The sequence below is a fragment of the Hyperoodon ampullatus genome, assembly GCF_949752795.1.
Source record: "Hyperoodon ampullatus genome assembly, chromosome: 11".
Taxonomy (NCBI): Eukaryota; Metazoa; Chordata; class Mammalia; order Artiodactyla; family Ziphiidae; genus Hyperoodon; species Hyperoodon ampullatus.
This window is the reverse complement of record NC_136924.1, coordinates 98,762,329-98,834,417: the sequence shown is the minus strand read 5'-3', so window position 1 is coordinate 98,834,417 and position 72,089 is coordinate 98,762,329. Positions and strand designations below refer to the sequence as shown.

At 43.3% G+C, this 72,089-nt stretch overlaps 1 protein-coding gene across 1 annotated transcript; it reads right to left on the bottom strand.

The window, feature by feature from the left end:
• Positions 1 to 35,627: 35,627 nt before the first annotated feature.
• Positions 35,628 to 52,191, bottom strand: PARP11 (poly(ADP-ribose) polymerase family member 11; the record flags this gene model as incomplete). The annotated part of the gene is made up of 7 exons (XM_079714205.1): positions 35,628 to 36,098; positions 37,833 to 37,984; positions 45,355 to 45,485; positions 45,565 to 45,637; positions 48,681 to 48,756; positions 51,086 to 51,206; positions 52,066 to 52,191. The coding sequence occupies 7 exons, from the start codon at positions 52,189 to 52,191 to the stop codon at positions 35,782 to 35,784; spliced, it is 996 nt and encodes a 331-aa protein (XP_079570331.1). The 3' UTR covers positions 35,628 to 35,781.
• Between the last annotated feature and the right edge of the window lie 19,898 nt (positions 52,192 to 72,089).

The window sequence follows — 72,089 nt, the reverse complement described above, 5'->3', positions numbered from 1 at the left end:
CCAGATAATACTCAAAACCACAATAAGAAATGAAGAGTTCCAGAAATGATAAAGATGTGTGTAAATACAGAAGGCTCTATAAATACATTTTCTCATTTCTTCTCCTAACTTCTTTAAAAGAAGCTGTATAAAGCAAACATTATAACACTGTATTATTAGGTAGAAATAGCTATGTAGAAATAGATAGGATAATAATGGACCAAAGGAGGGAGACGAAAGGAAAATATATCGAAACAAAGTTTCTAGAATTAATTTAGTGTTATTCTCAATTAGATTTGGAGTAGGTTGAGATGCATATTATAATACTTAGAGCAACCATCAAGAAAGTACTAAAAATATAGCAAAAAAATCAACGGAGGAATTAAAATGATACACTAAAAATAGTTATTGAACACAAAAGAAGGAAGGAAGGGAGGAGGAGGGGAATTAAAAAAGACATGAGAAAAATAGAAAACAAATACCAAAATAGCAGATGTAAATCCAACCATATCAGTAATTACACTAAATGTAAATGGGCTACTGTGATATTGTGATTTATGATAAGAAATATATATTTGGTCTTTGTCCATGGTTTCTGACTCACAGCTCCCAAAACCCTCGGGACTTCCTAAGTGGTTAGAGCCATAGGGGTATCTTTTGTTATAATATTTGGTCTCCTGTCCTCAGTTTCCCAAATAGCTTCAGAGTCATAAAGGTAAAATGGGTGTCGTGTTATTTATAACAAGCCCCTTTCCACCACAACTGAGTTTATATTAATGAGATGACTTTTGGAAATCCCCTAAAGATGGGGGAGCTAGTTGGCAGGGGAACCAACCATGAACTGAGAGTTGGAACTTTCAATGCCACCCCCTGATTTCTGGGCAAGGGAGAGGGGCTGAAGGTTGAGTCAATTACAACAGCCCACGATTTAATCAATCAAGCCTGTGTAATGGGGCCTCCATAAAACCCCCAAAGGATGGGGTTTGGAGACCTTCCAGGTTGGTGAACCAGAACACTTCCATGTGCCACCATGCTGGGCGCCAAACTCCACCGGGACAGAAGCTCTTTTGTTTGGGACCTTGTGCTGTGTATCTCTTGATCTGGCTGTTGATTTGTATCTTTTGATATCCTTTGTTTCCTGAGTTCTGTGAGCAACTCTAGCAAATTAATCAAACCAGAGGAGGGGGTCGTGGGAACCTCCAGTTTATAGCTGGTTGGTCAGAAGCACAGGTAACAACCTGGACTTTCAATTGGCATCTGAAGTGGGGGACAGGCTTGTGCGACTGAACCCTCAACTTGTCGAATCAGATGCTATTTCCAGGTAGTGTCAAAATTGAATTGAAAACCCAGCTGATGTCAGAGAATTGCTTGGTGGTGTGGGAAAAAAGACCCACGCATGGAACTGGGTGCAGAATTGTCACTAAACACTCCACTTAAAAAGCACAGATTATCAGACTGAATAAAAAAGAGCAAGACCAAACTATATCCTGTCTACAAGAGAAGTGGCTTAGAGTCAAAGAAACAATGAGATTAAAAGTAAAAGAATGGAGGAATTCCAGTTTCAGCTGTAACACGTAAAGAGTTTGGAACTCATCACTTCTATACTTCTGACAAGATAAAAGCTGAACCAACTGAAAATAAATGAATATCTTAGAAAATGAATATCAGAAAATGGACATCACAGGCAAGGAACCATCCTGGGGGAACAGGTGAATATGGAGAACCACAGCCTTGATCAGCTCATCTGGGGAAGAAGTCGCTGTGGCCATAAAAGGGTAGAAACACTTAAATGATAATTTTGATGAACTGCTGGAGGCTGAGTGTGGATTTTCTGGAGAGTGAGAATCTCCTGGAGGTGCAGTTTTAGGGAGGCCCCCCCATTTTTACGAGTTCTACTTTCAGGAACCCACTGGATTCTCAAGGTCAGGACCCGACACAAATTCCCTCATGTTTCAGGCAGAGGTTGGGGGAAGTGACCATTTTTATATATGCCCAGAACATTCTCCATAACGAAGTTCTGCTCTCCAAGGGACCAACTTTACCAGAGCCTTAACCACTGGGGGGGAAGGGCAATTAACAAGCTCCAGTTCCCTAGAGCCTTCCTGTCTCACCTGAAGGTATACACGTATTATATATAAAATAGATAACCAACAAGGACCTACTGTATACTACAGGGAACTCTACTCAATATTTTGTAATAAGCTATAATGGAAAACACTCTGAAAAAGAATATAAATGTATATATATAATGTGCGTATGTATAACTGAATCACTTTGCTATACACCTGAAACTAAAACAACATTGTAAATCACGTATACTTCAATTAAAAAATAAATGGAAAAAAAGACAAAGAAAAAGAGAGAAGGAAAATGACATGGGTCAGAAACTTGGATCTATATAATCAAAGGGAGAACATCAGGGAAGGAATAAGTGAAGTAAAATAAAAATTTTTACTTATCTTATTCTTAATTGATCTAATTGATAAATATTTGTTTAGAGTAATAGTAATAACAATATTTGGGGTGATTACACCATATAGATAAGTGAATGACAGCAATATTATAACAACAGGAGGAAGAAATTGAGAAGGAAAAGAAAGAGGGGAAAATAAAAAAAGAAACAAAGGACAAGTGTAACAAATACAAGATGGTTATAAATGCAGTAGATATTAATCCAATGTTATAAAATATCACTTAAAATATGAATATCAAATACAGAAATCAAAAGACCAAGATTGTCACAATGAGTAAAAGCACAAGACCCAACTATATGTTGTCTATAAGAAACCCAATTTAAATATAAAGACACAGATAGATTAAATGAAAGGGGTGCACCATGCTACACTAATCAAAGGAAAGCTGCAGGAGCTACATTAATTTGGCAAATCAGACTGCAGAACAAGGTAGGTTATCATGGATAAAGAAGGACATTACCTAGTGATACAGGAGTCAATTCCCCAGGAAGACTCAATCCTTAACATGTACGCACCTGACAGCAGAGTGGCAAAACAGAAAGCAAGGAGAAAGAGACAAATCCACTATTATAGTTGGAGACTTCAGACCCCTCTTTCAGTAACTGATGGATTCAGTAGGCAGAAAATTAATAAGGATATAGTTGAACTGAATAGCACAATTAATCAACACTTCAACAAAAGTAGAATACACAGTCTTCTCAAACTCACATGGAATATTCAGCAAGATAGACACATTCTGGACCACTAAACAACATTTATACACAATTTAAAAGAATAAAAATAATACAAAGTGTGTTCTCACCACAACAAAATTAAAGTAGAAATCAATAACAGAAAGATAGATGGGAAATCCCAAAATATTTGGAGATTGAATCACACGTTTCTAAATAACTCATGGTGAAAGAAGTCTCAAGTCAGTCTACCTACCTCTCCAACCATTACCTGCTTTCCTGTCTCAAGAGAAATTTTAAAATATTTTGAACTAAATGAAAATGAATACAACTTATCAAAATTTGTCTAATTCAGTGAAAGCAGTGCTTCAAGGGAAATTATAGGATTGAATACATATATTAGAAAAGAAGAAAGATCTAAAATCAGTAACCTAAGTTTCCATCTTAGGAAACTAGAAAAAGAAGAACAAATTAAATCTAAAGTAAGATCTTAATAAACGAAGGTGAAATGGTCATGGATTGGAAGACTCAATGTTGTTAAGATGTCATTTCTCCCTAATTTGATCTTTGGTAGAAATGACAAGTTGATCCTAAAATTTTATATGGAAAATGCAAAGACCTAGGGTAGCCAAGACAATTTTGTAAAAGAAAAAAAAGTTGGAGGATTTACACCACGTGATTACAAAACTTATTAAAAACCTTCAGGGATCAAGGCAATGTGGTATTGGCATCAAGTTGGGCATATAGATTATTGGAACAGAATTGAAAGTCTAGAAATAAAACTTTACATTTATGGTCATTTGATTTTCAACTAAAGTAACAAGACAATTCAATGGAGATATGATAATCTGTACAGCAAGAGGGACTGGGATGGGGGATATCCATAACTTAGATCCTTCTCTCACATCACACATAAAAATTAACTCAAAATGGATCATAGTCCTACGTGAAAGAGCTAAAACTATTAGAAGAAAACATAGGAGAAAAATCTTTGAGAAATCTTGTGAAAATCTTTATGGCTCCAACACAAGAGCCATAAAAAATGGATAAATTGCACTTTATTAAAACTAAAAAACCTTTATGCTTCAAGAAACAACCTTAACAAATGGAAAAATCCAGCCACAGACTGGGATAAAATATTTGCAAAACATGTATTTGTTAAAGGACTTGTATCCAGAATATGAAAAGAACTTTTACAACTCAATAAGAAGACAAACAACCCCACTGAAGAATGGATAAAAGACTTGAATAAACATTTCACCAAGAAAGACATATGAATAGCTAATAAGCACATGGAAAGGGGCTCAACGTCATTAGTCATTAGGAAATGCAGATGAAAATCACAGTGCAATACCACCACACACTCACTAGTGTGCTCTATTTAGAAGGACAGTATTGACGAAGATCTGGAGAAATGGGAACACTTACACATTCCTGGCAGGAATGAAAATGGTGCATCTACTTTGGATATAAACTTCCCCCAAACCCAGCAAATTCACTCTAAGGAATCTATCCAAGAGAAATGAAGATGTGTTCACACAAAGACTTGTAAGTGAATGTTCACTGCAACATTATTCATAATAGCTCTAAATTGGAAATAATCCAAATGTCTACCAGCTGCTGAATGGATAAACCCAGTGTGGTATATCCACTCAATGGAATGCTATTTGGTGCTAGAAAGGAATGAAATACCTGTGCATTTTACAGCATGGATGAACCTAAACAAATCATGCTTCAAGAAGCCAGTTGCAAAGCCTATACATATTATATGATTCATTTATATTAAATGCCCAGAAAAGGCAAATTACAGAGACAGAAAGCAGATCCGTGACTACCTGGGTCGGGAGATGGGAGTCAATGTTGACTGCAAATGAACTTAATAACATTTTTAGGATGGTAGCAATGTCCTCAAACTGGCTTGTAGTGATGGTTGCACAACTCTATACATTTATTAAAAATAATTAAATCATATACTTGCAAGGGGTGAATTTTAAGGTATGTCAATTATACCTCAATAAATCTGTAAAAACAAAGTCTGATGCCCAGGACTGATTCAGCAAGGGAGATGTGCCCTCTGGAAGATGGACGCCCAGAGAGACAAGTACAGACAAGGACATCCTGCTGTGACATAAATTCCCTCTCCCTCCCCCTGACCCACCCGGGCTGACTGCACGGTAGCCCCAGCCAAAGCCAGACCTGGTCAGGTCGCACCTTTCCAGTGGTCCATTGCCCCTGTGGGCCCTTGGATTTCACTGTCACGAGCTCTGGGACATGGTGTCAGGTTTCAGCCACCTGCTCAATACTTTTTAGCATCACGATATAGAGATAATTCTGATACCTATGATAGTCTATGTGGATTTATCATAAATCTAACAAAAATAGATTCTCATCTACAATCTTGACTTTTACACAAAAAAAGAACTAAATGTACTTTAATGCTTTGTACTTGCATAACCTGGGTGACACTTTCTGCCCCAACAAGAATACTTATCAAGCATCTAAAACATACTTGTTGTTTGTCCCCCAGGAATGAGTGTATGCGTGTGTGTGTGTGTGTGTGTGTGTGTGCGCGCTCCAGGAAACCTACGTGGAAGATGAGGCCTGGAGATGTCATTTGGTGTCTTGAGTGTTCTTTGAGGGACACATCTGGGAAGGAATGAAAGGCTGACGTCATCACTTCCTCTGCCAACTGTGCTGCTTTGGGACTTTTCTTTTCTTTTCTTTTCTTTTTTTAAGGAAAGAATTTTGTTAGGGCTGCAGCTGGCTTCCTCCAAAGAGGGATCAAACCAGCACATTTCCTGCTCTTGACTTTCTCTTTTACTCTGGACCCCCTCGCCAGCTGAGTTTTCCAAAATTCCTTAACTACTCATTTCTTGATTCTCATTCATTTCACAACAGATGTTTATGGAGCTCCTAGTTTGTGCAAAAGGCTATCTTAGATGCTGTGGGGCATACAGAGATGTCAGAGAATGGCCGTCCTCGGAGAGTTTACAATCCAGTTCCAGCAGGAGGTAGACAAGGTGCACACAAATACCTAAACTAGTAGCTAACGTGGTAACAGTGATACACACTGAGCCGTCAGAGTTTTGAGGAAGCAAGAAGCCTTTGAGGGGAAGAGTCAGGAAAGTCTTTATGGAGAAAGTATTGCTGAAATCAGACCTTCAGGGTGGATGTAACTGTGAGTGACAAAGTGGCAAGACCACTAGTAGAAGCAAAGATATGTACATGGAAGTAGAGGCTTTTAGAAATGGGAACGCACACGATGTATTTGGGAGAAAGACCATATCATTTTGCTAAAATACAGAATTGTGCCAGGGAGCAGTAGCACGAGTCTATAAATATAAGTTGAAGTCCAATCACGTGGGACATCGACTCCCAGGCAAGATTTTGATTCACTTCTGGGCAGGCAACGTGAACCTTCTCTGACTCAAAAGGCACATAAATGATGGAGATGCAGACTCTGGCTCCATCCTGACCAGATCCATAAGTCACACCAGGAGAATGTCCCCATATGGTCACAAAATATGGACGGTTCTCCTGGGTGACCTTTAATTCCCATCCAGCCTGAGACGGAAGCTCGGTGGGCCCTGGGAGGCCATGAACGGAAAATAAACTCTCATCTTTTGAGGCCCTGTGTGGCCAGAGCCAAGTATGGATCTTGGGGATAAGAGCTGGCCACTGGGGGATGTGCCCCAGGCGTGGTCTGCTCACATGTCAGTCTCTTCTGAAGCTTAGAAAGTGAGGATGGCCTTCCTACATGCATGGTCTCTCGTGTTTCAAGGACCAGGTGGGCTGGTCCCTACTGCTAGCACGATGGTCAGCCAATATGGGGTGCAGCTAGGGAAGACAAGACGTGCGAAAGGGAGGTATGAGAATGCCCAGGATGGAGCCTTGAGACCCTCCAGTATCTGGAGGTCAGGAAAAGGAGGGACAGCCAGCAAAGGAGGCTCTGATCTTCTCAGAGCTTAATCCACCCTTCATGCTGAGGCCAGGGTGACCTCTCCAAACTCAGATGTGGTCTTGACTCCTGCCTGCTAAGGCTCTCCCAGGTTCTCTAATGTCCCCCCTCCCCCGAGTAAATCTAGCCCCTTAGATGGTATACAAGTCCCTTCACAATCTAGACCTAACCTTCCCTTCTGGGGTCCTCTTCCTCCCTGCTTTTATCACACACTTTAAAATCATGTTGATTATCTGGGTACACATCTGTCTCTGTTACTAGATGTAATTTAAGGAAAAGGATTGTGTCATTTGCATTTTCAATGCCTGGCATATAGTAGGTGCTCAATGACATTTGCTGAACAAGAGGAAAGAAGGAAGGAAGGAAGGAAGGAAGGGAAGGAGGGAGGGAGGGAGATTCTTTGTGTGAGAACCTTCACACAAAGAAGAATACATGAAGGACTTCCCTGGTGGCGCAGTGGTTGAGAGTCCGCCTGCCGATGCAGGGGACATGGGTTCGTGCCCCGGTCCAGGAAGATCCCACATGCTGCGGAGCGGCTAGACCTGTGAGCCATGGCCTCTGAGCCTGCGCGTCCAGAGCCTGTGCTCCGCAACGGGAGAGGCCACAACAGTGAGAGGCCCGCGTACTGCAAAAAAAAAAAAAAAAAGAAGAAGAATACATGACAATGTCTGTGCCATCTTCTTCCCTGGCATTTTTGGAAACCTTGAAATCTGGGTTGGGATGAGAAGAGTGCCATCTAGAGGTAGAGAGATGCAGGAATGGACCCTTTCTGAAGTTTTCCCAGAAATGTAAACCACTGAGCAGGCAAAGCTGGAACTTACACCAAAGTAACCTTTGTAAGAAGCCACTTAATTATAGCAATGTTTGCAGTGACATGGTACTATATATAGAAAATCCTCGAGACACTACCCAAAAACTATTAGAACTAGTAAGTGAATTCAGTAGAGCTGCAGCATACAAAATTAATATACAGAAATATGTGGCATTTCTATATGCTAATAACAAACTATCAGAAAGAGAAATTAAGAAAATAATCGCATTTACAATCACATCGACGAGAATAAAATACCTAGGAATAAATCTAACTAAGGAGGTAAAAGACCTGTACTTGGAAAGCTATAAGACACTGATGAAAGAAATTGAAGACAATACAGACGGAAAGATGTGCTGTGTTCTTGGATTGGACAAATTAATATTGTTAAGTGACCACACTACCAAGGCAATCTGCATATTCAGTGCAATTCCTATTAAAATACCAACGGCATTTTTCACAGAACTAGAACAAATAATTCTAAAATTTTTATGGAAACACAAAAGACCCCCAATAGCCAAAACAATATTGAGCTGGAGGAATCAGGATCCCAGACTTCAGACTATACTACAAAGCTATAATAATCAAAGCAGCATGGTACTGGCACAAACACAGACATATAGATCAATGGAACAGGATAGAGAGCCCAGAAATAAACCCACACACTTATGGTCAATTAATCTAAGACAAAGGAGGGAAGAATATACAGTGGGGAAAAGACAGCCTCTTCAATAAATGGTGCTGGGAAAATTGGACAGCTACATGCAAAAGAATAAAACTGGACTACTTTCTCACACTATATACAAAAATAAGCTCAAATGTATTAAAGACTTAAATGCAAGAACTGAAACCATAAAACTTCCAGAAAAAAACATAGGCAGTACATTCTTGGATATTTGTCTTGGCAATATTTTTTGGATATGTCTCCTCAGGCAAGGAAAACAAAAGCAAAAATAAATAGGACTATGTCAAACTAAAAGGCTTTTGCACAGTGAAGGAAACTATCAACAAAACATAAGGCAGCCTATTGAATGGGCAAGGATATTTGCAAACGATATACCTGATAAGGGACTAATATCCAAAATTTACAGAGAACTCACGCAACTCAACATCAAAAAGACAAACAACTCGATTGAAAAGTGGGCAGAGGACCTGAATAGACATTTTTCCAAAGAAGATATACAGATGGCTAACAGACACATGAAAAGATGTTCAACAACACTAATCATCATGGAAATTAAAACCACAATGCGATATCATCTCACACCTGTCAGAACAGCTACTATCAAAAAAGACAATACACACACACACACACACATATATATATATACACATATATACACATACATATTCACATATATATACATGCAATGTATATTACTGAAGAAATATTACTCAGCCATTAAAAAATTAGATCTTGCTATTTGTGACAACATGGATGGATCTAGAGGGTATTATGCTAAGTGAAATAAGTCAGATAGAGAAAGACAAATACTGTATGATCTCACTTTGTGTGGATTCTAAAAAACAAAACAAACAAAGAAAACAAAATGGAAACAGACTCATAGATACAGAGAACAAATGAGTGGTTGCCAGAGAGGAGGGAGGTGGGGGGACAGGTGAATAAGGTGAAGGGAATTAAGAGGTACAAACCTCCAGTTATAAAATAAATAAGCCACAGGGATGTAATATTTAGCATAAGGAATATAAATAAAATATTGTAATAATTTTGTATAGGGACAGATGGTTACTAGGTTTATCATGGTGATAATTTCACAATGTATGCAAATATTAAATCACTACCTAGTACACCTGAAAATAACATAATATTATACATCAACTATATTTCAATTTTTTAATTTTTAAAATAAATGTTGTGCATGCCTATGTGAAATATCACTGCAGAGAATATTTTTATGTTCTAGTTTTTATCTGAGTCAATTGTTTCAGGAAACAAGCAGGTTTGGTTTCGCTCTGGAACATTATATCCCATTCATGTATTTATAAAAGACCCAACTTACACCCTGTTTCATGGTTCAGCTAAAACCACTAAATACCACAAGTAATAGAAAGAAGAATAGAATAGGAGTAAAAGGCTGAATCTTATCGCAGTTATGTGATCTCAGGAAACTCATAGAATTTTTTATCTGAACATTGGATTTCTGAAATGTGAAATAGGGAGAATTTTCGCTGCATTCCTCTGTCAGTCTGTTGTGGAGAACAAACAAAATAATGTGTATGAAAACATTTCTTAATTGTTAAGAAAATTTTATTGAGGAATACTTTGTATGCAATGAAATTCATAGAGCTTAAGTATACAGTTCAATGAGTTTTTTTTTTAAACAAATGTACACACCTGTGTAACCTACACTTCAATCAAAATGCAGACATCACTACCACCCCAAAAAGTTAACTCTTCCCAGTCAATACTCCCTGGGCCCTGCTTCAGATCCAAACACATCTCTCTTTTTCTTCACTGTAGATAATATATAACAGAATAATACACTATGTATTCTTGTATGTCTGGCTTTTTTCCCCAGCATAATGTCTGTGAGATTTACCCACATTGTTATACATCAGTAGTTTATAACTATTTATTATTGGATAATATGCCATTGTTTATCCATTCTCCATTTTGAGTGCAACTGGACGGGCTTTGGCAAATGTATATACCCTGTAACCATCACGACAAGCAAGACAGAACATTTCCATTACCTCCAAAAGCTCCCTTGTGCCCCCTTTACCACCAAACCTTTCTCACACCATGACCCCAGGCACTACTGTTCTGCTTTTTATCACTATAGTTGTGCCTTTTATACTTCATATAAATGCACTTATACACTGTGTAGACTTGAGTGTCTGCTTTTACTTACCATGCTGTTTCTGAATTTATCCACATTGTTGCCTGTTATCAGTAGTCTCCTAATGAATGAATGTATCACAATTTGTTTATCTCTTAACTAACTGATGAACACTTTGGATGTATCTAGTTTGGGGCTATTATTAATAAAGCTGCTAAGAAAATCCGTGTACAAGTTAAGTCTTTGTATAAAAGTATGTTCTCATTTCTGTTGGATAATTATGTAAAAGTGGGATTGCTGAGGCATTTAGTAACTTTATAAGAAACTACCAAACTATTTTTCCAAAGTGGCTGTATCATTTTTGCTTTCCCATCAGCAATGTATGAAAGGTCCCATAGCTCAAACACCTTGTCACCACTTCCGATTGCTAGTCTCTTTAATTTTGGCCATTCCAGTGGATGTGTAATGGTATCTCAATGTGGCTTTAATTTTCATTTCCCCAATGACTAAATAGTGTTGAGCATCTATTCATGAGCTTATTTGCCAATCATGTATTTTCTCTGGTGAAGTGTCTGTTTAAATCTTTTACACTTAAAAAAAAAAGAATCATTTTTCTTCTTACAACTTAATTGTAAGAGTTCTTGTTTTGGATAAAAGTCCTTTATCAGATACATGTTTTGCAAATATTTTTACCTAGTTTGTGACTTGCCTTTTTATTTTCTTGAAATTGTCTTTCAAGAGCAAAATTTTAAATTTTGATGAAGTTTAATTCACCAGTACTTTTGGTTTGTACCTTTTGTGTCCTACCTATGCCTACCCAATGTAACAAAATTTTTCTCCTATAGTTTCTTCTAAAGTTTAAAAAATGTTAGCTCTATGTTTAGATTTATAGTATTGTGAGTTATTTTTTAATGTATGGTGTGACATGAGTCAACGTTTTATTTTTTCCTACATAGCTATCCAATTGTTCCACTATTTGTTAAAAAGTTTACCTTTTCTCCCATAGAATTGGTGGCTTTAACAAAAATCAATCGATTATATATGTGTGGGTCTATTTCTGGACTTTCTTGTCTGTCTTTATTCCAATATGATACTGTCTTGATTACTGTAGCTTCTAATATGTCTTGAAAGTGGGTAATGCAAGCTGGTGCAAATCTTCTCCTTTTTCAAAATTGTCTTGACTACTCTAAGATCTTTGAGTTTCCATATAAATTTAAGAATCTGCTTGATAATGTGTCGAATTTATAGAACAACTTGAGGACAACTGACATCTTAACAATATTCAGTCTTTTCATCCATAAGCATATAGTTTTTAGTGTAAAGCTCTTGCATACATCTTGGTAAACTTTAAGTATTTCATGTTTTTTGACACTATTGTAAACAGTATTATCTTTAGCCCAATTTCCAATTATTAGTTGCTAGTATATAGAAACACAATTGATATGTTGTGTATTGTCCTTGTATGTGCAATCTTGCTAAACTCTAGTTAGTTCTATTCACTTTTTTGTAGGTTCATTTTTGTAGTTCTATTCACTTTTCATAGATTTACTTTTTTGTACATAGTAAGAGTATGTCAACTGTAAATATTGTTTTATCTCTTCCTTTCCAATTCACTTCCTCCTTTCCCTTCCTTTTATTCTTTTTCTACTTGACTTCTTTTCCAAAGAGCTTTGGTATAACGTTGAGTAGAAGTGAGGAAAGCAGACATCCTTGTCTTCTTTCTAATTTTAGGGAGGGAACCTTAATTATTCACCGATAAATATGATGTTAGCTGTTGGCTTCTCCTAGATTCCATTCATTAGTCTGAGGAAGTTCCAGTCCATTTCCAGTTTGCTGTGTGTTTTTATCATGAATGAGTGTTGAATGTTCTCAAATCCTTTTCCTTCAGCTATTGAGTCGATCATGTGGTTTTTCTTTTTGTCTACTGATGTGATGAATTATTGATACATTGCTTGATTTTTAAAGATTAAATTAATATTTCATTCCTGGAACAAACTCCACTTTGCCAGGATGTTTATTCTCTTTATATGTTGCTGGATTTAATTTGCTAATATTTTGTTAAGGGCTTTTTGCATTTATGTTCTTGAGGAGCACTGGTCTGTAGCTTTCTAGTATCGGTTTTCTCTGCTCTCCGAAAGTAGAGCATTCTATGAAACCTTTTGCAAGCCGAAATGGCATAAAGCAAAGAAACAATGACCTTAGGACACATCTTGCTAATGGATGCACAAAATTAATCGAGATAAAGCACGGATGCTCACAGACACAGTTCAAAGCGGTGGAGGCTTGAGGCTGAGATGCGGAGATGCTGAGTGTTGCTCCCTGGGGAAGGAGCTTGGCCGGGCCACTCTTGCTGCCGCTCTGGGGTGCACACTGCCTCTCTAATGGCTCACTACAAAACAAGCGTTGAAAGATGTTTGCCTTTTTTCATAACAGCAAAAATCCTCTTCGGATTTCTTTCGGTAGGCAGAAACAGGTACTAATATAGGTCTTTCATAAAAGTGAAGTGGCACAAAGCGAACTTTCAAAAAACAGAGGACGCCTGTAATAACGTTGTCTGGTTTGGGTATGAGAATAATGCTGAACTCATAAAACGAGTTAGGAAACACCTTTTCTCTTTTGCTTTATAAAAGCATTTTTGTAGGATTGGTATTATTTCTTCCTTAAATATTTGATAGAATTCACCAGGGAAACCATTTGGGTCTGGAGTTTGTGGACAAGTTTTAAGTTCCAGATTTAAAATATTAAATAGATATATGAAGTTCCAGTTGATCGCTTTCTTCTTGAATGGGCTTTGTTAGTTTGAGTTTTTCAGGAATTTTTCATTTCATTGAAGTTGTTGAATATATTGGCATAAAGATGTTCATAATATTCCCTGGTTATTCTTTTAACGTCTGTAGAATCTGTAGTGACTTCCTTTTTTCATTGCTGATATTGTGTGTTCTCTCCTTTTACTGATCAGGTTGGCTAGAGGTTTATCAATTTTATTGATTTCTTCAAATGAACCTGGTCTTGGTTTCATTGATTTCCTCTACTTCTTTTTTGTATCATTAGTTTAACTTTTTATTTTTATTATTTCCTTCCTTCTGCTTACTTCAGGCTTAACTTGCTCTTCTTTTTGTAGTTTTGAAGATGGAAGATACGATTATTAATTTAAGACCTTTTTAATTCTCTAACGTGATCATTCAACGTGATAAATCTTTCCCTAAGCACTCTTTTAGCTGCATCTCACAAATTTTAGCATGTGTGTTTTCATTTTCATTCAGTTCAAAGTATTTTCTAATTCTCTTTTTAATTTCTTTTTTGACCATGTGTTATTTAGAAGAGTGTTAATTTGCAATTATATGGGGATTTTCCTGATATATTTATGTTATTATTTTTGTTGTGGCCAAAGAACATACTCCACATAATTTCAAATACTTTAAATTTATTGAGACTAATTTTATGGACCAGTATATGGTCTATTTTGGTGAAAGTTTCATGTGGACTTCAAGAAAATGTGTATTGTGCTTTTGCTGGGTGGAATGTTCTATCAATATCAATTAGTTCATACTGCTTGATAGTATACTTTTCATTTCAGACATTATATTTTGCATCTCTAGAAGTTCTATTTGGGTTTTTTTATATATTCCATTTTCTTCTTCCATATGTTAATGTTTCTCTCTACATCTTTTAGCATATATATAATTGTTCAAGGTCCTTATCTGCTAATTCCATCATCTCTCTCATTTTTTGATCTATCAACCTTTTTTTCTCCTGGCTATGGGTCACATTTTCCTACCTCTTTGGATCCCTAGTAATTTCTTATTGTGTGACAAACATTGTGAATTTTATGATGTTGAGTGCTGGATTTTGTTGTACGCCTTTAAAGAATGTTGGGTTTTGTCCTGGAATATGATTAAGTTACCAGCAGGTGTGTTTATTCTTTTAGAGACTTGCTTTTAAGCTTGATAAACTGGGTCCAGAGCAAAGCTCTTCTATAAAGGATGACCCTTCTAAGAACTCTGCCCAATGTCCTGCGTATTGTAATTTTTCTCCATTCAGGTCAGTGGAATGGGAAATATCCTCAGCCTTGTATGAGCTCTGGTAATTGCTCAACCTACTTCTTTCTGATGATTATTTCTTCAGCCTTGTGGAGTTTTGCTTCACACAAATGCAGATCATCAGCCATAGACTGGAGGGGACCCCTCTGCAGCTGTCTGGGGCTTCTCTGCACCACAAATTCTAGCTGCCTTGGCCTCCCCAATCTCTGATCCATTTAATGAGACTGCAGGACTTCCTTTGTATCCCCTTGCTCTGCATTGCAGCCTGTAAACTGCCTCCAGACAGTCAGCTGGGGCATCACAGGGCTCCCCTAGTTTGTTTCTCTTCTTTCAGAGATCCTAGTCCTACACTCCCTGATGTTCAATGTCTTCTAATTCTTTTTTTTAATAAATGTATTTATTTTTGGCTGCATTGGGTCTTTGTTGCTGCGCGCAAGCTCTCTCTAGTTGCGGCGAGGGGGGGCTACTCTTTGTTGCAGTACACGGGCTTCTCATTGTGGTGGCTTCTCCTGTTGCTGAGCACAGGCTCTAGGCATGCGGGCTTTAGTAGCTGTGGCACAGGGGCTCAGTAGTTGTGGCTCGCAGGCTCTAGAGTGCAGGCTCAGTAGTTGTGCCGCATGGGCTTAGTTGCTCCGCAGCATGTGGGATCTTCCTGGACCAGGGCTTGAATCTGTGTCCCCTGCATTGGCAGACTGATTCTCAGCCACTGCGCCACCAGGGAAGCCCCTGTCTTCTAATTCTTTAGGGCAGGAGGGAAGTTCCCAAAGCTGTGGCTTCTATTCTAAGTCCCGTTTATGTACATTAATTCTCATTATAGCCCTCTGAAATAGACACTATTATTGTTACGCTCATCTTACAGATGTGGAAACTAGACACAGAGGAAAGAAAAATCTCAACCCAATTCATGAACCTGGTTAACGTTAGAGGTGGGATTTGAACCCAGGAAGTCTAGCTCATGGTTTTAAGCGCTGTGCTATATTGCTTCTCAAGTAAGTATTAGAAGTATAAAATCCCTAAAACACACTTAGATATTTGAATAAGGAGTAGGATGTAGCCCTGGTCTCAAGTTTAAAGAGTGTGCATTTAAAGCATGGGCTTTAGGTAGGCTGTATTTCCATGCCTACAGGATGGCCTGGGGCTTGACTCCATTCATGCAGACCTGGTACAGCTGGGGGTAGGAGCCCCATAAATACTAAGAGACACCAGTGCTGGGGTGGGCAGGAGGAGGAAGCATGCTTCAATATAGAAGAGGGCGCCTTGGACTGACCCTGGCACCGCCGGCATTTCAAAGAGTGATGTGTTCAATTTGCCCAGCAAGGCTGAGAGTCAGCACTTCGCGGCACGGACATGAGGGTCTGGAGAGCAAATCAAGGAGGACACTTTGCAATTAGAGAAGCTGCTATGGAGGCAGGAAAGTCAGAGCTGTGCGGAGACAGCAGTAACTGCTGGCTGCACAAATCGGCCACCATCGCAAGCAGAGGCAGCAGACCGGACAGATGCCTGACTTCCTCTCCTTCACGTGCAAAGAGCCGTCTTCATTCATCATCCTCAGACTCACCCCCTCAGGCAGTGAGTGGGGTCTTTGCAGCTCACCAAGTCTGTGCCCCAGACGTTACAAACATCAGTCTCACACTCTCCAGAAATGTCAAGATTTCAGGGGGTAAATGCTATTTTGCACAGTACAAGCTTATCACCATTTTTGAAAGTAATAACTAAAGAGGCTCCCAAAAGAGTGATCTGTCTTTTAATCATTGACTTTTTTACTCAGTCATTAAAAGACATTAACTCCGCATTGGGCATTTGCTCAGTTGAAAAGCCCTCAGCATTCTGCATATTTTTCCACAATAGGCTTTATAACACCCGGTCTTGCTTACCCCAGTACCTTGGCAGCCAGCAGACTGCATTTCATAGCTCTACCCCAAGAGATGTTTTCATGCAAACCTTCGGATTTTTAGGTGCAAATGCCTCTCTGAGTCAATCTATCTCCCTTTTGCATGATGATGTTTTGGGCTTCTTTCCATCCTCGGGATGAAAACTCTACCTTCCATCTGTGCCAGTTATTAATTTAATGTCTTTCAGCTCCACACCCCCATCTTTCTCCTGCTTTGTAACACTGGAGCTGGACCCTACAGGCTAGGTTCCTTGTTGCCAGCTGGCTGGACGTGAGGTTTGGACAATGACAGTGTGGGTGGGACAATGCAGGGCTGGGAGAGAAAGCAGGGCCTTTTTCTTCCTCTTCCCATTGTCTGTTTCTCAGAGCAGCGGCAAGCAGATCAGCGAGCAGGCGTCCCAGTGGCTACTCATAGGGGCGGCAGGCTGCCCTTGGCGGTCAGCAGTGGGCATCTTCATCCTGGTCACCATCACCCATCACCATGCTGCAAGCAGCGTGTTCCCGTGACACAGGAAACTCTCCTCTGGGGTCTGAGGCCAGCGTGCATGTGGGCCCTTTACTCTGAGTTTCTAAGCTTCTTCCCTGTTCACTTTTCCCTCAGTCCCCAGCCAAGTAGCTGCTTCCTGCAGTTACTGGCTCTCTATCCTTTAGAGTTCTCTTGGACCCCTTTTCATAGTTGCCAACCCCTTCTATAGTCAAAAGTCTCTTTATTAAATTTCCCTGTTCAAACGTCCGCTGTGATTTCTGTCTCTTGCCTGGACTCTGAGTACACTAAGTACACTGTGGTGTTTGATTTTTATTTTTGAAGAAAGGACTCTTTTTATTTTGCACGAAAGACTCTCTTTTATTAGAAAGTGTGTGTGTGTTTGCATGTCTTTGCCATTAACATAGGTTTAAAGTGGCAACTTAGCACCATGACTAAGAGCACAGGAAATGAAGCCAAACTGGCTTTGCCACCTCCTAGCTGTGTATCCTTGGGCAAATAGTCTCCTTGTGCCTCAGCGTCCTCATCTGTAAAATGGGGATAAATAGGCTTACCATATAAAATACAATGTGCCCAGTTAAATAGGAGTTTCAGATAAACAACAAATAATTCCTTAGTATAAGTGTTAGGGGAACCACTGACTAAAACCCCCTGCCCTGGCCAGGTCTGCATGAGTTATCTTACAACAGGAGGTCCTGGTAAGGAACACAGAACTAACAAGCTACCACTAACCAGAAGAATTCGGGAAAGGTCAAAAGGAGAGAGGAGATTCCAGTCCATATGTCCTACCAACCTCCCAGAATCCTTCTCGCTGGAGTCCATCCTGGCTGAGTGATGTGCGGGCCACCAGGAAGGACCCTCAGTCAGAATGATTGGCCAGAGACAACCTGGAAACTCACCTGATCACCATAAAACCCGAGACTGCAAACCACGTGGCAGAGCCATCCTCCTGGGTTCCCCCACCTTCCTGCTCTCCGCCCGGGGCGGGGGTGGGTGCCTTCCCAATAAAGTCTCTTGCTTTGTCAGCACGTGTGTCTCCTCAGACAATTTATCTCTGAGTGTTGGACAAAAGCCCACTCTCGGGCCCTGGAAGCAGTGCCCCTTCTTGCAACATAAGTATGTTCCAAATATTGCAGGGGTGTCCATCCTGTTTTTGTACTTGCTACATCTGGCAACCCTAACGCTACGTCATAAATGGTCAGACGAGTGACTATGTGTGAAGGGCTTGAAACACACTTGGCCCAAAAGATCACAGGAGTTGTCACTCTTTTGCTTGTTTGTTACAGGGTAGCAGTGCCCTTTTCCAGGGATGCTCTGCTGTGAGTTGCAATGTTCCTGTTGTGTTCATTGCTCCCTTTAGCTGCGCTGCCCTTGCAGCCTTCAAAGCTGCGCAGCCAGGCAGTCTTTTTGGCGCGTGTGGCCACTGATGAGATGATTATGCATCGGACCCCGGGAAGCTCAGTCGTAGGCTGGGCCCTGATCCATGAGGCAGTCTGCAAGAAGCGTGCCGTCCAATAGAGCAGTAGGAGTGAGTTAAGCCCATCAGGATTTAGGCTGGAGAGGATGGAGGGGATGGACCGGCAAGGACAAAAGGGAAGAAGAGCAGATACACGGAGATGAGAAACTGTGTCATGAGAGGGACACTGAGGCAGAGAGGAGGAGGACAGGTGTCTTAAAACTGCTGAAATCCTGGTACGGTTTCCAGTTCCAGCTCTCATGTCATCCTGCAATGAACCCCCTTGTTCCTCTGGAGCCGGCAGAAACGTCTGCTTTTGCAAACAACATGCACAGTCCCCCCCGCCCGCCAACCCTCACAGCCAGCCGGTCAAGGAAATGACTACCCTAACTTCATGTAACTAATCACTGTCTTTCAGGCTCTGGTAGGGAGGCTGGGGATAAAAGCTGAAAAGCGCCGTCTCTTTCCCTGAGGACCCTGGCATCTGGAGGATGGAGAATTCGGGGAGAACACATGTGGAGACAGTATACTACTCGGTAGATGCGGTGTGTGGGAGGTATGGTCTGTGTACCTGCGGTGTGTGTGAGGTATGGTCAAGTAGCTCACTTGGTAGGAATTACAAGTTAATTCCTGGTAAAGTTAATGTTTCCTGAAAAATATAAAGCATTCTCATGCTAGCAGAATATGAGAAGGGACAATTTTTTCCTTTTCTTTCCTTTCGCTTCCAGGCATTGAACTACACCTCACATTTGGTGCAAGGCTGTAACCGAGCAGGAAGCTATGGGGCCTTCGGGGTCCGACCCCTCCCTGTATCCTCTGCTGTAGCTCGTCTCTGAAGGACCCAGATAATAGTATCTGATGCACATTTTCTGAGTTGTTTTACAGATGTGAAACCCCCCACCAAATGGGAGACGTTAACTACTTGATGACCATCAGCACATAGACCCCAGGACTCCTGGAGGCTGAGGACTGATCATGGGAACCCCTGGGACACTGCCCTGGGACCTCACCATCAGCCAATCGGAGAACTGTGCACAAGGTGACCACATACTCTGGGCCTCCTCTCCCTCACCTGGCCTTTAAAAATGCTTTGCTGAAACCCTTTGGGGAGTTCAGGTGTTTGGAGCACGAGCTGTCCCGGACTCCTTGCTTGGCACCTGCAATAAACGCTGCCCTTTCCTTCCCTACAGCCCAGAGTCAGTAGAACGGCTTTACTGCCCGTGAGCAAGGGGACCCAAGTTTGGTCCGGTAGCAAGGTAAGTGTTCTGGAGATGGCAATCTTGGGAAGGTAGAAGGAACACAGAAAGCCAGAAGCCTCAAGCAGTAGGAGAAGCAAGGCATTTTACAGTTTAAGGGAATACGAGTACAAACATCATATTTTTAAAGTGCATGTACATATACTCACTTATACATTACATACAAGTGGGTATACGTGCACGTGCGTACGTGCATGCAAACACACACGTTAAAGACAGGCTGACAGTGAGAGGATCTGCCACAACGATAATGCTTAGAAGACCACCAGACAATCTCCTCCAAGGGATCACAGAATCGCGTTCACTGTGATCTCTAAATACTGTGAAGCGATACAGGGCATAGTCCTTAACCAGAGGCTCGGGGTCACAGGAAAGAGGATGAAGAAGGGTGGGAGGGGGAGCTGATAGTGTCAAGGCTCCAGGCGGTAAAAATTCAATAGAGACCAAGGACAGTCCTTGAGAAACCCAGCTGAGACCCCCTGGAGGGGTAGGCGCGGTTACTGTCTCAGGGACGTCAACCCCAGGGCGCCCTCTGGCGGACGGCGGCGGCTGTAGCCAGCGTGGACCCGTGCACAGTCAGGGCAGAGGATCATCCTTTCTCTGGTTTGAAGAACTCACGAGCCCCTTCCCTCCCCCACCTCCAGCTCCTGGTAAATACGCAGGACTACACCCCGGACTCCCGGACCCAGGAGAGTCAGGATTGTTACGAGAACCACAAAGAAAGAGATTTCACTCCCCTCCCGGTCAGTCATTCCCACTAGTCAGTTTTTTCTTTCTAGAGATATGTCCCTACCTTTCTGATCCAGGGGTAAGGATACCCCCTATCCTTGGGGATTAGGACAGGTGAGCCCTGGAAGGCTGCTCTATTCATTCACAGACTTGTGTGAGCCCAGGAGGCACTGGGCACCGTGTTAGATGTAAAGTACTTGCTTACAGTCCAGGCTGAGTTCTAACACTGAGGTGTACTGACCCATCGAGCTGTCACAGCAGCCCTGGGAGACAGGTGATGCTTTACTGACGGGGCAGCTGAAGCACAGAGGGGCCACACAGCCTGCGAGTGCTCCTAGCAGGACTTGAACCCAGGCTGCCTGGCTTCAGAGTCTATACTGCTAATCACCGCACTGTGCTGCCCTGGATACAAGTGTATGGCAATAGGCCTCACTCACGGAGAATTACACAGTCTAGTGGGTGTATTCCCAGAGCTCATTACCCTTTCAAAGTAGGGGTCCCAAGCCCCAGCTCCCCCTGCCCTGTCTTCGCCTCAGCACAGAGGATGAAGGTTTTTGGAAACCAAGGCCCGTGTTTCCCCTTCAGCCCTCACCTTAGAAGGGCCAGTCCCTGCCCTAAATGATAATTAGACTGTCTTCTCCAGTGATGGGATAACAAACCTTCAATAGATCATTGCCTTAGGCTGATTTATTCAATCCAAGAAAATTGTGTGCAAATTAAATCCTACTTTCCTGGTGAATTACACTATAATGACAAGGAGGGAATTTATAACTTTCTTAAAAAGGAGTCTCAGAAGACCAACATATTTGGTCAAAAAGTAAGAAATTCGCCAGGAGAACTCCATGCACAAGGCCCGCAGGTAACATGCGCTAGATTTCAGTATTTGCTATTTCTGATGTAGCAGTTAAATCCATAACAGCCTTGGTCCTCTGTGACCTAAGTCTGATCATCAGTTCCCCACAGGGGCTTAGTGACCCAAAATGAGAACAAATCAACTGAAGGAGAGAAATATAAACCATAAAATTGGGCTGTTGACAGATATCCTGCTTCCCGTGGTTCAGATGCCAGATCGGAGGTGAAGGAAACTGGCCCTGCGGGTGGACGTGATGCTGAGGCCCATGCTGGCCAGGCAGTAACACACACTCAAGCATCAGGGTGCCAAGCACCCCTAAGGCACCCGGTAACCCCCATGCCGGTAGACAGGTGGGGACCTGCCTCCCCTTATACGCTGAGCAGAGCAGGTTGGGGCCAGCTAGGCTCAGGCAGCCGCAAACCAGGACTGGTCTCCAATGTAGGCAGGGATTTCGTCCCTCATACGATGCAACTTATGCCTCCCTCACCCTGGTGAACAGGACTTGCTATCCCATCACAGGAGACTAAGCAAAGAGACTAATGTCTCTTGGGCTTTTCTTCCTTGATAGATATATAGATATAGGTATATGTATAGATACAGGTATAGATATAGGTATCCATATACATATACATAGATAATACACTTAGATAATTTTGTATATTCCTGGGTGAGAGAACTCACTTGGCCTTGTGTTTAACTGCTGGGCTTTGGAGTCAGACAGGTGTGAGTTTACATCCTTGTTAGTTACCGAACCTGGGACATGTCACAGTCTCTTTGAGCTTTGCTTATTTGTAAAATTGGGATGATGATGCCAGTCCATAGCATTGTGAGGATTCATTGAAATAATGTATAATATTCTGCAGCTATTATTTCTGTTAGGAAATTCACACTTAGGTGTGACTTGTAAGATCTGTGTTTGCCAAGAAAGGTGAAAGGTGTCGTGACAACCCAAGCAAACCCGGACTAGTAAAATTCCTGAGCTGGAAGAGATTTGGGAGCTCAACTGAGCTGGGGACTGGGCTGAAAGGAGGAAGAGGTGAAAAAGAAGGTGAGGGACTGAGGAATTCCGAACACGCTTTTCATCTGCACGGATTCACTCCCTCCAAAACCGTTTCTGAGTCTCTCCTATGTACAAGGGGCCACGTCAGATAGTTTCCTTGCCCCAAACATTGTTAGAGGCTGGGGCGGGGGCGGGGGGAGATGAGGCACGAGCCCACCTCATGATCAGCCATGAGAGCAGCTCTAAGGACAAGTGCGTGTCTGCCTGGAGGGTCATCCATGAAGGGGTGACCTCACCATGTCACCTTCCCTAGGCGGTTGCCCAGTCCAGCTGCCTGTCTTTCCTGTCCTTAAACATCCTCAAGGCAAGGAATTCCATTGCCGCCCTTGTCACCAGTTCTGCGTTTTAAAACCATGACGGGAGTAAGGACCTACCGCATAGCACAGGGAGCTCTACTCAACACCCTGTAATGACTAATATGGGAAGAAAATCTAAAAAAGAGTGGATAGATATACAGCAGAAACTAATACAACATTGTAAATCAACTATACTCCAATAAAAATTAATGTAAAAATAAAATAAAACCAAACCACGATAGATAATTCTTTTTGATGTCTCCGGAAACATCTTGTTCTGTCGTTTCAATCTGGTCCCTCTGGTCTGTCCTCAGAGAGGATGGAGGGCATCTGGGCACCATCTTCTGCATCACAACCCTTTAGGGGGTTGGAGACAGTTAAGAAGTTCCTCCAGAGCTCCAGACACAATTGCCCATCATGGACTGACGGAGAAAACAGGACACAGACACGGTCCTTCATTTTCACGCAAACAAGTTTCTGCCAAATTTAGTGACATGGAAGACAGTGCAATTGTCTTTGGCCACGGACAAGCTGTTGGATGTAGGCAGGGGCAAGGTGGCTAGTGATTTCCTTCCAAAGACAATAAATAGAATAGGATGCACCCTGGGACCACGTCATCACTATTAAAACCCACAGAAGTTCATTCTACAACTGCAGTTTTAGGGGACAAGGGAAGTCTGCTCCCCACCCAGATGGCCACCTCCTTAGGGAGAGGCAAGTGGCAAAGTGAGGAATAAAGAGAGAAATCAATGTTATATTTTAATTTGATCCTAAATAATTTAAGGTGGTACTAGAAGTTTTTTTTTTTAATCCATCTACTACCTCCTAAATCCTTCCTTCAGAAAGACTATTTCACAGACACACAATATTCCATCTTATGTATGTACTGAAATATATTTTTCATTCTCCTATTTTGACCAGGTATGTTGTTTCTAATTACAGGCAGACCTCAGAGATACTGTGGGCCTGGTTCCAGACCACAGCAATAAAGTGAATATCTCAATAAAGTGAGTCACGTGAATTTTTTGTCTTCTCAGTGCATGTAATAGTTGTATTTATCCAACACAGTAGTCTATTAACTGTGCGATAGCATTATGTCTAGAAAAACCCATATATATACTTTAATTAAAAAATACTTTATTGCTAAAAAAAGGCTAACCATTATGTAAGCCTTCAGTGAGTTGTAGCCTTTTTGCAACAGTAACATCAAAGATCACCATAACAAATATAATAACAATGAAAAAGTCCAAAATATTGTGAGAATTACCAAAATGGGACACAGAGGCACGAAGTAAGCCAAACGCGGTTGGAAAAATGCGCTGATAGACGTGCTTGACACAGGGTGGCCACAAACCTTCAATTTGTAAAAACACAATATCTGTGAAGTGTGATAAAATGAGGTGTGCTTGTATTTGGTCTTAAAAAATAATGTTACAATGATCATCTTTTTATACTAAAAATAATTTCACAGAGAAAAATGTAAAGACCTTTATTTAGGCTCGAACACGATCACAACTATAGATTCTATTTGTCTGGTTTCCCAGCAATTTCTAGAAGAAAAGAAAGCCTTAGGATGTTTTGGTTGTTCACAAGGGCAGTATTTCCCAACTGTTCAACCAGCATGGTGCTCAGGTCAGGGAGACATTAGTTCCACTGTGCTCTGTGCTGGGCACATTAAATCGGGAATAGTATCTGTTCCAGACACCACCCTTCCCAAGCAACATGGACAAGCATCTAGAAGAGTTCAGAGAGCAGCTAAGACCCGGAGTAGAAAGACCCCGAGCTCACATCCTCTCACGAGCACACCAACAACGCGACTATCTACAGAACGACCATCCACGAAAAAGACCTGAAAGGTTCAGTAAAATCCAATCACTGTCAGATGAGTATCGGCTGAAAGACGTGAGAGACTTAACCCTGAAGAAGACCGAAGCTATGAGATCACAGATTTCAAATATAAGGAAGAGCGTTTGGGGGAAGAAGAATTAGAATTGCTCTGATGCCTAAAAGCTATAGGAGGCAGATTTCAAAAGATGTGGCCCTAGAACAGTTAAAAGTGAGGGAGAGAGAGCGCTGGTGGCCCCTTGTGGATTTAGAGATTGCCTTCTCCCCATGGAGGACCATGAGAACAGAAGAGCTGGGTGAAATCAGAAAAGGCCTGAGAGTGAGGCAGCTGGTCCTCCTCCTCCTCTGTGCCCTTGGATGCTGGCATTCTTCAAGATGCCTCCCCACCGCCAGCCACTTCCCACCTCCAGTCACTTCCTACGCTCACCTTGGGTGAGCTCATTTGCTTCCGTGGCTCAGACAACTACTAATCCAAACATGACCTCCAAATCTCTATCCCTGGTCCTGATCTTCCCCTTGAGCTCCATTACCACCCAGAGAAGAGTCTTTTAAACTGCAATGGATCAAGATCAGACTTCATGTCTTCCTGTTTTCATCAGTCAGGACTCTCGTTTGCAAGTGTCAGAAACCCAATAGTAACTACCTGAGGCAAAGAGGGTACTTTATTGGCTCGTATTAACCAAACTGTAGGACAGGCAGGGATGAAACTAGTTTCAGGGATGCCTGGCACCAGAGGCTGAAAGGCCACCGGAACTTCCTTCCTTCTGTCTCTCACGTCTACTTCTCTCCATATGTTACTTTTATTTTATTTTTCTACTGAAGATGAGGTTTTTCCAAATATTAGAGACATAACCATTAGTATCTCTAGGTTTGGAACTTGACAGATTCACTATCAGAAAAAAAAAAAAAAAAAGGCCCTTACCCTTAGTGACAAGTCAAAATTCAGAATTATCACGGAAGGTCTCAGATTAGGTCACATGCCCATATGTTGGTCAAACACTCAGGACAGTGGAGAAAATAAGACAATATGATTGAACTAGCTTGTATCTGGTATCCACCCTTAGAACAATCATTATAGCCAAGGAGATGCCTTTTTTATTAAAATATTTTTATTATTTTAAAATTTAAATTAAAAAGGTAGCTCTTGGGCTTCCCTGGTGGCGCAGTGGTTGAGAGTCCGCCTGCCGATGCAGGGGACGCGGGTTCATGCCCCTGGTCCGGGAAGATCCCACATGTCGCGGAGCGTCTGGGCCCGTGAGCCATGGCCGCTGAGCCTGCGCATCCGGAGCCTGTGCTCCGCAACGGGAGAGGCCGCAGCAGTGGGAGGCCCGCGTACTGCAAAAAAAACCCAAAACAAAACCTCTGGCTCCACTGAAATACCCTCAATCTCTGCTACCTCATCCTTTACTTTAGTATATTTTGCTTATTATTTAGTGTTCTGTCTACCTTCCTTTTTATGGTCCAAGTCTGATGCTAAACTGGGAGAACTGGGAACATAAATTGCTTTGCAGAAGCGACCTTGTTTTTATTTTTGGCGGCTCTGAGTGAGAGCTGTGGATCACAGAAGACGAGAGCTAGAATGGGCCTTAGGCCACCCTCTCATGTTACAGATGTGGAGCTGAGGCCCAGGGGGAGGAAGTGACTTGCCAAGGTTGGGTAAGAGCCAAGATGAGATTGGAGTGAACGCAGGTAACTGTGAAACCAACGAATATACATGCGCATATTTAAGACAATGAGCTAGATTCTGCCAGAAGAAAAGAGAAGAAAAATTACAACCTGGCCCTGAGGACATGACAGTCGTGATGGCAGGTTCTTAACCGCAGGCCATGGTAATCTAGGAAGAGCCAAAGCATTAGGTGCTATTGTTATTGTTGATGATGAAAATGTATGAAGACTTCTCAACAGAGAGGCCTCGGGCTGGAAGGAATATCCGAAATCCTACTACTCTTATCAACAACCTGCTCCGCCCCCAGCCCACCAGGCTGTCTGCACGCTGGGGGATGGAATCTAGGTCACAGATGGATTCTTATTCGCGCCGCTTGGCCTGTCCGTGCCTGGTTTTCCTTTCCTGCATCCTGTGCTCTTAGGCTCCTTGAGAGACGAAGGCCTGTGTTGAGATCTGACACTAGCTCGCCACTGTCACTTTACCCAGGCCTCTGGGCCTTCACCCTGGCTTGATAGATGCCCTCCTCTGGGAAGAGTTCAGCCAGGGATAAAACTGTATCTAAGTGTGGAGCAGCCAGTGTGCACCAGACACTGTACCAAGCGCTTTCATAGCCCAGTCTCGGGTGATTCTCACAGCAGCGATAAAAGACAAGGGGACAGCAGCTCAGAGAAGCTGGGCGACTTCTCCCAGCCCACGTGGCTAGAAAGTGGCTAAGCTGGGTCTGTAACACACGGTGGTCTGACTCTGAAGCTTATGTTTTTCATTACATCACATTGCTTTGCAAACAGAAAATGCTAAACGCAGGACACACATATGTTTTAAATGTTGATCTCATAATACACATAGTTTTTAAATGGAGGATATTGGAGCCCAGAGCAGGCAACTATAGCCACATTACAACGAAGTTACAGTAAAAGATGGATCGCTGGCCCTGTGATCACAAAGCCTGTGGCTGGGATCTCTGCCAGCTCTGAGACTGACACATGACCTCGGGAGCCAGCTTTTCCTGTCCTCGCAGTGACAAATTACTACCTGACCCCACCTCAGTTTCACAGGAACGGTATGAAATTTTACCTTTAAAAAATCTGCAGTGTACCAAGTTCAATTCCTCGGACTTTGAGAGAAGTATTTCAGAAATGTGTGTTGATATGTCATCGATTCCAATTTTAAGCTAAGTTTATGGCCCAACTTTTGGACACACATTTAGTAAAGAGCACAGATACGCAGTGTTCCGAGGTGCTGACTTTACAGTTTTAAGAAAGTGAGTCTCTTATCTGTGCCAAGGAGGATGGTGAAACTCTGGGGCTCCATAACTTAATGATGACACAGAGCATCCCCGGAGGTAGCCTCATGGGGAGATTAAGAGGTGAAGAGTAAAGCAAGAGAGAAATTACAGGATTAGAGACTGTGACTTTACTTTATTTGATGCCTGAAGAGGGAAGGTTTGAAGAGTATCTTTGTATTTATGGACTCAGAAAGTACCCCCAAATTATTTGCTGGATGACATAAAATTTCATATGAGAAAAGGAAAGAAAATAGGATTCAATGATAGTAAGGAAAGAGGTTATCTGGGAAGCGCTTTCCGACAGGCCAGATTCTAAAACATTTGAAGAGGCCAGTGTTGGAAAGGGGCCTGCTTTTCCCAGCAGTTATTACAAAAGGGATGAATACAGACCCAGATGGACTTGACCGGGGACGGTGCCCCATCGTGGCAGAGGAGACCAGGTACTTTCTGGAGAGGACCCTGTTCTCTGAAGCTTAGTCACAGGAGCTCAGTTCCTGACTTTGCGGCTTGGGCTCTGGGGTGAGATGCTGCCCTCTAGTGCCCGCTGCTCCACCCTCAACAGCCTCTCACTGTCCAGATGCCAGTCTAATTAGGAACCCCCAGCATCGTGGTGTGGCTCCTCCACCCAGACAGAATCGCCCGACATAGCAAAGCCATTCAGAAAACATTAAGTTGTTTGTTGAATGAAAATATCCTTTTGAGAAAACTATGAGAGGAGCCAGTTCAGTGTTGAGATGTGAGAAGTTCCCTTACACCCCCTGAGTGTGGACCCCACAGGGGTGCAGCGGGGAACACGCAGAACACCTGGTCTGGGTATCTTTACTGGGCAGACACAGTCCGAGGGGTGCAAGGTATGGGGAGGGGTGGCAGGTCTAAACTTTATGCTGAGTTTCTAGCCCCGCCTCGTGGGGGCAGGGGTTGGTCGTTTGGGAGTTCCAGACAGGATGGAGAATTTCCTGGTGGGCAAGTTGAAGAAGGCATTTCAACGAGCAAACTGGAGTGACACAGACAGTTTTTAAGTCTCCTCCTATGCCTGACTTTGAGTTCCTTGAAGGAAGGCAGAGTTTTCACCACTGTATCCTGCCTGACACAGTGCCTGGACCTAGTCCAGATAGATACTCAGCTAGTGCTTTGCCGAATGAATGAATATATTCACTTACAATTGCCCTGGGAGAAGAAAACTAGTCCAAATAGTTAATTAATAGGTTGAGAGAGAAAAAGAGAACAGCCCCTGACACTTAGAACCTCGCCTGGCACCTGCACTGCCATGTTATTCTCCCATTGCTCATAAACTCACGGAATGCCAACCTCGGGCAAGGTTACGAGGAGACTATGACCAAATGAGACACGGCAAGGCCACCTCATAATTTTGTCTAAGCACAGACGAAAATAAGGTCAGTGTGCCACACACAGAACACCAAACACCCATCCCTCAGCCACAACGAGGTCTGCTGCTTCTTTACAATTTACAGCTTATCCACAGGCTTGTCTTTCCCTCCTGCAGATAAGACCTAATCGTAGGCTCGCCTGCCTGCTTCCTGGCAGCCTCCAATCTAGGGCAAAGCCCCATTTCCTTAGATGTTCCCCCAAATCCTCAGTAAGCTCTTTCTAAGCCCCCCTTCCTGGGACACTCCACCGCTCCTGGTCTGGACTCTCGTTCGCTGCAACCCTGCTTATTTAGCTCCAGGGCTGCTTCTGCGGGTGTTTGGCCAAAGGGCACTGACCAAGTAAATGTTAAGGAGAGACAAAAAGAATGCCCCAAGTGCAGCGTGGATCCTGTAAGGATCCCAGGGCTGTGAGAGTTGTGTTCGTTACAGAACACTTCCTGAAAGAGGAAGGGTCTTATATATTAACACCCGACAATACTTCCCTAGGCGTTATCCTAAGCACTTCACAGACGTCATTTCATCGTGCAAGGTAGCACTATTATCATCCCTACTGACAGATGAGGAGGTGAAGCACAGAGAGGTTAAGTAACCTCCCCAGGGTCAGACAGCTGGCAAGTGGTGGCGCTAGGGTTCAACGAGGTCCTCTGACTCCAGAGCCCAAGCCTCAGATAAACAGGACTCTGAAGGTAGAAGGAGGTATGCAGCGTGTGTTCTGGGAGGGCAGGAGGGGGCACACAGGAAGGCATGAGCAAAGGCCCGGGGGCAGGAAGTAACAACTCTGCCTAACGCGCATCTGGACATTTTAGTAAGTTGAGTAAAAATCTTCGCAAGCCCCGCTGCTGTCCCCAGGTAACCCCAGCACTGGCCTGGCTCCCTGAAGCCTGGCTCCCAGGGCCAGGGCCAGTGCAGGCATTAGGGCAACACATTCTGGTTCTTTAAGTGGCTTTGATCCTGTCACCTTCACTTTAATGATAAAAAGTGCTCCAGGGGCCTCCACCCACACCTAGTCCCTCATCTCTCAGAGCCTGGTAGGGTAGCTGGATGTGGCCAGAATCCAGAATCCACCTAACTAACGCCCACCCCTCTTTTGGGTCTCCACATGCAGATGTCACTTCTTAGGGAAGCCTCCTCTGACGCCCGGGATAGGTTAGATCTCTTTGTCACAGGCTCCCGAGTGGCCTCAACTTCTCTTTTGGTCGCTCTTGTGACAGTTCAGGATGTGTCCTCATGCTGGACGGTAAGTCCCGTGAGGGCAGGGCTGTGTTGGGCTCGGTCACTGCCGGGCGCACCCCGGGAACTCAGAGTCGTGAACTCAAGGAGGAACAGACTGAGTGGCGGGAGATTCGGGGAGAACCAGGTCAATCCCTTTCCCTTCCCGTCCCCAACGCTTGCCTCTTGGGCCTCAGCCAGGTCAGGTGTTGCCTAGAGAAATACACGCACGGGCTTTTCTTCTAACAAGAGTCCGGTCAGTCCTTCACAAACTTCACCTTCTGAGAAGTGACCTTCCCCCTCTGGTGAGTTATCCAAGGTCACATGGAGCCAAACAGCAAAGCCAGAAAGAAAACTCAGATCAGCGCTCTCCAAGATGGGCCTTGATATGTATATGTATAGCTGATTCCCTTTGTTATAAAGCAGAAACTAACACACCATTGTAAAGCAATTATACTCCAATAAAGATGTTAAAAAAGGGCTTCGCTGGTGGCACAGTGGCTGAGAGTCCGCCTGCCGATGCAGGGCACACAGGTTCATGCCCCGGTCCGGGAGGATCCCACATGCCACGGAGCGGCTGGGCCTGTGAGCCATGGCCGCTGGACCTGCACGTCCGGAGCCTGTGCTCCGCAACGGAAGAGGCCACAACAGTGAGAGGCCTGCATAACGCTAAAAAAAAAAAAAAAAAAAAAAAAAGATGGGGCTTGATTTTTTTTTTTTTTTTTTTTTTGGCTGCATGGCTTGCAGGAGTTTAGTTCCCAGACCAGGGATCAAACCCGTGCCCCTTGCAGTAGAAGCGTGAAGTCTTAACCACTGGACCGCCAGGGAAGTTCCTTGATCTTTTTCTGAAAGGGATAAAGGGGAAGAACTGGGCTGGAATACTGATTCTCTCAGAATGCCATCGAGTGTGGACTTAGAATGCCTGCAGCTTCCACGTGTGACCCAAGGAGATACTAAAGTGTAATGAGCCTCTCAGGACAAGGTATTTCTTAAAAAGGAACAGGAAAACACAAGAAGCACCATCTGGATTTATGGTTAAGATTGCAGAGATGATCTGAATTCAATTCTGGATTGTGACTCTCCTGAGCTGGCTTAAATAGTGAGATGAGTGTCGGAATCAGCTTGCTGTGCAGCGTCTCCATAGAAGGTACAGCAAAGCTAAAAAGCTGCAGGGAACACAAATGTCTTTGGCAAGGCCCTATGCTCCGTTCTCACAAGAAACCAGTGCTAATTTCTTAGATCCACAGCCACCCAGGGAGAAAGTTCAAATAAAAGCCAAGCTCTTAGCCTGCAGGGCTGAGGAATGAAAGCCAGGAAATTAGAGAAAACGCATTACATAATCTTACAGCAGGAGGCTGAGCTGAGTCACAGCAAGGAAGGAGCCGTCAGGTGTTAGGAATAAGCAAGACACCTTCCGACCTGGGATGGATGGAGCCCAGGGCAGCAGAGGAGGGGGGCGGGGGAAGAGAGGGACCAAACCAGCTCCCCAGCTAGCTCCCAGCCTGGAGTCTGGGAAAACGTGAGAAGAAAACTACTCCTGAGGAATAGTGAAGGTTAATGATGAACACTGAACATCTTTCCAAGACGTCTGGGGCTCACCTCTCCCTTACACATCACTCTCACTGACCAGGCAGCCCCCGAGAACCAGGGACCTCCTATTTCTTTAAAATGTTCCTTTCTTCCATCAGCGGTGCCCAAGCATCATGATCCAATTATTCCCAGGGAGTGAGGCAGGGTGGCTTGTTTCAACAAACCTCTTCCTGCACTTGGTGCAAAGGGGTAAAACGAAGCAAAATCACTTTGCTAAAGCTTCTGATCAAAAATTATGTTTGACAAAGGTTTTTGTTTTTCTTTTCCTTGCTATCTTTTCATTACCTTTCCTTTTTCTCTTTACAAGTACAGAATGTATACTTTCATCTAGAAGTGGACTGTTTTACGCAAAATAAAATGTTTGTTGAAAAATAAATAAAACATCCTTCCCTGGGGCCAGAGGGCAGTCTGGGACGGAAGCATGACCAGGACAGCTCACGATTAAGATTGCTTTTAGCGCTGCTCCTGGTGACCCGGGAGGTGACCTCAAATACCTGGATGGCTTAGGCACACTTCTGCAAAGATGTCACTTTCCTACATCATCAAAGCTCAGGTGAATTTTCATCATAATGAATCTCAATAATAGTCCAGCATTTAGACAGACTGGGACATGGTTTTAGCGAACGGAAAACTTGACTGTTTCCATGGGTAGATAAGCCTTGGTCATTCTGCTTTGCATTTCTCCCAGCTCTACAATTAAGGTCTCTTTGATACCTTCTTTTTTGGCCAACAGAAGCTTAAAAGATGAAGTGAAATGTCTAACGTACTTCAAAAGGACATACCAGGAGTGGCTGGAGGTTGGTGGACTCAGGAAGCTTGCTCTTCGGGTGATGGCCGACACCCTCCAGAATGCTCCTCTGGGCCAGGAGCCACTGAGCGTAAAGGTGCCAGGCCTTGGTCTATTCTATTTCAGAATTTTTAGTTGCACGGAGTAAATGCTGTTCCGCACGGGTTATATGCTTAGCTAGTGCTCGTGATGATTCAAACTGAGAGCGAGGGTCTTCCCCCACCTGCAAGCCGGTTACATAAGGGTTACAGGAAACAAACACCTCCGGAGTCCATTAAGTTTGAGCTGAAAACTTAGGTTTAAATAATGCAAGGTGGAGATGAGACACAGAAATCACAGAAACAAATATATGGCACACACAGACCTCCAGGACCTGCTACGGAAAGCTTTAATCACTCCATGTAAAAACAATACATTCATACATCCAAAATGGCTCCCAAGTCTTGACCATCCTCACTGGAACAGTCTATTGTATTTTGTATTTGGCATTAATACAAAACCTTCCTGTTCGTTACCGCCAAGATTTAGGAGACTGTTTCTTATAAACACAGTTTTTTTTCACCCTGAGGCTGATATTACCAAAGTGGAAAAGAGTTATTATCAGCTGGAGTGTCTTTAATGCAGAATTTAAAAAATCATTTATTCGTGACTCTGGAATGCTTCTCTCCCCACTCCCACCCCCAACACTATGTGATGACAAGAGAAAAGATGGCAAACGGCGGTGTCTGGTCTGATCACACTGATGATACGATTCTCAACTCGACCTACTGATGAAAACGAAGAGAACACTAACATCAATGAACTCCACACTATCACGTTTAAAAAGGTCATCACAATCAGCTCTTTCTTATCAAAGGGGAGTTGGAGTAGGTCTCAGACATGAATAACAGCACAGTTGTTACTTACAGTGTCTAGTGCAGGGCACTCTGCCTACTAGAGATGAGCCAGCTAGCGAAGTGCAGAGTTCACACAGGTTGCCTGGCAAGTTTCAACCTTGGGCTCTTAGTCTCCTATAGATCAGATCGGCACGTGTCCAAGAGAGTAACAACCCCCAAAGCTACAACAGTTATCCCATTTCAAGTGATGCAAGAGGCCATCATGTTAAATTGGAAAAAAAAAAAAAAAAAGATAGCCGTGTGGAAGTGAGGACCACTGTAACATCGTTTTGTATGCAAATAACAAGCAAGCAGAAGAGTGAGCTTTTCAGAATCGGACTCCCTGATGTCTCTAAGGTCCTCTTTTGGGAGCCAGTCCGGAGCAGCGGCGTGCCACCTCCCACGAGGCGGCCTGGTGACTTCCCCGCCTTTAGTTCCGATGACCTCGGCATGTTTCTAAGATGTGTCCTTTCTAAACACTAGCAGCGCTTCATGGAAACCGGCTGTTAGTCTGCGCATCGGAATTGGGGAATCTTTGTTGTCACTTGACTGCAAAGTAGTGGACATGCGATTTCCTGACTACTAGGTACTCCCTGTGCACGAGTTACTTTCGGCTGCACCATCACGTGTACTCTGGGCTACAATGAGGCTCTGGGGGTATGTGGCAGCTGAAGAATTACACACCTAATCATGCTCCCTACTCCTTATTTGTATGATTTCTAGATGCCTTCCCAGTTCAAGTGATGGAACGAGCGTCCCAGGCATAGACATCTACTGGATTTTTCCTGAGAAGTTAAATTACGTTCACTACCTTTCAGCCCAAACTGAGGGAAGATAATGGAGAGGGAATTTAGTATTAAACTGAGTTAGAAAAAGGTTTCCCAGAAAAGATACCAGTGTTCTTTTTTTTTTACAGGTAGAATCATAGAAAATCAAGGTTGGAAAAACAACACTTAACAGTCATATGGCCAATTCCCCCACCTGACACCCAAACTCCTGTATGACATCTCTGCCTGGTTGTTGTCCAGCCTCTGCTAGAAGAGCTTGAGGGTCAGGAAGCTGTTCCAACATCACTTAGCCCTCCTTAAAACAGAATAGCCGGGCTTCCCTGGTGGCGCAGTGGTTGAGAGTCCGCCTGCCGAGGCAGGGGACATGGGTTCGTGCCCCAGTCCAGGAAGATCCCACATGCTGTGGAGCGGCTGGGCCCGTGAGCCATGGCCGCTGAGCCTGCGCGTCTGGAGCCTGTGCTCCGCAACGGGAGAGGCCACAACAGTGAGAGGCCCACATACCACAAAAACAAAACAAAACAAAAAAAACCAGAATAGCCAAACAGACGCAGCAGGTAAGCAAACTTCCACTGGGCATGATGATGCTATACCTAACTTTTCAAGAGTTAGCAGATTCTCAATTGCTACTCAAAAGAATAAACTGGATTTGTTCCACGCATCCCAGGCTTTCTGCAAATGATTCAAAATGGGGAGATACAATTTAGAAGTGTGAATTTTGTAAATCATTGCTGAATAGCGGTGTGGGGGGGGCAGCAGATAAAAATCTCTCTTAGAAGGAATCATTGTAGGGACCCCAAAACAAAGGGAAAGTATGTGTTTTAAATAATAAATAAAAGTTTCACTCTGAAGATGCAATAAAAACCTTGTGCAGTAAGTCTTGGTACAAGGATTCAGGAGAGCTGGCGGATGACGCACGGGCTGATGACGGTCAGTTCAGCAGAAGAGAAGAGGGACAAGGCCGAGTGTGCAGCCTGCTGCCCGAGGGCGTCGGGAGCAGGGTGCCCTGTCTTGATCCTCTCCTTCTGGCTTGTTTGGCAGCACTGCCAACGATTCTCTTGTTTCTATTTCTCTCAAGGTACTCAGGCTGCTTCAAGGTTTTAAATTCCACCCCCCTTCGGAAGACTAACCAAGCGACACGTAGATCGGTGGACAATCATTTCAGAATTCGTTTACAAGGGCCTAGTTCCTCTGAAGGGACACCTTTAGGTCTATATTTTTATTTTTTGAACATACGTATTAATAAGTCTATTTGAGCTGAAAACATTTACCCTGAAGACGCGGATGTAAACTTTAAAGACGGAGGGACTCAGCTGACTGCGTTTTGACCGCTGTCTTTCACCCCAGGTGTTAAAACAGCAATGGTATCGATCTGTAACAAACATGAGTAACAAACATATGAGTAATGGACAAAAACAAAACAACAATAAACCAACCCTAAAGTTAGTATGTCTTTTTATAGGGAGGCCCCTTTCTTCCATATCTGCTTCAAAAGTATCAGATAATTAACATTGAGCAGCTAGGTGACTGGCAAGCCGATCTCCCTGCCAAAAAGAATAAAACTTCTTCGACAGTGAAGCTTGGAAATGAACTCAATGGAAGTCTATCAAGTACTCGGGGTAGATCTGGTTGGCGTCGAACACCACGAAGACCCTGGGGTTCCAGGTGTCATCCACACAGCTGTCATACAAGTTCACGTAGCTCCCGTCTTTGGAAGGAGGGCGCACGTATTTGGAGTCTCCGTTTATGTAATCTCCAATCAGCACTCGGGCAAGAAACATAGATTTGTACGTTCTGAACAGATGCTGCTGTTGCAGGGTTACGCCGTGAATCTGGAAAGTGTTTCCATGCTTTACCTCGTCTTTGCAGAAGCGGCTGGCATAAGCAGCATCTCGAGCAAAATAGGTTCCTTAAACAAAAAGGAGCCCAAAGAGCCAAGATTACTCCAAGGAGTGTATGAAACACAAGCAAAAAAAACCCACTGTGATTGTTAGGGGAAGAGACACACGGAATTGTGTAACAGGAATAGACATGGAATACTTTTGAAGAAAAGAACAGAAATCCGTCTGTTATGGACAGCTGTGATGCAGGCTGCCACTGGGATAGATCTGTTAGTACAGACCAGAGTCCCCACCACCACCACCATCCCCGTCCCCACCAAAACGTAGCAACCAGACTTGTGTTTTCAAAAAGAGTCTTATAAAGAAATCCAATACGAAAGATGGATACAAATGGTTTCTGTGATTACAAGTGACAGGACCTGCCTTGTCACTGCTCGGACCTCCCTCCCACTTCTGTTTCCTTCCACCCTTTCCCCATCCACCATCCACCCATCTAAGCATCCACTGGAGAGCACAGTGAAACCATGGGTCTGCAAAGATGATTTCAAACCCCAAGAAACCACATTTCTGTGCTACAGGGTAACCGTTCAATAATATTTCTGGAGATGAGAGAACCTCATATCCAGGAAAAGATTTCTGGAGAGTGTGATCCTATTCACACCTGAATGTTCCAAAAGGACAACCTCACTTGTCCGCTGTCTAAAGAGGAAACCTCCACGAAGAATCCGACTCTTCCAAAATGGTAGGCCTAGGAGGCTGACACCATGAAGGGAATACTTACCCTAAAACATTTCGGAAATGAACTGCAAAGTCTCCTATTACCCAAATCCGACGGGACTTAATGTAACACCTTTCTGATCCTCTTACAGTTAAATAAATGGGACGGCCTTTAAAGTCGTTACTTTTAAAATTAATTTACTCTTAAGAATGTAGCACTTCCTGGGCTTCCCTGGTGGCGCAGTGGTTGAGAGTCCGCCTGCCGATGCAGGGGACACGCGTTCGTGCCCCAGTCCGGGAAGATCCCACATGCCGCAGAGCGGCTGGGCCTGTGAGCCATGGCTGCTGAGCCTGCGTGTCTGGAGCCTGTGCTCCGCAATGGGAGAGGCCACAACAGTGAGAGCCCCGCATACCGCAAAAAAAAAAAAAAAGTAGCACCTCCCAATCCTGAGTGGTAGCCAGTTCTCTTGCTGGAGGGAAGGTACAAAATAAGGACCAAGCAAAGAAATGTCCATCCCTTACCTTTTCCCCTGCCCTCTCTCCTTAATTTGCTTGAGTAGTGAGCACAAACTGGAGAACTCAGACTTTCACCACATTAGAAAAAAGGTGAGGATTTCCCCCATTATTCCTTGATGCTCAATAATATTCCTACTTATCATTTTGTAAAAAACAAAACAAACAAAAAAATAGACCTACGTACAATGCACACATTAGTTGATTTAGTTTATAGTGCCCTATGTACTTGACATAAAGCAGTTCAGTGTATGGGTTTATCCGTGGAAAGGACTTATGCATGGAAAGTAAACGTCATAATGCAAAAATCAGCTAATCTGGATATGATGCCCCATCTGAATGACTGGGACTTGGGGGGTTATCTAATCTGGTAGAGGTGTAAAAAGTCTTCCTTCCATCTTGCACACGCAGGAAGTGGCTTTTCGGTGTCTCAGAAACTCTGAGGGTGTGCCAGGAGCCCAGTACAGTAACTTTTAACTTAGTGACTCTCAAGCCCCTGAGCTACAAACAGTCAGTCCTCTCTCAGGAGAGGAAATTCTCTTCTAGCGCTCCAACTGGATTCTGATAGTTACCTTTTCCAAAGAGAGCACCGTGTATACCATTGATCCTCCAATCAAAGTTATGAATGCAAATTGCTTCCACGAATTCACTGCTGGTGCCATGAAATAGCATCTGTTCATTAATCTGAGGCACACCTCTTTTTTTCTTGAGCTGAGCCTTTTTCCTAAAAACACAATACACAGACACAAAACACACAGATATCTACCATAAGTGGCATTATGAATTTTTCAAGGAGCAAACCTCAATAGAAAGGGTAAAACAGAACACAGTTCTTTAACATACATCATAAGTGGACAAATAGGTCTGGAAAAAAAATAATCTCAAATAATCTTGGACACATAAATCATCTCATCAAAAATTATTAGTTAATATTGACACTGAATGTTGAAAATTATACCAAAAACTATAGATATCCCAGACAATGCCCCATCATAGTAAAGTGACTGATCGCCTAAACCAGCCAAGCTTTACAGATGCCTAAAAATGACACTACAAACAGTAAATAATACATAGTTCACAGAGTCTTTAAACAGTGAATTCCTTGAGCACGGACCATCTTTTTATCCCCACAGTAGGACATGTTGGTTAAACTGAACTGAACTTTGCATCTTAGGGCTGGGAGGGACGTGAAGCCATCCAGTTCAAACCTCTTGCCAATGGCCAATCCTCTTCCAACACATAAAATGCTATTCAATGTAGGACTTCTTGTAATAGTAAAAAAACAAACAAACCGAAAACAGCCTAAAATTCTTTCACAGCAAAATGAATAATTATATATTTATACATGAAAGTTAAAATAATGAACTAGATCTATATGTATTAACATAGATACCTCTTGAAAAATAATGTTTAATGTAAAAAGAATGATGCAAAAAGAGACCTATAACTCAAAATAATAATGTGTATTGTAGAGGTATACAAACATAGGTAGTAAAAAATATAAAAACATGGGTAAGAAGGTATCACAGCAACTTGAGGGGGAAAGAAGGAGGAGAGGATGGGGATGGGGGAAACACTCCACCTTGACCTCTAATGCTGTGTATCTTAAAAAAACAAAAACAAAAACAAAAACAAAAATTCAGACACAAAGATGAAGAAAATGTCACAAATATTAAAATGTCAAATCTGATTGGTAGGTACATGGGTGTCTGTAAACTGTTGGCTGCATTTTCATTTAAACATATTTCATTCAAAAGATGTCTTAAAGATGAAAAAGACCCCTCCCCCGTTAGCTCTGCAGTGAGAGCTGCCCGGTGCCTGATCAGCGCACACGTGTCCAGCACTCCCCGCCCTGCACAGCAGCCAGTCTACTGGCCGTCAGCTGTAATCGTGAGAAAGTCACCCCCCGACGGTGAACCAGAATCTGCCTCCCTGGTACTTCTACTATCGGTCTTAGTTATTCCCTTCTGAACACAGACCAACCAAACACTTAACACAAAACAACTCCAAATATCCAGGAATAACTGTGAACACCGATAGGCTTTCTTCCCCAGGTGAACAGACACCACTGTCTCAACTATTCCTCCCATGGCACAGCTTCTAGGCCTTTCTCCACCCTGGACAGCCTTTAGTGGGCAGGAATTTGCTGGACACCTTCTAGTCCAAAAATGCTGGGAAGAAACAGAAACAGGGCCTAGATGTCGTGGGACGGCGCCGAGCTGAGCTCACTCTGCACCAGGCATCATGCTACTGATGGAAGCTTGTAGTCAGTTAAAACTGCCGGGGCTTTCTCAAAGCAGGCTTCTCTAGGCTCGCTAGATTTGTGCAACTGATTTCTAAATCTCATGTAATAGGTTTATTTCAATTAAGCTCTATCTTGATATAGTAATTTTAAAAGTATAGAATTTATAAAGAGCAGGCCGCTTAGGGACTGTTCGGGGTTGGGGGGAAGGACACTTGCCCTTAAATGATGAGAGAATGGAAATGTATATGGTCTTTCTCAGAGCCCTCTGGCAGCATGTATCAAAATTCAAATGCATACGCTTTCATCTACCGGAGACAGTCTTTTCAGACCATTAAGCACGACGTTAGGAGGATGTGCATTAAACAAACATTTATTTCAGAAGAAGCCAGCATGTTTTCACAAAGAACAAATTATGCCAACTTTCTTTTGAGACCTTTATGTGCTGTCTGCCTTGTTTTTTTTACAATGCACATTTGTTGCTTTTCTAACTAAGAAAAAAATCTTTTTAAGAGAAGATAATCACATTTGTTTAGACTCACTGTTTGAATCTTCCAAGGTCTTTCTGACTCCTGATTAATTCACCCTACGAGTAAGCTTCCCCTTCTAGTTTTGAACCTTCCACAAGTGTGATAAGCAAGCCTCCTATATTTTCATCCAAATTCCCGACAGAGGTGTGGAAGGGCTCAAGGAGAAAGCATGCATGCCATTCAAGTTACTCTTTGATAAGGCTTTTAACCTCTCACTGTTGTGGCCTCTCCCCTTGCGGAGCACAGGCTCCGGACGCGCAGGCTCAGCGGCCATGGCTCACGGGCCCAGACGCTCCGCGACATGTGGGATCTTCCCAGACCGGGGCACGAACCCGTGTCCCCTGCATCGGCAGGCGGACTCTCAACCACTGCGCCACCAGGGAAGCCCCCCCTTCTAGTTTTGAACCTTTCACAAGGGTGATAAGCAAGCCTCCTACATTTTCATCCAAATTCCCAACAGAGGTGTGGAAGGGCTCAAGGAGAAAGCATGCATGCCATTCAAGTTACTCTTTGATAAGGCTTTTAACCAGACATTACTTTCTCCCTCTGTATGGTCACCCGGCACCCATCTCTCCATCTCGCCTCCATCGTAAGGACCTTTCTCAACCACTCGTAGAAATCAAGTTACACTGTCTAAGGGGCTTATCCACCTACCACTATGGAAGTCCTCTTAGTTAGCGGAACATTAGTGAATTCATTCTGGTTTTTTCTAAGCAAACATTTCTTTAACATATGTCCTTCAAATATTAAGCTTCACGGTCTATAATGACTAGAATCCACGCTATAATCAGGATATTCACTCGTCACTACTTTTCAGGTGTAGAATGAACTTTGGTTTGAAAATTCGCTCCAGTCTCTCTTAGATAAGATAAATGAAGGGGTGGTTAGTGAAAGAGCCGAAGTGTGGGCACTGAAACTCTGCTCAGTCACTGGATAGGTACAGCGTCTATGGGATGGGGTGGTCACAGCTCTGCACCCCCCATGGTGTGCACGGTTTACTTTAGTGCCCATCGCCAAGGCACCCAGGACAAGCGGAGACTCACACTATGACCTTGCTCTAGAAAGGCTAACACTGGGTTCCAGGGCCTCTTGGGCTCCAGTTAAACCTTCAGGGAAAGTCACAGGATTGAAACGAAACTAGGTTCTCCACCACCCTGCCCACCTTTGCCCAACCCCACACTCATCTCTGAACTTACTGAAAATGCTGTCGCACCCACTTCTCAAAGATGTCTTAAAAGTACCCTCCCCCCCAGGGACTAGGGTGCCAACCGGGCCAGGCTGGGTGTGCCCCACATTCCAAATGCAGCAGGAAGAGCTTCGCGCTCTGGACTGAAGTAGGTTCGTCCAGTTTAGACCAGCGGTTCTCCCTCCTGGCTGAACACCGGAATCACTTGTAGACCTTTTTAAAGATAAAACTGTCAGAACGCAGAGGCTCTGATTCAGTGGCGCTGGGGTGGGTGACAGATGCCCATACAGGTTAAAGAGCTTCCCCAGGTGATTCTGACAGGCAGCCAGGATGCAGAACCTCACACCTAAATCAGCCTTCTTAACAAAGCAGCGGCCTTCCCTGCTCTTATTTCCTGCTGCCGTATCCTTCCCAACCCTGGACCAACCCAACCGTGTCCCCTCACTGCTCTAGAATTGGGAGTGCTGGAATCAATCAAACAACATCGCCATGGTTCCCACCCCAAATCCGCACGTTCCCACGTCAGCTCAGCCCTCGACACTGATGGAGACCCCATGGTTCCCAGGTTAGCTCTTTCTCCCCACCCCCGTCCCGTGTTCCACAGCGGCCGTTTCCTGTCTCCGCTTTTCCTCTCTCTCCCTCACATCCCCCTCCCTAGCACCTCATTCTCTGCAGGCGACCTCACTGCTTCTTGCCCCAAGGAAACGAAGTATCAGGAAGGAACTCCCTGACCCACCTCATCTCTGATCCTCTCCCCCACCTCATCTGTAAATCTAACTGGACCACCCTGTCTCTCTCCTTCTGACCCGTGTTCTCTGAGTCCCACCCCATTACCCCTCCCTCTCTCTGCTGTCTTTTAAACTCTCCCTCTGCATAGGTTCTTTCCTATACTAATGTGAATCTCCTCAGGTCTCTCCCATCTTTAAATTCGAAAAAAAAAACCAAGCGCCCTTCCCGCGCCCACATCACCATCTTCTCACATCTTTCACTGCCCAGCGCCTTGAAAGAGTTGCCGGCGTTTGCTGTACACACAGTACAGCCTCTACCAACGCTGCTCTCGCCTAGGTACCAAGGATATTTTATTGCAAAATCCAAAGGACATGTTCAACATTCATCTTTCTTGGCGTCTCTGCCGTACGTGACCCTGAGGATGACACATACTTGTGTCAACCAGGTTCTTCCTTTGGCTCCCGTGACTCCACATTCTACGGGTTTTCTTCCGCTTCATGTGGTCACTTCTCCGCTTCCTCCCTGAGCTTTCTCCTCCTCTGCTCGTTCCTTCCAGAGTTTGGTCCTTACCCCCTTCTTTTCCTAATCGACATCAATACCTGGTCACCTTATCAATTCCTGTGGCTTCTGTGACCCCACACTTTCCAGTAACTCCAAAACCTGTATCTCTGTCTACACGGCTCTCCTGAGCTCCCAACTCGCGTGTGTCAACTGCTGACCCCGCCCCGTCCTCCCCAGACCAAAACCTGTTCCTACCCATTTCCTTCAGTCAGTGAGAACAAATAAGTCTGAATCCTTGGAGTTATCTTTCCCATCTCCCCTACCCACCCCATCATGCACGTTAAATCGAGTACCAGGCAACAGCATTCTGTATCTTTAATAGCTCAGAACAGTCCTCTTCACTGCAGTGGTACCGACAGCACCTTGGCTCAGGCCATCCAGTGTGTCCCATTTGTAACGACTGAAACAATTTCCTAAGTTGGTTGGTCACCCTTTCTGTGATCCTTTTAAACCAGTTTCTCAACCTCAGCACTGCCGACGTTTTGGGCTGGGGAGCTCTTTGTCGTGTGGCCCGTCTTGTGCACCGCAGGATGTTCAGCATCCCTGCCCTCCGCCCCGCAGATGCAGTGGTCCCCCGCATCTTACCCCAGGACGATCAAAAACCGCTCCAGTTTTGGCCAAATGTCCCCCGGTGGGCAAAATCACCCCTAACTGGGAACCACTGCTTTAAACGCCTTCTCCACAGTGCAGCCTGATAAATCATTTTTCTAAAATGCACATCAGCCCCATCACTCTCTTGCTTAAAGTCCTGCAATGGCTTTCCACTGTCCCAGGGAAAAAACCCAAACCCCTTAGTTTGTTTACAAGGCCCCGCGTGGCCTGGCCTGTGCCAACCCTCTGACCCAGACGCCAGGTCAGTCCAACTCATAAGGCTGATGGAGGAAATCACACGCCCACCCAGTGGGTCTCCCACAAACCCCCGCACGCTCTACCTCCCGAGTCCTTTTCCAGCATCTTCTCTCACCATTCCTCCTATCTTCTGTCCTGTTTGAAATGCTCTCGATGTTGTACACCCCCCCTTGTCGTCGATCTCTGGCCCATGCTGCTCCCGATGCCTGGGGTGCCCTCCCCCCTCCCCCCGCGTCCAGCCTAGATGACACGGGCTTAGGAAGTGCTCCGTGACACCCCCCACACAACCTACTTCTGTCCAAGCTCTGGTCCTGTGCACTCTTACATCCCGAGTGCCTAGAACAGTGCCTGGCACAAAGCTGGTTCTGGAACATGTTTCTGGAAGAAGGGAGGAAGGAAGGCAGGCCTGGACAACATGCAAACTGACATCTGCTGGACTCATGTGGGCTTCCCGCCTGTATACTGAGTCACAGGTTACGTGACAATGGGGTGGACGAGTTTATTTTCGTCCTTCAGGCAGAGATCAGAATGACAGGCTGTCCTTAAAATGCGACTCAGTATTTTCCGCTGTCACGGCAGGTGGCAGGTTCATTTCCCATCACAGATTTCTATAGGCTGACCTCACATAACATCATGAATGGCATCTACAGAGTAAAAACATCTCCAGTGAGATTCTTAGTATATGATGTGTTGGGGATTCACTGGAACATTTCTACCACTACGAATTAATTGATGTTTAAAATTACGAGGAAGACTGATAGGAATTCCACCTCAGAGGCCTGATTAAGAAGAAGGAATTAAGTCTTCAACAGAACCTTTTAGAAAAACTTACTTTATTCACTGAGAGAATAAGATCAAAGAAGACGGAGGCTTCCATACTCCTCCACAAAAGAATCACCTAAACAAGACCTGAATAAAACCTAAACTCAGTTAAACTCAGTACTGTCAGAAATAAAAGTGGTCTGGGCCCAAAGACTCAAAATTACAAAGAATACAAGCTGAAAACCCTTATCTTATAATATAAACTATTATGAGAATAAAACCTGGAGTTTACTCAGGCTGTAGGAACTGACCTACCAGAAGCATGAAAGAATTCCACATATTATCACCAAACAAAAGTCAGCCTGATTTTCAAGTATATGAGAATGAAATGAGTTAAGGCCTGGGATTTGCTTTAAAATACTTCAGCAACAACAATAACATAGCAAAAGAGGAGATAGATTATGATGGTAAATCTAGATAAATGTTAAATCAGGATGATGGATACACAGGGTTCATGACATCAGACTCTATTATTTGACATTTTCCTGACTAAAGGTTAAATGCTTGTATTAAAAAATATTAGAAATCAAACCTTGAACACAGATTTAATAAAAGTATTTCAGAAAATCACTTATTTTAAGTAATGCTTGTTATTCAAAAAAATACAGCACAATGTGTTCATGTGGACAACACCTGTTAAGTTTCTTGTAATGGGCTTTATTTTTAGGTTAAGTGCACACCAAAGCAATCCAATGGGTCATTTCCAACCTAAATTGAGTAATGAATGGAGATTTTAAATCTAGAACATAAACTCTGGGCTAAGCAGGGAATTTGAAGGTACGTTTTACAATGTCCTTCAAAACTAAAAACAAGCAAATGACTTACAGGCTGGGAAGTCTGAGCCAACAAAGTCATAGTAACAGAACTAAACAGCTCCCCAGACCCCCTGGTAATGCTGATTCAGCCACGATGCCCAGCTCGAAACTCTGAAAGCAGTGCAGAAGAGGCTGTCAGACAGTGTTGTACGGGATGCTGCTGCTGGCTTACAGAGCAGCTCTCCCTGAGGATGCGGAAAAGAGCTGAAAAACCGGGTCAAAACACGTACAGTGCATCTACACAGCTCATGTGGTGGTACCGCTGACAATGAATACGATTAAACATTTGTGCTTCACCGTCTCTGAGACTGTAAAAGTCTCAGAGGCCAAGGAGGGGGGTCAGAGTAGAAACTGTCTCACCTGCAAAAGAACTCCCACAAGTCTAGGTTTTGAATTCTCTGAATTCTTTTAATTCTGCTGCGATCCACTGTTTTCCCAAAGAGACTAGCAACTTCATTGTATTCGTGTGTTTGATTGTGCAAAGGAATGAGCTGGAAAGAGAAGTTTGCACAGTTTTACTGGGGTTCTTTCCAATCTCTCCCACCTGCAGTTGGTCAGTGCTGCTCTCACCTGATAGGGCAGGTCCGTATTCACATTCTCCCAGTGGAGTGGCATGGGGATGGCCTCATTTTCACAGATATAACTTTAAATAGAAAAGACAAAAAAAAAAAAAAAAAAGAAAAGACAAAACAAAATATTAGAATCACTGTCAATGACTTAGACGTTTTCTCCCAAGCTGAATTTTCATGCTGAGGTACTGTGACAAATGCAAATTAAATGTAGTCCTTGGTTTCTTTATTTTAAAATATTTATTGAATATCTGCTTGTGTGCAGCTTTTTAGGGGCTGAATTGAGAAATCTGATGGGAAACGTCTAATCCTACATAACATTAAAATTTCAAAAATAGTCGTTTAATTCAGTCTTGTTTTTCTTATTTTTTCAGAATTTCTTTTAAATGTAGGAAGATTTTAGGTGAAGAAAAGGAATTTCCAAGAAGAAAATCAAAAATTCTTGATTAAAAAAACAAACCTCTTTAACAGATGTATACTGCCTATTAAATACCATCCAAAACCCTCGGCTGCATGTTCAACATCCTTCAAGATCTAACTCAAACCTAAACCTTTCTCTCTTTATTGTCCACTATCCCCCTGCACAGTCCGCAGGAACTCACTCAGCGCAGAAGCCAGTAAAGTTATCCACCATGTTTAAGCCACTGGATGTGAACACAGAAAAAAACAATGATCTTGGCGAGCTGGATGGCAAAAGGCTGTGACCGATAATATTGATATGAATCCTTTTTCTGGTGACTGCAGGTTATGGAAGACATCCATAAATTTCAAGCCCATCTTTAGCAAATTTTTTAACTCGTTTTAACTTTGGGAAGATCACACAATCATATGATTTAAAGATGAATAGGTATAAAAAAGTGAACGGTGGATGGTTTCCCTCCCACTCCAGTCCTTGGGCTTCTCACCTCTTGCTCTTCTCACTTCTCACCTCTACTGTTTTTAGTCTCTTGGGTATTCTTCCAGAACTTCTCTAGGTTAACACAAGCCTTTTTTTTTTTTTTTTTTTTGCACACACGAATGGTAGCATAATCGTGTCTTTTGCAGCTGCTCTTTTTTTTCACTGACTATGTTCTTAGAGATCCTTGCATATCAGTAGGTAAGACAGCATCCTAGCACAGAGCCTGGCACAGGGCAGACACTGTTGCATGGACACACCCCTACTGATTACAAGTCCCCGACTGATGACATTTAGCCTTTTTCAACTCTTTGCTACTGTTAAGGATGCTGCAAAGAACAAGTCTGTCCCTTTGTCATTGTACACGGCCACGTGTCAATTTTTAGGATAACATCTTTGAAATGGCATTTCTGAGTCAAAGAATATATTTATTCCTGATTTTGACAGAAACTGCCAAAGTGCCCTCCTCGAAGGCTATACTCATTGACATTTCCCCCAGAAATGTAGAGAATGCCTATTTGCCAACAACCTCTCCAAAGGAGTGTGTTGTCAAACTTGAGAATTTTTGTCAATCTGATGGTAAGAAATAATCTGGTACAATCTGTATTTCCCTTATTACGAGTGAGGTTGCATGAACTGTTCAAATTCTTCTAAGAATTCTTCTGTTCTCATCCTTCTAAGGGGTTGCTGGTCTTCTACTTAGAGATTCCAAAAAGTACTTCAAATACTATACAGATGAACCCTTTGACTGTGATACCGAGTAACAATACCTTTCCCAGGTTTTCTTTGTTTTTTTTTTTTGTATGTTTACTTTGCCTGATGTATCTTTTAGCTATGGAAAAGATTTTTGTTTGTTTGTTTAATGTTTGTAGCCTTAATTATAAATTCCTTGTCGACAGGAAATGTACGATTCACTTTGCATGTCAAAAAATGCTCAGTGTATTCCTGTAATAAATAAACATCGGTGTATCAATACCTCCTCATCTTCACCACTCTGCTGTATCCTAACTGTTCTTCCTCTCTTATTATCTTGTTTTTTGTCCTCTGTTGTCGTTAGTTCTCTCCCTCTCCTATCTTTGTTCTATGGCTCGTATAGTCTGTGAGAGAACAAAGTGCTTGACCCCAATAAGTGCTTCTCCCCACCAAAGGGTACCAGATATAATAACACACAGTTACAATAACAATTTTCCATTATTATGTCTCATTTTTCTCCCAGATTCCACACCCCTTGAAGATAAGTAATTCCTTTATTAAAACCCTTACACTTAAGAATGAGGATGTGATGTAGCTGGGAAGGAAGTAAGATTCTCTCCCTTCCACAGAAGTACTAGAGCATTCATTATATAAGTACTTGAGTAACTTTTAAATCATGACCCTAAAATGTAAGCCGAAAGTCTCAAGAAGCTAACTGACAGAAACTTTAAAAATGTCTATCTTTAATCCTTTCAAAATATCTCCTTGAAAGGAACAAATGGGCATCTCCTACAATTCACATGCTAGCATTGTTTCTGTTTCATTTTAAATTCTTTGAACAGCAGGGATTTCAATACTTGATTGAGGAATCGTTCCAGAAAACAGGAGACATGCCCTCCAACTCCATTCATATGAATAACAAATATTTATTCTCTTCTGGCATTTATACTCTCTTTTCAGGCTATAGACAGCAGGAGACAGAAAAAGGAAAACTTGCCACCCAGATCCAGGGAGCAGGGGGCTGTGCCCTTGTCCCATGCATCCCCATCTTCCCAGGTCCCCTTTAGTCACTACAGATTTGAAATTACTTCTAGGAGTTGCCCAATGGGGTTCAGTGCAGGTGAGGACAAAGTGGGTAATTACCTAGGATTTACGGCCCAAATAACTGGATGGTCCTGTGAGAGTCTTTCCAAGCTAATTAAAACTTACCTCAGTAGGTTACGTTAAGGATTTATAGCAGAGAGCATAAAGCATTTTGTAACTACCATGCAAAGTGCTCTAAAGAATTGAAAAATACAAACATATAAGGGGAAATGAAAAGGACAACAGGAAAGGAAATGCCAGCAGAAAATAACAATACTGCTCTTGCATCAATGAATGTGAAATTCAGTACAGAAAAGATCAATATTAAGATTATTAAATAACCTACCGAAACATTTTCAGTTTATTTGTTCCTCTGTTAAATATTAAGGAAGACAAGAGAGAGAAAAAGCCCACTCTTGCTTTCCACCCCATTCTCTCCACAATACCTGAAAGCACTGATAGAAAAAGGGGCTCTTTTTATTAAGCGCTGTTTTCCAGTGGTGAGATTCATCTGCTTCATTTCTGTGCAGAAAGACAAAGATGTTAGATAAGTCACAGAAACACACTGTGCTATAAATTGTCATGAAAATTTCTAACCACACTACATGATGGTCAGGGAATCATGGAGCTTTGGGAGTAGCTACTAAGCACAGTATATTAGGGATACCTGACCAACATCTGTTTATCATGGCATAAAAAGCAGCTTCATCGCTTGATCTAAGCTCACACAGGAGGAAGCTAACCTCATACACGGCTCAGTATGTAAGGTCTATCCCTTTCTGTAACCATACTTGGGTTAAACTGACTTGAAAAAAGGAGAGTTCTCAACTTAGGAAAATTAAGAGTACTAGAAAGAGAAAGAAATTACAGTACTGAATCTTCTGGTTGGCTTCTTAAGTGAAAAAGGTTACTTTGATTTCTCCAAAAATTTTGGAAATGATTAAAAAGATACATTACCATGATAAAATGTGTACAATTCAGAGAGTTTCAAAATTTTGTACATTTCTTGCCTTCTCTTTAAATTGTACACCTAAACCAAAAAAACAGAAAACCTAGCTAGACTCAACACAGACTTACATGAAAGATTCTAGTGATGCAAGACTATGAACCAACTAAAGTATCATTTTCTTCTTTCCTCTGTTCCTCAGCTGTGGCAACATTTACTAGGTCCCCCTCTTCATTCCCGCAAAGTTAGGTGCTAAGCCTTAATGTGAGATTCTCGTCAGTTTACCTTGTCTAACTGGCATCATTCCACTCCAAGATAAAGGTGTTCACCCATCCAGGCCAGTGCTGTGGGAAGTGTGTTTGCCCTTTCCGTATTCTCCTAGGATCTGCACACACTGGCGTGACCACCGCACAGGGAAAAAGAAAGGTCATCCCAGCACATGCAGGGAAGCCTGTGCTGCGTTCTTCTCATACTACCTCGTTTTGAGTTTGCTTTTCACCATGTTTATAGAGAAGCCGAGCTGGCTTGTGGCAGAACCATGGGGGCTAACTTTACAAGTGGTGCATGGGGAATGCTACTGCCTGTGCCTCTGAAACAGTGCCATCACACAGAGGAGCGGGAGCTGGCGCTATTATATGTGACTCCTGTTCTTTGATAAAGACTTAAATGAACTGCACCGTCTGAGAGAAAACTTCCAAAAAATACAGCTTACTGGAAAATATCCTTTCAGAAAATGTGGCTTGCTGGGCTACCTACCAAAAGCTCTGACAAACTCCGTGCTCTGCATGAAGCTTGATGTCTGCACATTGTGATGTCTCAGTATGGCTTCAACACTGACAGGTGTACACGAGACTGAAGTGTCTGCTGACACCTTCCGTCTAAGATGAATGTCGGGCCCCCTTAAAGGCAGCCTATTTGCCTAATGTCGTAAAATATATTATGCCTAGTCAGGAGTAAGAATCTAATGGCTTTAACTCTTGATTAAAAAAAAAAAAGCTAACTCTGGGGGTACAACAGTCATTAGAGATCTGATTCCATCAGTGTCTTAGTGGACAAATCTCCTGCAGCATGTCTGGGCCTTGGATCCTCCAAGGGAATCTCCTAGGGTTTCAACACCCTCCCTCACCACAGTATAGCACTGACTCTGTCATAAGGACTCTACTCACAGAAAATAGGAAAGAACATCTAGAGGACTGAGCTGTGGGGCAGCCCAAAGGCGCTTTTGTTAAGAAAGCCTCCCCCTCCAGGTTTAGTTTGCCTCTAAGCAATAAACAGCTGAGGCTGGCAGCTTGAAACTGCAGGGTGAGTCCAACAGGTTTCTCATGGGGTCCCTAAAAACATGCCCATGTATCATGGATGAAATATAAAGCAGGGCTGATTTCCAGATTAGCTGGTTAATCTGTGAAAGAGCCAACAAAAGCAGAAAGTGGCAGGAGGCAATGTCCATTGAAGAGTAGTTTTCTAGGAAAGACACCAAGAGATGGGTCATTCAGCTGAACTTTGGTCCTAAAACTCCATCCAGCTACCTGTGACTCTGTCGTGTAACCTCTCTGATTGACCCTTAAAATACCTGACGGATCCTACCTATTGCAAAAGGCTGAGAGGATGATGAATAAAACAATGGCTTAGAAGTGTTCTGTGTTCCTTAGAAGAGAAGCATTACAGGAAAATACATGACAATCTCCATATATGGTAGTATCTATAAGCATATAAATAACCTTTATAAAAGGCAATGTTGCTCAAAAAGATTTTAAATCTTGAATTTTTGTACAGGTATTTTTATGTGTTACAAAAAGGATTTACTCTGTTGTTTGCAAGTATGTCAACTAATCCTGATTTTCAGAACTGCAGATTTCACCATATCAACATACTAAGAACACACAACTATTAGGGAAAAAAACATACCTGCAAAGTCTATCTTGTAGCTGAATTTGGAAGTAGTAAAAGAAATGGAGCCACAAGGGTTTGTTTTGAAGCTTTTTTCGATATCTTCACTGCTAACTGAACACTGAATGTTGGTATCCGGCTTTAAGACAAACCAGAAAGTTCATTTACCAGCTGTTCACAGGAATGGCTTGGCCACAAAGGCAGTAATGGGGGACGGAGACAGAGAGTGGAGGGACAGAGGAAACTTACTAATCACCTGTTCTAGTTCCCAACACACGGGGAGAACCACAGCTAAGACAGCATATGGAAAATAGCTTAAGGATTTCCAGCAAAGAAACTTCGATAACTGGTTATAAGGACTTTTTCCAAAGTATTACAGTGTTTCCAAATTATTGCCAAAATTACACATCTTAAGTGGCTCAAATCAAATCTTCTTTAAGTAGCCTTGTAAGAAAAAAAAAAAAAAAAAAAAGTCCTCAAGCTCTTGAGTATGGGTTCAGGTCTCAGCTTAACCGTTAACGAGCTGTGTGGCTCAAGACCAATTACAGTAACTTCTGTGAGTTGCACTGTCTTTGGCTGTAAGACAGAGTGCTAGCATCTGCTTTCGGGTTGCTGTGAGGCTGGAGGAGAAGACATCTCTACACCCCCTAACCTAACACCAGGAGCACAGAGGCGTTTAAGACCGGCTTGGTCGCTTCCCCTTCCCTTTGTCCAGCAAAGCAGGCCTGGCCTTGCTCACATGTGCCGAGACCACGTACCCCTCAGTCACGCTTGCACTCTGGACATACAGAAAACACACACCGTGTCTTCTAAGTAAACACTGTGAAAACCTGGGGAAAGGAAAAGGACCAGAAGAATTTCTGATTTTTCTTTTCGTTCCGCCCTCTGACTTCCCTGAGGTTTGATTTCTTTCGGGTGCTGCCCGGACTCCCTTTTCACACCGGCACCACGGTGCTCGGTGAGTCGAAACCCCGCCTGCTCCGCCCGAGGGGCGTTACCTGAAACATGTGCCACTTCCCGCACTCGGCCAGGAAAAACCAGCCCCACTGCGTGTCCGAGGTGTCCATCTCATCCGTCTCGCTGTTTGTAGTCTTGGGTAAGAATTCTTCCGCTCTGTGGAACATCTTCTGAAGTGCCGGGAAGAGAGGAAGAAATCGTTCTTTTAATAACCCGTGTGCTTTTCACATATCATTTTTCTTCTCACAAAGAGCTGTATTCCAACAGTGATGTTGACAAATAGCATTCTATCTCGCACACTGGCTCTGAAGATAAACATTTTAAAATGTTAAATTATCACATCTGCACATCTTTCTTGGACATGGGCCTTAACATTCCAGTTTTTTAGCAGCAACTGCTACAGAAATGATTTGGGTGTTTTGGGTTAATTGCTTATAAGAAAAATTCTATAGTAGACTGTTTAGAAAGAAAAAGGAAAGATTCAGTTTGGGATTATGAAATAACCACAAATTTAATTTTTTGTTTAAACTGTCCACGATCTGATTAAAAAATCTGGTCTTTATTTTAAAAAATGTTGAATATCCTCACACTTAACAAATAAGACAAACAATCAGACACTTAGGTGGATATATCAATGCCCACGCAACCACTTAAGTAAGCTGTATCAACACCTATAAGCACTCCAGATTCTCAGTTTAATGCCAAGAAATTTCTGTCTTATCAAATGTTCACGTATTTGGTCAAAAGGATCCACTATCACAACTAGTTAAGACCAAATACAACTGATTTTTGTTTTAAATATTCGTATTTCGGAATTCCCTGGCAGCCCAGGGGTTAGGACTCGGCGCTTTCACTGCCGGGGCCTGGGTTCAATCCCTCGTTGGGGAACTAAGATCCTGCAAGCTGCTCAGCGTGGCCAAATAAATAAAGTATTCATATTTCATTTAGTGGCACAGAAAGATGTTTATAACATATAGTGCTGAGTACAAAGAATGTTACGATAAATAGAAATAGTATGACCCGATTTTAATAAAAAATACATCTATATTTACCCACGTGAATGTTTGTGTATGTATCTGTATGTGTGGGTATATGCATATGTACATACACACAGAAAAAGTCTGGATGGATACATAAACATTTATCATAGTTTTTCCTGAATATTAGGATCATAATAATAGTAATCCTTATAGGGCTCTTCCTATGTGCCAGGTGCTGTCCTCAGTACTGCACAAATATTAAGTCACTTGGGACTCACAACAACCCTTTAAGATATGTACTATTAATACCTCAAATTTATAAATGAGGAGGTCACACAACGGGGAAGCCAGGATTCAAACCCAGGCAGTCTGGATCCAGGTTCTGCCCATGTAAGCACCATAGAATACTACCTTATACTTCCTTATCAATGACGTTATAATCTTGCCTATATTATGTACACATTATTTTTGAAAAGTTTTAAACACTCTTGGGTGGAGACTGTGATGAAGAAGAGGTCATCAGAAAAGGGGCGAAGAAGTTAGTCAAAGAAGATTCAGCTTTATCTGGAATGCGGCTTTCTGTCCTCAGTCTTTAAGGGTTTTTAAATTATTAATTTAAATTTGCGCAGCTAATACATGAAAATCTCTCCCTGCAAAAAAACCAGAGCATTTAAGATAAAGCTAAAGACTCTTTCTGACTATCATTTCCATTCCTGGCACCTCTCACCTTCCTTCGCCAGGGTTAATCAATACTGTTTGCTTACTGTGCAACTTTCAGGCTTTGCTCTCTCTCTCTCTGCGTGTGTGTGTGTGTGTGTGTGTGTGTGTGTGTGTGTGTTTCATCATAGACACATATATAAACTTATATGGCTTCTGCTGATTTGTTAAAAATGTGATTTCCTGTATCTCTGTGTTTTTTTTTTTAACAAAGAATATGTACTATACTTGGGTAATTTGGAAAATATTTGCTTTAAATTTCATTGCTTAAAGTGTACAGAAGTGGTGTAACCTGGGATAAGCTTCCATGGCCTTGTTAAGGCCACAGCTTCCTCCTCACAGAACCTAGATGAAAGGCTCCTTCCTCCCGGGGCTGCTGGGAGAGGTGACGCTCGGTACTGCAGTGAAGTACCAGGCACAGTACCTGAGCTCAGAGAATGGGGCTTGTTATTTTCTCATTCACTTTTGGAAACTCTCTCCAAGGGATGCTTTATGATTATGTTCGGGATTTTTCCTTCATGTTTTAAAGTGGATTGGCCACTAAGAAATGAAAACCAGAACACCCTAAGGGCAAGAGCTGCAGATTTGGGGCCCATTATTTACCTTATCTATTTTAACCCAATAAAAAAGGCAATGATTTAAAATTTAAGATCAGTTGTGTAGGTTAACTATTCACAACACCTGCTCTTCCTTCTATTATTTATTGTTCACATAATTTGCTCATTTTACTCTGAGAGACAAAGAAAGTGAGAGTGACTTAAATTTATTTTTCTTCTGAAAATAACCAGAAAAATTTGGAAGGATGAGATTCAAGGAAATAGTTAAGATAAAAATGTGGCTTATGAGTTCCATCTAGGAGAAAAGGGAATGGGAAATACGAAAGCCCCCTTTACACAGCATACATGCAACATGTGTGCTTTGCTACGTCACACTGTTCCCAAGACCACACCGTGAGCCAGGTTACAAGTGGACGTGTTTCACAAAAGTCCTTTCAGAGCATCCTGTCATAAGCAGCTCTCACGGGGGGAGGTGGGCAGGACAGACTCATCTCATATTCATCCCTATGCGGAGAGGGCAGTACCACAGACAGCTACCACTGCCCTGAAGCGCTTCAAATTTTATAAAATTCCTTGTAAGTTTACATTAATTTTTTCCTCCACAACCCAAAGCACAAGAGAAGTCATTCTCCAATTAACTTTAGGGAAAAAAACTGAAGCAGAGAAGATACAATTATGTTGTCTAGAATCATGGAGCTGGCAGTTCAAAGAAGATTCTAGAAACACCCGAGGCCTCTGGACCGTCAGCTCTTCCCTAAGCTGTCGGTCCCCTGCCTCGTTTTCCTACATGGACAGTTGTTCCTTCTCTCCTCTGGGTCCAAAGCTGAATGTGACTGCTTTGCTTCACACTATGGCTTTCTTTCCAAAGACTCAGACTCACTTCATAAGACTGACTCTTATGGTTCTCTACAAGTTCATCCTCCAAAGGAATGGCTATTCTGTATAATTAGGCTCAAAGAGTTAGGTCAAGCTTCAATGAATAACTTTAAAATACTGTAACCAGAGTAGTAATGGATCCAGGATAGAATACATTTACAGGCAACAAAAGGAGTGTGCGCCAGTTGTCCACCAGGGAAAAGGCAGTGAATGAATGTTAGTGGAATGAATTAGATCAGCCACAACACCATAATCTGCCTTGCTTTTCTGGTTTTTGATTGGCAGATGATGATACTTCCTGCACTTCAGGCTGAGAAGGACAAAAAAGCTAGTATAAATTGGAAAAGCGTTTTGTAAATTTTCCAGTGCAATGGGTATGCTGGTGGAACCTGTCTACAATGCTAGCTATTTCAACCGGAATATTTATGGAGCCTGGGAGCAATCAATCTGGATCATCAAATTGAAAGGCCGGGTGGAAGATGGGCTTAAAATCAAAATTCTGGTCTATGGGAGAAAAATAATGCCACCTTCCAGATTGGTTAAAACCTTTCTGATGAGTTTATTAAAATAAACAAAATATAATTTATTTTGTTGGGATAAACGTAACACCTTGAGGAAATCATAGTTGGTAATGAAAACTTCCTTGTCTCTTATAGGCAGAAGGTCCAAAACTGGATACTGAAAGCTTACAAACAGGGTGGAACTTTTGGAATGACAGAGTAAGGGGTGCAGTGGGCCCCTCCCCAGCAAAACTGCATTTTAACTGGTGGACATTAAAAAAACAACAACATTTAACATCTCTGGAAATTGTCTTAAGATCATCTAGCAAATAGAGAAATATTTATTCAAGAAAATCTATGAAATCTCCAGAACAGGCAAGGGTCTGGCATTTGGGCCGAGATCTGGTCCACCACTCCCCACCCCACCCACTCAGTGTTGCAGACGAGAAGACGGGCTCCCTTTCCCTCCAGCTCTCAATCTGGGCCTATTTCACCCTGGAAGGGTCAGGCTGCCCACAAGTGCACAAGGTCTACTCCGGGCAGGCATCACAGAGGACCGATCTCCTTTCCTCTACCCGGTCCCCACTCATTTGGTAGAAGTTCCAGTCCAGGCCCAGCCGGCTGTGAATACTGGGCCCTGATTGCTCCCACCCAGGTACAGGGTGGTTTCTAGGGTAGTGGTTTCATGGCAGGAGGGCTAAGTCAAGTAGACCAGGGGCTGCCACCACCCCTCCCACCCAGGGCATCACTCTGGGAAGAGTGGGCTCCCAACTCCAGCTCCAGTGACACAGGGGCTCTACTGAAGGAGGAAAAGCACATCCTAAGGACAAAGAGATCCATGACTCTGCCTGAGGGGACTGAGTCTATGTGTAACCGAGTATAGAGAACCTCATGTCTAAGAGTATTATCGAAAAAAAATGGAAATCTTTGATGAAAAACAATTAAGGAGAGGCCCGGAGCTCTGATACAAGCAGAATGGCACAGTAGGCAGAAATTTAACATAGAGAACCAGGGACGGCCAAGAAAGCCCTCCTGGGATTACAGTCACCGGTGGGAGTCGGGAAGGCTGTGCTCAAGCTCTAGGTTTTATCTACCCAGGAGCAGTCAGAACAGGTCATGGGGCAGACAGGACAGCATTCCCAAGGCTGCACACAGATCCATCAACACGGGGGGGTAGCCTCACTGGCACAAGGGGGTTAAACATAACCTCTGACCACTGAGTGAACTATCCTTTCTCCACTGAGTCTTACTTTTATAGGAAATCAGTTGTCTGTTTGTTTGTGGGCCTATTTCTGGACCCTCTATTCTGTTCTAATAAACATTTTCTCTATCTTGATACCAATACTACACTGTAGTGTTAGCACTCCAAATTTATTCTTCTTTTTCAGAACTGCTTTGGTTAGATCTTTTCAATTTCGACTGGGATTGCATAGTGACCTATGTGGAAGAATTGGCATCTCAACAATATGGAGTATTCCAGCCCATGAATGAGGTACATCTCTTGACTTATTTAGGTCTTATTTAACTGTTTCAATGTTTTATAGTTTTCAGTGTACAGTCCTGCATATCACTTATGCAAGATTCACGACTAAGTATTTCATATTTTTGATACTATTGCAAATGGAATTGCATTTTAAATTTCAATTTCTGATTGAATGTTGCTAGTACATAGTGATACACTGATTTTTGGATACGGTTCCTCTATCCAGCAACCTTACTAAACCCACTTATTAGTTCTAGGAGATTTTTGGACATTCCATCAGATTTTCTATAGGCATTAGATAGATAGATAGATAGCTTTACTTCTTTCTTCTAGCATACAGATGCCTGTTATTTCTTTTTCATGCCTTACTGCACTGGTTGTAATCACCAGTACAATGCTGAATAAAGAACAGGCATTATTTCCTTGTTCCTGATCTTAGTGGGGAAGCACTTGGCCTTTGACTACTAAGTTTGATATTAGATACAGGTATTTTGCAGATGCCCCTTGTGTCAGGGGTCCCCAAGACCACTCTCTAGTTCATAAGAGAAGAACTCAGAAATTGTTCTACTCATGGTTACAGTTTATCACAGTAAAAGTATACAAAGTGAAACAAACACAAGGGAAAAAGTAGGTGGGATGAACTCCAGAGGAAACCATGTACAAGCTTCCAAGCAGCCCCTCCCAGTGGAGTCACACAGGACACACTTAATTCTCCCAGCAACCATGTGTGACCACTGCAAAGTGTTGCCTATCAGGGGTGTTCACCTGAGCCCAGGTGTCCAGGGTTTTTATTGGGAGGTGGTCATGTAAGCCTAGAGCGCCTGTGTGAATGACATCAGCTGCTGAAGTTCCAGATATCCAGAGGGAAGGAACTCACCATAAATCAGTATAAACTTTCTGGACAGACTGGTGGAGCATGGCTGAAGTTCTCAGGCATGCAGATACACTCATGAGACAAACCATTCCAGGAGTTCAGTTCTCTGGATCTAGGCAAAGGACAGTCATGGAAACAGGCCTTTCTTGAGAATGTGCAAGGTTTGAGCAACCCAGGCCTGTTGAGTTAACCTTTCCTGCACACCCCGTATCAGGCTGAACAAGTTCTCTTCTTGTCCAAGGCTGCTGAGGGTCTGTTATCAGGAATAGATACTGGATTTTGTCAAATGCTTTTTTCTGCGTGCATTGAAATAATCAACAGTTTTTCATTTTAGTTTGCTTACAGAATGAGTTACACTGATGCTGTTCAAATATTAAACAAACCTTGTATTTTGGGGATAAACATCATTTGATAATGATGCATTCACCTTCTTATATACTGTTAGGTTTGATTTGCAAAAATTTTGTTTAGAATTTTTGCATCTATGCTCATTAGGGATATTGGTCTGTAGTGGTCTTATAATGTCTTTGACTGGTTTTGGAATTAGGGTAATGCCAGTTTCATAGAGTTATGAAGTATTACCTCCATTTCTATATTCTGAAAGTTTGTGCAGAATGGTATTATTTCTTCCTTAAATGTTTGTTAGAATTCACCAGTGAAACCACTGGGACTAGAGTTTTCTTTGTGGGTAGGCTTTTTCTTTAAATTTAAATTCTTTGGTAGATATTGGGCCATTCATGTGATTTAGTTCTTCTTGAGGGAGCTCTGGTAGTTTGTGTCTTAGAAAATACGTCCATTTCATCTCAGCTGTCACACTGATTGACATTAAGTTGTTCATAACATGCCATTATTATCCTTTAACGTTTGTAGAATCTGTAGTGATATTATCTCATTCTCAATATCGCTAATTTGTATTCCCTCTTTTTCTTTTTCCTTTTGGTTTCATTTTCTCTGTTGTTTTCATTTTAGTGTTTTGCACTCTAAACTTTATTTCTTTGCTCCTGCTTGAGCTTAACTTGCTCTTCTCTCATTTCTTAAGGAGGAAGCTGTGGTCATTGATTTGTGACATTTCTTTTTTGATATAAGCATCAGTACAGCTATAAATTTCCTTCTAAGAACTGTTGTAGCAGCATACCACAAATTTGATATGCTTTCATATGTTCTATTTTCCCTTTTTATTTCTTTGATCAATGGGTTATTTTAGAGCGTGCTATTTATTTATCAATACTCGAGGATTTTACAGATCTTTCTTTTATTGAATTCTAATTTAATTCCATTTTAATCAGATAGTGTACTTTATAAGACCTGAATTCTTTTAAATGTATTGGGACTCCTTTTATGGCCCAGAATATGGTCTATCTTGTTAAATGTTCTCTGTGTAGTTGAAAAAAATGTGTACTCAGCTGTTGCTGGTGTACTGGTCTATAAATATTAATTAGGTCAAGCTGGTTGATGATGTTCAAGTCTTCCACATCCTTGCTTATTTCTACCTACTAATTCTATCAATTATTCAGAGAGGGGTATTAAAATCTCCAACTATAATGGGATTTGCCTATTTCTCCTTACAGCTCTATTAGTTTTGTTTCATGTATCTTGACACTCTATTATTAGGTGTATAAATGTTTAAGATTGTTACTGATTAACAGACCTCTTTATCATTAGGAAATGACATTCTTTATCACTAATAATATTATCTCTGAAACCTACTTTAATATTAACATACCACACAAGCTTTCTCTCTAGTGTTAGCACTGTATATCTCTTTCTATTTATCCTACTTGTGTCTTTTTTTAATAATTTATATATTTTATTTTTTATTTATTTATTTTTGGCTGCGTTGGGTCTTCATTGTCCCACGCAGGCTTTTCTCTAGTTGTGGTGAGCAGGGGCGACTCTTCATTGTGGTGCGCGGGCTTCTCATTGCAGTGGCTTCTCTTGTTGCGGAGCATGGGCTCGAGGCACGCAGGCTCAGTAGTTGTGGCATGCGGGCTCAGTAGTTGTGGCTCGCGGGCTGTAGAGCGCAGGCTCAGTAGTTGTGGCGCACGGGCTTAGTTCCTCTGCGGCATGTGGCATCTTCCCGGACCAGGGCTCGAACCCGTGTCCCCTGCATTGGCAGGCGGATTCTTAACCACTGTGCCACCAGGGAAGTCCCCCTACTCGTGTCTTTGCATTCAACGTGTGTTTCTTGTAGACAACTTACAGTTGGGTCCTGCTTTCTAATCCAATCTGACAATCTGCCTTCTAATTGGGGTGTTTAGAGCATTTATTTTGGTATGATTATTGATATGGTTAGGTTTAAGTTTATCATCTTGCTTTGTCCCATCTGTTCTTTGTTCCCCTTATCATATACCTTCTTTTCGGAATTCCACTTTATCTCCCTTGGTGGCTTATAACTCTTTGTGTGTCTACACACACTGTTTATTTCTTCACTTTCCATGCATGCCAAAACCCACTCTAATTTAGCTTTTCTAGCTTCTGGGCTAATATCTCCCACCACCGTCTCTCTTTCTCTCTCTCTCTCACACACACACACACAAGGAGGCACTTGCTAGGATCTCCAATGAGCTTCAAGTTACCAAATCCTATGCACTTTTATCAGACCTTATCTTATTTGACGTCTCAGTAACATTTCACAGTTTACCCACTGTCCTGCATTACTTTTTTCTTGGTTTCCATTAAATGACTCTCTCCAGATCATCTTAGATTTCTGGCCACAAACTCTCAATCCTCTGCAACTTTACTTCGGTTCAGCCTATAACTTGTAGGTTACTCGGGCTCAGTCTTAGCCCTTTTTTGTCTTTCTCAGCATCTTTAAAACATGGTCCTCAAGAATTAGGAAGTAGTTCAAAGGCATTTTTCACAGAAAAAAAAGTAATGAAAGAAATTTGATCACGTACAGTTTGCAAAGCTGAAATATAAGATTAATTACAATTTTCACAAAAACCCTTTTATTTTCATAGCATCTCAATATGTTCAGTCTGTGTTACTGAGTTCATATCAGCTAGTGTTCAGCAAATACAATGCTGTAAAACCAAATAAATGTTCACATAATCTTCTAACAGAGCCCCAAGTCAATTTGCTTTGTGGATAAGGATAGAGAAGGGACCAAGACTAAAGGGGCATTACCCAGCTAAAGCAGGTAAAAGTCGGAATACTGCTGAGAAGCTGTCAATCCAAATTTAATGACCAATTTAATTGCTGTAACAAAAAAATAATAAACTACTGACAAAATTTCTTTATTAAATGACTCTGTTGGAAGTCACATCTTATCAGTGGCACATGACATAGAAAAGCAATTATTATCACTTGAGTGTTTCAACATGTTTAGCTTTAAAACTGAACAAACTACCTGAGCAAAAATACAAATCCGGGCTTCCCTGGTGGCGCAGTGGTTGAGAGTCCGCCTGCCGATGCAGGGGACACGGGTTTGTGCCCCGGTCCGGGAAGATCCCACATGCCGCGGAGCAGCTGGGCCCGTGAGCCATGGCTGCTGAGCCTGCGCGTCCGCAGCCTGTGCTCCGCAACGGGAGAGGCCACAACAGTGAGAGGCCCGCGTAATGCAAAAAAAAAAAACAAACAAAAAAAACACACACAAATCCGTTCTTGCAGCACACGTAGTATGTAACGGGGTAGAAATACTCGACAACTTTTTGTTCTGCTTGTGGGCGGAAGCTCACGGTACAAGGGAAGTCAGTTTTCATTCAGGCGATGGTATTCCTGTGAGGTGTGACACGGGGTGAAAAAGGTGCAATCCATTCAAAGCTGACAGAGCATGAGCTATACGAATAGCAAGGAAGGGTGCGGCTGGGTTCCTAAAAGATGTTTTAAACATCTGGGACAGTCAGAAGGCACCAATGTGCCTCCTGATTGTAACCGAGTGTGGAAGGAAACAGTGAAAACTGAATACTAGCAAATCTTGACAGCCCAGAGTATGTGCTCTCAGATGCTGAGGAAAGCAACGGCAGTGTGTGCAAGATTGCTCTTCCCACCTAAGTTTACTAGCTGTCAAGGACAGAAGTGCTGACAAGGGTTCCTGAAAGGAGGGATGAGATAAAAACGTTTCTTCATGATGCTAATGATACCAATGGTCATTCCTGGTTTCCAGAGGCCTACTGAAGTAGATGCTGAAATACAGTCAGCAACATAAACAGCTAGAACCTACTATTTCAAGGCCAAAATACCCCAAATTTTAATGCTGAGAGCAAGATACCAGATTTCTCAAAGTCAGCAAACTATGCTGCAAATGGCTCAATTGCTAGGCTGTGATTTCTTCCCAGAATCTGATGGTTTTCTTTACTCATTGGAGAGTGAGACTGACTTTACTATTGTGGCTGTATAAAGAACACAGCCAACGTTACAAGAAAACATGAACAGATATTTTCCGGAGACTGAAGCAGTCCCAGAATCCATTCGCTCCCTGCTTCCAAACATTCTGGCTGGTTGAAACATCCACCCCTACAGTTATATAAGTGTATCAATTTGGCAACTGACGGAGCACTAGGAATAGTCTTCAGGGACTAGGAATAGTCCCAGAATTCCCATAATTTCTCAGTCTGTGTTTTATCTTGGTATTCCAAAACATCTAACAGGGCCAGCAAACACTAGTTACAAATCTTGACAATCTATAATTATAGCATGGGATTTCCTATTTTAATAGAAATATAGGGTAAAAAATTCAAGTGTCTGGGTCTAACCCACATCTCAAGCTACCTATCAAGTTAGATACTTTGTAAGAGGCTGCAAAAATGTCATCTTTTTGAAACGAAATTGAGCTCTTTGTAATGAGGTGGATAGACCTAGAGTCTGTCATACAGAGTGAAGTAAGTCAGAAAGAGAAAGACAAATACCGTATGCTAACACATATATATGGAATTTAAGAAAAAAAAATGTCATGAAGAACCTAGGGGTAAGACAGGAATAAAGACACAGACCTACTAGAGAATGGACTTGAGGATATGGGGAGGGGGAAGGGTAAGCTGTGACAAAGCGAAAGAGAGGCATGGACATATATACACTACCAAACGTAAGGTAGATAGATAGTGGGAAGCAGCCGCATAGCACAGGGAGATCAGATTGGTGCTTTGTGACCGCCTGGAGGGGTGGGATAGGGAGGGTGGGAGGGAGACGCACCAGGGAGGGGATATGGGAACATATGTATATGTATAACTGATTCATTTTGTTATAAAGCAGAAACTAACACACCATTGTTAAGCAATTATACTCCAATAAAGATGTAAAAAAAAAGTCATCTTTTTAACAATAAAAACATTATTCATTTTTAAAATATGTAATATAAAATTAAAATAAACAATAAAATATTGTTTAAAATTGGTGATCTGCATGGGTGCTGAAAATTTGAGAAACACTGTCCTAGGGATCTCACTTGCTCCCAAGATTTTAAAAGCCTTCTGTCTATACAGGCTGAGACCATAAACAGCCATTTCTAGCCCAGCCTTCTCCTCTGAGCTCCACTCACTTATCCAACTGCCCCTTTGACTTTTTACTTGAATGCCTCACAGGCACGTTAAACCCGTCACAGGCCCCAAACCAAACTCCTGGTCCCCTCCACGTCTCCCCTTTTCCCAGTCTCCCCATCTCAGTGAAAGTGGTCCTTCTTCCTGGCTGCCTGTGCCAGGAACCCAGCCTCCACCACTCAAAGTGCAGCCTCGGTTGATCCACTCCTCTCTCTCCCCGGCTTAGTCCAAGTCCCCTTCACCCTCACCCTGGACTACACTATAGGTTCCTAAGTGTCTTCGAACAGACCTTCTGATGCTCTCTGTGTAAGTTTTTAATCGCTGCTGGAACAAATTACCACCAACTTAGTGGCTTAAAGGAACACAATTTCTTTTTTTTTTTTTTTTTTTTTTTTGCGGTACGTGGGCCTCTCACTGTTGTGGCCTCTCCCGTTGCGGAGCACAGGCTCCAGACGCACAGGCTCAGCGGCCATGGCTCACAGGCCCAGCCGCTCCGCGGGATGTGGGATCTTCCTGGACCAGGGCATGAACCCGTGTCCCCTGCATCGGCAGGTGGACTCTCAACCACTGCGCCACCAGGGAAGCCCCAGGGACACAATTTCTTATCTTACAGTTCTGCTGAAGTCTGACGTGGGACTCACCGGACTAAAGTCAACTAGTGATTCCTGTCTGGAGGCTGTCGGCAGGGGGCTGGGCGGGGGCGTGGGCAGGAATCTATTTCCTTGGTTTTTCCTGCTTCTAGAAGCTTATCACATTCCTTGCTTCGTGGTCCCCTTCATCTCCAAAGCCAGCAACCTTGTATATCTTTGGTTTTTTTAATTCATTTTTATTGGATTAGAGTTGCTTTACAATGTTGTGTTAGTTTCTGCTGTACAGCAAAGTGAATCAGCTGTACGTATACATATATTCCCTCTTTTTCGGATTTCCTTCCCATTTAGGTCACCACAGAGCACCCAGTAGAGTTCCCTGTGCTATACAGCAGGTTCTCGTTAGTTATCTATTTTATACATGGCATCAATAGTGTATATATGTCAACCCAATCTCCCAATTCCCCCCCCGCCCCGCCCTTGTTATCTTTGATTATCCTCCCATCCTCACATAGACTCACTTCTGTCTGCATCTTCTATGGATACTTTTAAGGACCCAGCCTGGATAATCCAAGATAATCTCCCTGTCAGTAGTCGGCTGATCAGCAATCTTAACCCCCCTTTGCTTGGGGACCGAACACATTCCCAGTTCCCGGTGACACGGACACGGTTATCTGTGGCAGGCCATCATCTGCCTCGTACACTCTCTAATAAATAACTCGTGTTCCACACAGCAGTCAGAATGATCTTTTTCCAAACACAAGTATGTTCATGTCACTTCCTGTGTAAAACACTTCAATGGCCCCCACTCCTCCAAGGATAAATTTCAAATCCTAAACATGTGCCACAAAGCCACACATGGCTTGTTCCTACCTACCTGCTGGCCCTAACTCCTGGTTCACCGCATTCCAGCCACGCATGGCTTCTCTCACAAACTCCTTTCTGCCCCGGGGCCTTTGCTCAGGCTGTTTCGGCTGTCTGAACAGCCCTCCTCCCCTCCCACCCAGCCTTTCCGTGGCTAACTCTTGCTCAACCCTTCAGATCTCTGTAGAAGTGACTTTCACTGGGTGGCCTGACCTGACCTCCAAGTCCAGCACTAGCTCCCCCATTACACCTCATCGTACTTTTTCTTTCAGAGCTTCTACTACAATTGGAGCTCAACGTTACTGTGTAATTATCGGCTTAATGTCGCCACCTGCACAGACTGCAGCGTGGGCTGGGCCTGTTCTGTTCTGCTCACCACGGTAAACCCTGGGATTCAGAGCTGACTGGCTTATAGTAGGTGCTAAATAAATACATGAGTGCCCTCAGACATTATTTCCAAAGCAGGTCTAACTCCTAGAGGGGGAGCTGCATGAGCCAAGGACCTCGGCATCCTGCTTGAGCATTAGGCCAGGCGGGTCACAGTGGGCAAACGGCCTCACCCCATCCCTCAGGCCTCGACCACAAACACGTGCCTCCAGCCTGCTTCCCAAACTCTGTTTTGTCCCCTGATACCAAAAACTACTAGACTCGTTCCTTAGCCTTGTGCAGCATCTGCCGTGCCAACCCTGGGAAGAGGACACAGTACTCTCTCCTCCTGCTCGTGGGCTGCGTCACTAGCAAAGTTCCAGGCGCACAGGAGCTGGTGTCACAGAAACGTCAAGGTTTCCTGCAGTTCGAGAACCCTTCCTTTAGCTCGGAGTCCCTGTGACTCTCCCACAGGGTCTTTTCTACTCACTTTAAAGCCTAGATCCTAAGTTGGACTGGGAAGAGTACCTGTTCTGGAGCCAGAAAGTTCTGGGTTTAGAACCTGGCTGTCCTCATTCAGAAAGTGCACCCAACTCTGAGCCTTAGTCTCATCGCTAAAAAAGAGAACAATAATTTATAAATCCCCACCTCAGAGGTACTGGATGACCCCATACTCTATTTAGACTGCCCCCAGCCACCAAACACTGGCACGTCACACGCCTCTGTCAGCTCAGCTAAACCCACTGCTAGAACAATTACAAAGAATGCCAAGAAGATAAAGCTGTCAGTTATGAACCTGTGAGTGTACACTGACCCTGAGAACACATCTTCATAGACACTACATTCTCTAGAACTTTCACTGCCAGGAACACATCCTACCTCTGTCTCCCTCCAGCCCGAAGGTACGTCTATAGAATATACTGCCTCCTCAGACAGGATGTCCCACAGATGCCAGCTGCTGTCCTCGCAGCAGCCCACCCTCATCCTCTCGCGATGTCCTCACTGAGACGACCACAGGACATGCACTTTGTCCACGTCACTCCTCCATCCAAGCTGTAGTGGCCATTCTCTCTCTCACTTCTGTGGCCTTTGGCCATGTTGCTTCCTCTGCCTTTCCCACAAGACCACTTCTGGGACCTGGACACCTAGCTCAAGTGTAACTTGCTTCAACAAACCTTCCCAGGCCCCCAGGTGCCCTCTGGTAACACTATCCCCACTCAAACTGTGTCTCCAGGCCCTGGAGGGCAGGCTCTGACTTGGTCCAGGTTTGCCCTGCCCCTCCTAGTGCCCGGAATGGTGTTTTCCAGACAACAGATGTTTATTCAGTGTTTGTTGACTGACTGCGTGAAATAATGACTCAGTGACTGAGGGAGTTGGATTTAGACATACTGACTTTGAACTCCCGGACGGACAACCAGTAGAGCTGTCCATCACCCAGTTCAGAAAGGGGGTCAGGACTAAAGACGTACATTTGGCAGGCAGAGTCACTAAAGAGATATCTGAAGCCTTGGGGCTCACCAAAAAAGGATGTGCCGAGAGAAGAAGAAGGTTAAGGCGGAACATTTCAGGGGCAGAAGAAAGCAGTGCAGCTCACCCAAGATTATGATTCAAGGATGAATCATCGAAAGGAGACGAAATCCAAAGGAATACAGTCCCAGGAAATCAAAAAAGGAGAGTTTTGAGCAACACCTCCAGTGGCATTACCGTTGCAAAATGACAGAAGAGAGTGAGGTGTGCAGGCGGCCGCTGTGCGTGGTGATTCGAAAACTCTCGGTGACCCCCTAGCAAGTCAGGTGCTGGGGCAGAGGCGGGGCTGGGGGCGCTGAGGTCTGAGTACGAAGGACAAGAAGTATAAGACTATTCTCTCAAGAGGCTGGACAGAGGAAGGAGAGAATCATAGTGCCAAGGGAGCGTGGAAGCAGCTGTGAATATAAAATAACAGAGAAAAGGGAGGCTCAGCGGGTAAAGCGCTGGACCGGTTTACAAACGTTATCACTGCCCCGACCGAGCGGCAGGGCGGTGGCAGAGAGGACTCTGTGGCTCACCCGCCTGCGAGATCTTGGGAAAGTCACTTCCCTCCCCCTTAGCTAACTCATTAGAATGAGTTATGAATCATATGAATTAATAAGCGAAAAGGAATGTTGAAGAGTTTATCACTCTTTACAAAGTAAGGTCCTATCACCGCAACAGATGATTTGTTATCGTAACAGATGTTTGTCATTTTTCATTTTCTGTCGTCAGAGAGAAACTGAAACTCCCTCCTATGCAATGCTGATACTGACTCCGTTTCCTGCAAAAAGGGGGAAGACAGCGGCAAAGAGACAGAAAAAGGCAGGGCAAAGTCAGGGTACACAGAGTCCAGGCAGCGATGGCATCCCCTCCAACTCCTTCCTACAGATCCGCCATTTTCCTACACTGGGGGACATCAGTCCAGGGCCACCGCCCCCCGGGTGGGTGGAGAACTGCCAGGATCTCACACCAGAACTGAGTGCCTGATGCCCTGTCAACCTGCTTCTGCCTCGGCAGGGACCTCAAGGGGCCTGGTCGGTGAAAGACTTGAACAGAATCATCCCTGACCTCATGACTGTCTTGAAAAATAAAATAAAATGGTGCACTGAGATAAAGTTTATTTATAGCTCCTTGGTTATCTTGTTTTGGGTTCCCCCGCCCAAGAAAATGTTCCAAGTTCAATGGTGATTTTCCACACTCAAACCATGTCATGGAGACTTTCCATGTAGAGGGGGCGACTGCTTCTGAGCTTTATCATGGCCAGAGTCAGTGTAGTATTTCCTCAACACACTTGCGAGTGGAATACAGTATCGCACTGAAGGCGTATTTGCAAGAGGAGATAAATTTGCAGATCACGGGTGGCATATCAAAGTCACGGAAGCTACTAAAAAAATACAGGGAGAAACTAGCAGAAGTCTTCAGTTAAAGCAGTTCTCTATGGCCTTCCTCCACAAAGCAGAATTTATTGTATCATTCAATGGAAAGAAATGGTAAACAGTAATTTAAATTGGTGGGTAATACAAAAGTCATCCGTATTTATCTTTAGGATGCACTGTGGGGTTTTTTTTCCTCTTTCCGATTGCGTTTGGCTTAGAGAAACATTAAAATTAATTTTCATCCCACAAGCACAGCTGGACAGACTATTCAGATGCCTCTTCTATTCAAAGAAACTAACAAATTACAAGAGGAAATCCATATGCAGAATGTTCACTGTACTTTTACAAAATGAAACTGTCCTTATTGACAACATTCATACGCTCAGAGGAAGAAAAACAGTACCAGTAAGAAAACACAGGAGCATTAAGATCTATCAGAGCAGCATGATAAGGGTCAAAAGAAGAATGTGGGCTTGTAGGTGGAAGGTTCACCACTATTAACAAAAGTCAGTCTGCTCTACTGAACTCAAGCAAAATCATCAGGGAGATTTCAGAGAAAACCAAGCCTTCCTTCCAAAGAAGTGAGATAATGCTGTAACAAAGCAAATATATGAGATACTCATTAATGCCTTTATAATCCTCACAAACACATGAGTGACCCAGTAGCCAGTTCTGATGTATATGTGATGCAGGAGGGAGAACAAACGGAGCAAAGGACTCTTTCTAGTACTGATGCAACCACTTTGTTAATTCAATGGATATTTACTGAGTGCCTACTATATGTCAGGCTCTGTTCCCTAGTCTGAGGATACCGCAGTAAACAAAACAGACAAAAGGGTATGTTACGGAGAAACCAGGAAGGAGAAGGACTGCCAATAAAAACTGAATACAACACAAACACACATATAATAGAAAATGAAACTTACTGATGACAGATAGTGAAACTGAATATATAAGCAGAGAGCACATTCTCACAATTTGAAATTATTTTTGCTAAAATCGAAACCCAGCAATTACTTTCCTCTGATGTGGCCTTAAAGGATTGGATGTTTGAACCAAAAAAAAAGGGGGGGGCGGGGCGGTCTTAGGTGATGATCATCGCTATTCGATGGCCTGGGACGTAACCATGATACGCAACCAAAACAATCCAGACCAACAGACTACTTTCTACCGGGTAAAAACGTAAAAACAGAAGCAAATTTACTGACAAACTCTCTAACTTATCTGGAAATATATGCCAGGAATGGAAAAAAAAAAGAAGTAATGATTACAGCAAAGGAGTTACTGCAAATATGGAAACAGGCTTATTAAACTAAATTTAGGAAGTTATCTCAGCACATGGGGTAGTTGCACATATTTAGGCCAACAATTTGCTGATACGTGATTCTGCCATTTTTCCAGTCAACTCAAAGGCGTAAATAGTGTCTATTTGCCGTGTAACTAGGCGATTTCAATTCTAACAGGTTAATGGAATACTCTTGGCAAGCGGATTCCACTCTTTTAAGGCTGCATATTAAATAAATGAATGTACAAAAGCAAGGTAAACAAAAATGCATGCAGACACAATGCAAATACCGGAGGGAGACAAAAGACTTGCAGTGGAAAAGCTCCAGGTCATCAGTTTCTGTCCACTGGAAAAAAAAAATCTAAGAACCTCACCATCTAGAGGCTTAGAACACACGCTCGACCACCCCAGTTTTCCATGGCTGTCCACCAGGAAGGGAAAACGAGCCCCAGAGGTTCCTCTTAGGCCCATTTCAGGACCCGGAAGGCGAGTCCCCTCGCTTTGGACGGGGATGGGGGTGGGGCTGGCAGGTACACCTGAGCCTAAGTCAGTCACAGGACCGAAGTCCAGGAACTCCAGCCAGAGAGCAAAACGCCAAGTTTACAAAGGGTGGAGGGACGGGGGCGGAGAAACCACAGCGAGTCCAATCAGTGGGACAGGACAGCCGCACGGCGCTGGGGACCCACCGAGCCGTCTCCATTGCTCGCAAGGCGGCTGCCCGAGCCGCCGGGGCCGGGGCCTTCGCGTCCCGGAACTCGCCAGCCAGTCGGCGCGGCCTGGGGGGGAGTGGGGGGCGGGGGTGGGGGGGGCGTAGTTCCCAGGAACCCCTCCCGCCCTCTCCCATCAACCCCGCCCATCGGTCCGCCCCGTCCCGCCCGGCTACTCACCGGATTCGCTTCCCACATAACGGTGGCGAAATCTAGCGGAGAGAGCCTGGCGGAAGGGGCTGGCCGCGGGGCCGGGGTGCTGGGTTTTTCCCGAGGGCCCGGGGAGCGAAAGGACGGAGAAGCAACCTCCACGAAAGGCTCCCCGTCATAAGCCGGCGTCTTCGAACCCCCTCGAACCTCCCGACTTCCGGTCGAAGCCGGCCAACCAGCGCCAGCTCCGCCCCGCCCCGTCCCCGGAAGCTCGCCCCCGCCCCTGCCTCTCCCTTCCGGCCTCGGCGCGGAGTGGGCGGGGCCTGCGAGGGTCTGATTCGTAATGTGGTTGTTAAAGGGCTACCAGTCCAGCCACCCTCCAGTGCTGCATCCCTTCTGCAAAGTCCCCTCCAAGTGATCCTCAAGCCTCGATATTTATTGATGACCTCCGATATTTATTGATCACCGTATAGGGAGTGTAGTGGCCAAGAGGCAGACAGGCCTGGGAATTAATAGCCTGTGGGACAAGCTTCCGACTCGGTTTCCTCGTGCTCAGAATGGAGGTGATAATAATAGTATCTAAGCGTGTAGTGTGATCATTGAAGGCACCTAGCATGGTGTTTGGTATACAGTAAGTGCTCAATGAGTGACGGTTATTTGCCAGACACTGACACTGTGCTAGGCTCTGCAATGAGCAAGAGTGACCCATATGCAGTCCTCATGGAGCTTAGAGTCTAGAGAAAAAAGTAAGAAGTAATTTAGATAAAATTAAAAGGTGCAGGATGGTCTACAGGTAGTATGGCAAGTACAGGGTTCTTTGAGAGGGTGCCTACCTAGGACAGGGTGTCTGCCGCCCCCCAATCCAACCCCCCTACCAAGAAGTTTAAACAAAAACTTCAAGGATGCCCTCCTATTGAAGTTACCTGAGCTACAAGAGGGGAAGAGTCTTCCAGGCAAAGAAGCACCATCTACCCATAGGAAATGAAAAATGAACAGTTTAAGCTCCTTCTGAATTTTTCTATGCCTCCACACATTAAAATTTTTTTACTTGATCAAAGAATACCTACAGATTTTTTCACCTACTATGATATAGATATCCTTCATTCCAATATGTAGAGTAATTCTATTTCAAAGTAGTGGGGAAAGAAAGGATTATTCGAGAAGTGATACTGGGGCAACTGGTTTAGCATTTGGCAAAAATTAAAGAGGAAAAAAAAAAGGTAAAGTGAAGATCCCTATCCCAATCCATTTACCAGAATAAATTAGAGAGTGCAAATTTTATTTTTTTAAGATTTATTTTTTTTTAATTTATTTATTTTTGGCTGTGTTGGGTCTTAGGTGCTCACACACTATTCTTGAGTCTAGTTTGGCATTATGTATCAAAATTTGAAATTTCCATAATCTTTTATTAAACAATTCCATTTCTAGGAACTAATTTCAAGGAGGTAAATAGACAAATGTACATAATAATCTGTACAAGAATGTTTATTGCTGAATTTTTTGGAATAGTAAACAATTGAAAACTACTCAACTATCACAGTGGATTATTTCAAGTGTATATGTATGGAACATGCATACAAGCTATGAAATTCTATGTGTATGTATCTTGCATCCTACCACGCTGAAAATGTCTTATTAGTTTTAATAGCTTGTCAGCCAATCTCTCTGCAATTTCTATGTTAACAATCACATCACCTACAAATAATGCAGTTTTCACTCTTCGTATTGCATTGGCCAAAATTTCAGAAAATTTTTTTTTT